Consider the following 67,118-nt stretch of genomic DNA (forward strand, 5'->3'; position numbering starts at 1 on the left):
ACTGCGTTTGTCACATAAACCAGCTGGGCACAAAAGGTAGCTGGTGCCTCAGAGGAACTGGGAAGTGCTAGTGTAAAAATGACAGAAAGACAAAAGCAGGGAAAAGATCGATGCAGGATACGTGATGTTGTTATCCGGTTGGTCCTGTGGAAGGTCCACGTCTTCCACCAAGCCAAGTACAAAGAGAAATGTGTGGGATTTGTCTCCCTGCCTCACCTCCAAAAAACATTCAGCGCATCCCCCAGGAAGCTATGCCCTGCCTGCTACCGCCCCCAGCCCCACTCGAATCGTGGAGTACAGGGTCACCGAATCAGCTCTTCTCACAGGCTCTGTCCTATAGCAGCATACTTGAAAACTTCCTCGCAAATATTGCTTAGAGCTTCCTCAAGTTTGTGAAGTCTGAAAGGCTGAGCCCACCTCCCGCGTCTATCCTGCCCGGAAGCATCTGGTCTGCGAAATGCCTTTGGAGGCAATCGGGCGCAGGGCGAGTGTCCCGCAGAGCACCAGCGCAGCGGCTTTTACCCCAGAGACCCTGAGTCGGGCCGGGGCCACGGATAGTCCCGCAGGGCAGCTTTCGAGCGGCCGCCGTGAAACCGGCGCACCTACAAACCGTCCGGGAGGGATCTGGGCTGAGGCCGTCGGACAAGAGAAAAGCGGCGAGGCTCCGAGAGCCGCCGAACAGCGGCCGAACAATGTCGGGGACCCGCTGTCCTCCGGCCCGGCACCTCCGGGCTCCCGCCCCTTCCCGTCCCGTTCGCTGAGTCCCCTTTACCGCGCCCCCGGCAGCGGCTGCCGCGGCTCCCGCCGTCCCGGCTCTATCCCCCCGTGCCCGGCGCGCCTCTCGCCGCCCGTCCCACCGCGGTTTCCGACAGCGCTGCCCCTGTCCCGGGGCTCCGACCGCGGCGCTCGCCCCGGGCCAGCCCCCGGTTGCCGGGGGGGCCGCCCCGCTCCGCCTCGGGGGCCCCGGATGGCATCGCCCGGCGCCGTCTGGGGCTGGGACTGGGGCCGGGCCCGGGGCCGGCCGGGAGGGGCGGGGCGGCCGGCGGGGGCCGGGGGATGCCCTGCCTCCCCCTCCATGCCGAAGATGTACGGGGGCCTCGCCTTCCCTCTCGCTTACCGCCCCCTGGCACTCCTCCCCCGCCCCAAGGAGGCCAGCCCGCCCGGCGACACCGTGCCAGACTTGCCCGCGCCGCCCTGAGGCCGGGTAAGACCGCAGCGGTGCGGCGGAGCCCCGGGCCGGCCGCCTCATGCACCCGCCCGGCGCCCCGCTCGCCATGGCCGAGGGCGCCTTCTCGCTGGCCGCCCCGGCGGCGCGGAGCCCCGGGGGAAACCCGTCGAGGCTTCACAGCATCGAGGCTATCCTGGGGTTCACCAAGGAAGACGGGCTGCTGGGCGCCTTCCCGCCCGACGGCAGCGCCAAGGAGGCGGACCGGCGGGGGCCCCGGCATTGCCTGCCCAAGATGCCCGGCGAGCAGCCGCCGGCCGAGCCCCAGGGCCGCGCTGAGCGCTTCCAAGGTGAGCGCTGTGGACGAACGCCGGGTGCCGGGGGGCGGACGGGTGGGCGCCTCTCTCCCACGCCCCCGGGCAAGCCCTGCGGGGAGATCCCGCCGGTGACGCCCCGTCTTCCCCTCGCAGAGCCGTACTGTCCCGGCAGCGCCAGCCCCGAGTTGCCCGCTGGCAGCAGCGGCGAGGGGAAGCCGTCGGAAGAGGAACAGCCCAAGAAGAAACACCGGCGAAACCGCACCACCTTCACCACGTACCAGCTTCACGAGTTGGAGCGTGCCTTTGAGAAGTCCCACTACCCCGACGTGTACAGCCGCGAGGAGCTGGCCATGAAGGTCAATCTGCCCGAAGTCCGCGTCCAGGTAACGCCCGGGCCGACCCCCGGCGACGGCCCGGCCCGACGCGCCTCGGCGCAGCCCCGTGGTCCCGCCGGCGACCGGAGCAGCCCGGGTGTGGCGCGCGGGCCCGTGACCGCAGCACGGCTCCGGCCACACTCGGGGCCCCGCTGGAGCGCTGGGCAGGGTTGTCGCACCGCCGCGAGCCGGCCCGGCCGGCGGGACAGCGCGGGGCTCGGGGCAGACCCGCGTCCGGCAGCCGCGTCGCCGGTGCTGCTGCCCTTTGAGTGGCGTGTCTCAGCTCGGGGACGCTGAATCTGCTGTGTGCCAGGGCAGTGGCGGGTGGATGGGCGGGCCAGCTCCACTGCGGGACTGCTTTCTACCGAGCGCGGGGCTGTGGGTCGTAGAAGAACTCCCGAGCCCCCCAAATTCCCTTTTGCCCCACCTCGGCAAGGCGTGTTTCCCTCACTCTGTTTTGCGTGCACCGCTGCAGCCAGAGGTGAGCCTCTTTCCACTGCCTGGGGCCTGGCTGATACAGCTCTGCTTGCAGGTTTGGTTTCAGAACAGAAGGGCTAAGTGGAGGCGGCAGGAGAAATTGGAGGTGACCTCCATGAAGCTGCAGGACTCGCCCATCCTCTCGTTCAACCGCTCGCCACAGGCAGCACCCATGGGTCCTCTGAGCAGCAGCCTGCCCCTGGAGACGTGGCTCAGCCCGCCCGTGCCCAGCAGCACAGCCCTGCAGACCCTGCCTGGCTTTGTGGCCTCGCCGCAGAGCCTGCCCGGCAGCTACACACCACCACCCTTCCTGAACTCTCCGGCAGTGACCCACGCACTGCAGCCCCTGGGGGCCATGGGGCCCCCGCCGCCTTATCAGTGTGGGGCCACCTTTGTGGACAAGTTCCCTTTGGATGAGGCAGACCCACGCAACACCAGCATTGCCGCCCTGCGGTTGAAGGCCAAGGAGCACATCCAGTCCATCGGGAAGCCCTGGCAGACAATCTGAACTCCCTCTCAGCACCTGGGAGAAAGCCATGGGGAAGGTACATGCCAGAACGTCTGAGGGATACCCTTACCCTGCCTTGGCTGCCACGGACGGACGGCCAGGCACAGGAGGGCTGTCCCTTACACTCGCCTTTCCCCTACGCCTTGACTTGCTTTTGTATTTTGTGGTCCTTTTAATTCCCTTTTCCACAACCCCTGAAGAGTTAGGGGCCTGATCATAGCTTAGGAAAAACAGTCTTTTTTGCTCTCCCTCCTTGGCTGGATGCTTTAGTTGCAATAAAAGCTACAGTAGGGCAAAGAGCTATGTGAGGTGACTGGGAGCTCAGGGCTGCTGTACCTGGGGAGGGGGTCCTACTTTTACACCATTAAATGGTACCATCTGCATGGAGGCTGCGTATCATGTTTCTGAACCCAAATGGGCATCTTGGGCTGGACCCTCTGCTCCATGTGATGTACGAAGGGGTGGGAGATGCTTGGCTGTGGGCTCTTCTCTGTCCTCCATCAGCAGAACCCTGCCCAAGCTGGCTGTGGCATTGGGGCCTGCATCCCCATGATGGAGAGTGTGCCCAGATGGGAGTGGGCACAGGGGGGCTTAGAGCCCTTGCAGTCCTTGGGCCAGGCACATTACACCCCCCATTGCACTTGTGGAGCAGTGCCAGGCTCAGGTGGGCTTGGCTGGAGTCACTGACAGTCCTTGCTTCTGCAAAGAAGGGGAATGACGGGACCCCCAGGGCTCCTGCCTCCAGCAGCCCAGCTGCCCACAGGGAGAGACAGACAGTCTCGGGTTGGGCACTGACACCTGGCTCGGGCCTGGCAGGCTCATCCTGCCCGCTCTGGCTGCCCAGGACAGCCCCTGGAGGCTGGCACAGAGCTGGGCCATGCCCGCTCCCCTGCCCACCCAGTGCCCATCACCAGGCTGCCCGAACTAAAACTGCGGCATCTTTATTTTTCATTATCTCCGTTACTGCCTGTAATGGGGCTGAGAAGCTGTAATGAAACACCCCTTCTCCTCTGCTGGGCATGGGGTGCTCTACACACTCGGGAGGTTGTGGCAATTAATGTTTCTCATTAGGGAAGAGAGAAGGATGCACAAGTGCCCTCATTGTGTCCTGGGGATGATTCAATGCAGACTGGGAGACCTCTCCTTTCACCATTTCCCACTCGTTGTGGCCAGACAAAGGCTGGCGTCTAATTATATTTTCACAATCTGTGCATATCTTTTAAGAATCCAGTCAGAAACAAGTATGTCAGCCTTGTTCAGCTTCACTTCAGAGAGCTTTTTAACCTCAGACAGCGGTTTCTAAACATCCCTTCATAGCTTTCTCCACAGCAGCCCCGATCTATTGTATGGAGAGCTTCTTTTACAGATAATAGGAATCCCTCTTGTTTTCAAATGCCTTTTCCTCTGTCCCCAGCCTTCCTGCAGATCTAACCTGCCCCTCTGGACCAGAGCACACACTGTTCAGGACCCCCAGCTTCCCCCCAGTGAGCTGTGCTGGTCCAGGGCATGCAGGGAAGCCAAGTAAGTGGTTCCCCTCAATCTGGGGGGAATGAAGAAGCCCTGCTGGGGGAGACTGTCCTGCTGGGCTCCAGACTTGACTGTTCTACTGTGCGTGCATTTGTGGTGGTGCCCACCCTTGCCAGCACACATCTCTTTGCTTCCTTGGCAGAGAGAGGAAGTTCTGCCAGAAAAGAACTGCCATTGCTGTCAGGACAAGGGAAGTATTTTGCTAACTTCTAGTAAAGATGCCTGAAGGAGAACAAAAATCGTATTGCTTCAGTTTTTAGGTCTTATTCCAATGGTCCTTTCACAGGTAAGCTTTGCTTGCATCACCAGTTGCAAGAAGGCATGGCATTTTTGGTGGCTGCAAGAGAAGGATTTCTCTTGGTGTGCTTGAGAAGTGCCTGCATAGCCTGGTTGGTGTCAGTAAGAGACATACACTAATGAGTGACTGCACAGGCTCTGCACACTCTTCCTTCTCAGGGTAGGAACAATCTCACTTGTCATTACTTGGCTGCAGTCCAGCTGTGGCTCTGAAGCTGAAAACCCTCCTGTGCAGGTAAGCACATAAAATTGCTGCCCTAAAGTTCTCGCCTGTGCTTATTGCTCATGGTTAATAAGCAACTCCCCAAAATTTCAATAGTGCTTTCCCATATTTTGGGATTATTACCCTCCCTTTCTCTTACCTACAGTTCTTCTGTATCCTGTAAAGCCGTTGGAAAGAAGCCCTCTAATTCCTGATCAGCTGTCACCAGCACTGATGCTTGGTTACTTGAGGTAGTCAAAGACTGGCAGTAGATAAAACCACAATGACAGGGCAGCAGAAGTAGCAGCTGAAGATACCTGCTCACTTTTAATAAGGTCCTGATCCAGCACCTGCAAACAAATAAAGATTATGGCAAGATATAGTAGTTGTTCTTTTATTGGCATATTAAACAAGTCTTTCTTACACCTGGTACAGGTGAACCGTGTAAGTGGATCGACTTTGTGCAGTCATGTCCTTCAAGAAAAGCTGTGAGTTTATTGCTAAAAACGAATATTTTCCCAGCTACACAGAAGTGGGCAAATAAAGAAAGGCATATGTAAACACATCTTTCTTCTAGCCTGTCTAGTTTTCTGTGTTCCTACACTTTCTTTCAAATTGTCCCATTCCATTTTAAAAGCCCATTTGTTCATTTTGTTGTAAATATCTTCTCCTCCTTAATTGGGTGCTGAGTCTAATAATCCTGCCTTGGCTTGTTAACTGTACAATACCAGTCAGAGTTAATGACCCATTAGCGATTAATTCCTTAAACAGCATCTAATTGCTCACTGTAAAACCTTTTCTTAAAACTGGATTAAATCATCTAGATCCTTAACCACTTCTTTACTCTAACTTTGCTAAGGCTATTAGCGTGGCCTTCTGAGTGGTCTGTTTCTTCTTTTGCTTAAACTGTATTAGCAACATAGTATTTTTAGTGTACATACTTGACTTCTTTTCAACACCTGAAGTTATAAGGAAGAATAATACAGAAAAAAGACTGCCAGAGAATGAGTAATTATGAGGAAAATGCCATGATGGAATTTGGTCTCAAGAGTGTATTCTGGTCTCCCCTCCTTCTCTGTAGCCCTGCTCAAAATCCTGTCAATATTCAAGAAAACTAGCAGATACCTGAGCTCTTTAATTTTGACTTGAGGTTCAGTTCATTGGCTTCTCAGTGGAGCAGGACTGTCTCTGTGTGCAGGAGGGACCCTCAGACCCTGCTGGATGGCTCCGAAGCTGTCATTCCCTCCGGAGCAGCAGGCTGGAGGTTGTGTGTGCTACTGCCATGGTAGTTCACAGCCCCTGTGACATGAAAACACACGTTGCTCAGCCGTAGTTTGAATTTCTGTTACTAGCTGCTGGGGTCGAGGGCAATACTGTTCCCCCTCTCTGCACAGAAAGTTGAACGATCTTGTTTCCATCTGCCCTGACTACATCTGACAGGCATTTCAATTATGGACGTTCAGTTTCTAACTATTGCAACATCTCAAGTAGCTGCTCAACGCTCCTGGTTACATCTTTCCTCATCTCCGGGGACACACTATGAACGGGCATTAATTCAAGTGGGCTCCCTTCAGCTACAGTGTTTCAGCTTCTCCCTTCTAGGCAGTCAGCCGTCCTCCTTGTCGCTGCTATGAACCTTGGGACTTCCTTCAGTAGTTTGTCAGCCACAGTGTACCCACCCACAAAATGCTAGCATTGGAGAAAATAGTGGAACAAAACAAAAACAAAAAACCCCAAACAAACAATGAAACAAAAACCTCAAACAAACAAAAAACCCCAAACCCCCAAACAAACAAACAAACCCCAAACAACAACAACAGAAACAAACAAAAAACTAAACCAAGCAAAAAAAAAAAAAAAAAAGCGTGAAACCAAAAGCTCGTTAGACCAGGACGCTGACATTTCCAAATACTGTGTCTCCTCTCTGAGCATCTCTGTGTTCTGCCAAGGCATTATGTCAAAACTGGCTGACATTCGGCAGTCATCCCTGTGCCATATGACACTTCTGCCCCATCAAGATTGGGATTGCGGAGCCGGGCACTGTGGTGTGACTGAGATACGGCAAACAGCCACAGCCACGGGGCTCAATTGGCACCGGAGCGCACCGGGACACCCTGCAAGGCCGGGGCTCAGCGGGTCCCGGGCTCACCGGAGCGCTCCCCTCACGGCTGGGGCTCGCCGGTCCCGGGACTCACCCGATGCCAGGCTCACCCGGTGCCAGGCTCACCGGAGCGCTCCCCTCACGGCCGGGGCTCGGCCGGTCCCAGGGCTCACCCGGTGCCGGGGTCCCCGGAGCTCTCCCCTCACGGCGGGGGCTCAGCGAGTCCCGGGGTCCCCGGAGCTCTCCCCTCACGGCCGGGGCTCACCCGGTCCCGGGGTCCCCGGAGCTCTCCCCTCACGGCCGGGGCTCAGCGAGTCCCGGGGTCCCCGGAGCTCTCCCCTCACGGCCGGGGCTCAGCAGGTCCCGGGGTTCCCGGAGCTCTCCCCTCACGGTCGGGGCTCACCCGGTCCCGGGGTCCCCGGAGCTCTCCCCTCACGGCTGAGGCTCACCCGGTCCCGGGGTCCCCAGAGCTCTCCCCTCACGGCCGGGGCTCAGTGGGTCCCGGGGTCCCCGGAGCTCTCCCCTCACGGCCAGGGCTCAGCGAGTCCCGGGGTCCCCGGAGCTCTCCCCTCACGGCCGGGGCCCACCTGGTCCCGGGGTCCCCGGAGCTCTCCCCTCACGGCCGGGGCTCACCCGGTCCCGGGGTCCCCGGAGCTCTCCCCTCACGGCCGGGGCTCAGCGGGTCCCGCGGTCCCCGGAGCTCTCCCCTCACGGCGGGGGCTCAGCGGGTCCCGGGGTCCCCGGAGCTCTCCCTTCACAGCGGGGGCTCAGCGGGTCCCGGGGTCCCCGGAGCTCTCCCCTCACGGCCGTGCCGAGGCCGCCCCCTGCCGGCCGCGGCGGGAGCAGGCGGTCGGGCCCGTCCCGGGCCGGGCTCCGTCCCCGGGCACGGCGGAGCTGCCCCAGCGGGCCGGGCCGCGGGGACAGCGCCATCTCCCGGGCACACACGGGGCACGAGGGCTCCTGGCTGAGCAGCTGGAAGTACAACACGCGCTGTCCCGGGGAAGGCGATGGCCTTTGCTGCTGGCTTTTACACAGCGAATTTCACTGCTTAACTCAAATAAAAGCATAAACTCCGCCTTTTTCTTGGTACTATTTATTGCGAATGTTGCAATGTCATGTAGTTTCAAACTAAGAGATGAAATGATTCGATAGGTAAGACATATAATTAATTGGAAGACCCTTCCATGACAATTTTGTATATATATATATATATATCAAAGCCATTAAAATGAGAAAATGCAACCTTGAAAATGAAGTAGAGAATTTAGTCCTTGCTGAACCATACAAGAATATGTGTATTTAAGTACTTTACACAAAGGAATTCTTGTGTACAGAAAAGTGACTGTGTTGATTATCTGATACAATCAAGTGCTTGTGAAATATAGTCTCTTACAGAAAGTATTCAATTTCTTCATGATTTAGTGATCTTCTTTCAGCTTGGAGTGCTCTCTTTCATATTCACAACTTGAAGCAGATAGTCCATCATCTAATAAAAAGAAAAATATATTATTTATAGACCAGTCCTGGAAAAAGTAATTCACTAAGATAATAAACCTTCTATAAGTTAATAAACCTAATAGATAACTGCTCTGTGCATTCACATAACAAACATATTCCTAATAATCTTTCTGAAACAGACCCCATTTGTCTTGGTTAGTGTAATAACCAACTGCCAAAGTAGGAGGAAAGTCATTCTCCCAAATAATTCTGTGTGCCATCTCATTTATATCCTGTCTCATTAGTGTGAAAAAGCCAACTAATAGAAACAATTTAAAGTTTATTTTCCAACTTACTTTTGCACTTAGTCCAACTTGCAGGAGAGACTTGTATCCCCTTTAACTACTAAATTAACTGTAACTTATTCACAGAATAAAGAGCAGGCAAGGCATTTACTGAAAATAAAATAACACAGGTGCACCACCATAAGCCAAACCCCAAGAAGTATTGGGCTCACGTCTTCCATTTTTTGACTATTTGTGGGTTACAGCTATTTCCCTCCTCTGAGTGAGTCCTTTAGAAAGAATTCTTTCATTCTTAAGAAATGTGCAGCCCAGTGTGAGCATCAGTGGTGATGCACTGGATGATCTGGGCTAATAAGAGAGACCCTGAGTTGAGTTACCTGAAGTACTTATCAGTGTTTACTTCTAGCTTTGGGGCTTCCTGATCTTAAATTTAAAATTCAAGTTTTAAATTAAATCAGCTAAATTTGAAAGCATCCAAACAAAGTTCTTGGAGTCTGTTTGTTCCCAGCACAGCCAGTCTTTGCCACGTGCAGCGGGTGGAGCACAGGGCTGCAGGCAGGCTCCTCGTGGTTGGCATCTCTGTCAGTGCACAGGAATTGCAGCCCTCGGTGGGCATGTCCTCCTGGGACAGCCATTCCAGAAGCTGGCAGCAGTGTTCATTATTTACCTTCTTTTGGTCACATTTAGTGTCTCAGTCCAACAGGCCACTGCACAGGGAACAGTAACCCACTGCAAATCTGGCGTCTGGTTCTGCCGAGAAAAAGTTTCTGTTCCAAACTCATATGAAATGTGCCTGGAAAAGTATTTAATACCAAGGACAAATTTTCTGGATGCGCAGTGCCATCATCAGATGTTTGTGTCCAACAGCAGGAAAGTACAGCTACAGCTCCTTTCATTAGATTTTACTTCTGGGTGGAGACAAATAAACTGTTGAATGATGGGCATCAAAGGTTCTATGGCCAAATGAGGTTCTGCAAGTTGTCCTCTATCTTAGTCACAGGAAAAACATGAGCTTTTTTTACTAGTCCTTGCAGAAATCTGGATGCTTAAGGCAATAACCTCATTACTCCAATAGGATGTTCAATGTCTGGCCACAGAAATGCGGATGTTAATTTATGGTGAAAGTACACACATATGGGTATGATTCAACTGACCGGAGGCAACTTCCAGCCCTCCTAAGTAGGATTTATTGACAGATACTTTTAAAAGTCAGAACATTTCCCTCTTTACATTAAATAATGGAATTTGTTCATTTAATTTGATTACAAAGCTGCACACTGCAGAACTGAAGATGGAATAAATAGCTTCTCTTTTAGATAGTATTAATAATCAGTTGCTATGATGCATCACTATCACAAAGCTACAGCCAAAAAGAAACCTATGGGCAGCATTCATATCACTGGTGTGAGAGACTTAAATCATAGCTTAATTTAAAGGGTGAATTTTTGCCCACACTGAAATAAAAGCCCAAGTATTCACTGCCTTGATTGCACCAGGATTTCAAGAGGGAAACCAGGCTGAAGTTAGCCCAGGAATATTAATGACATCATATTGCAGTAGAATACGGGAAGGAAAAATTCTTTGCATTGATGTCTTAAAGAGGGCGTAATTATCTCTTCATTCTATTTAATTGTCACCCAAAAGAATTCTGAAGCTTTATCACCATGACTGTGTCTGAGGTATTATAAGGAAAGGAATTTTCTTGCGGATCCTGTGATTTACATTAGACTCCAACTACTTTCTGTAAAACCTCACTGTTATCCTTCCCAGTGTATTTTATAGGATTTCCGAAAATAATAGGGATTAATCTGTTCCAAAACCTTGCTGTCTTGTGCAACAGCACTAGGAAGAACATCAGCTTGAGGGATGAGGAGGGGCAGTTTATCAATAGCCCCAGACTCCTTTAGCAAACCCAGGAATGACCACAGCAATAGCCAGCCCCATGGGCTGGAGAAAAGGCAAAGGAAACAGGGACAAAACTGGGACCAGAAAAAATTCTGCAGCCCTGTGGCTTTACTTAGCCCAAGGCAGAACATCTTGAATGGGGGGCTGTCAGTGTCATGTGGTTCCTCCTGTCCTCACACTTGTTTTTCACACCAGCTTGGCTTTGCTGGGCAATGTACTGCTGATGTGATCACCGAAGGGAAGGGAAGGGAAAGGGAAAGGGATAGGGAAAGGGAAAGGGAAGAAAAACCCAACCAAGCAGCTTGAAGGGAACCCAGGCACTGAGATCTGCTGAATGCATGTCGTGTTTATGCCCACTAGCAAATGAAGTCACCAAAAATACAATCGGTGAGTGACAATCTGCAATCAAGAGTCTTACAGTACTGAATGTCTAATACATGAGATGCCTTTCTGCTGCTTTTCTGAACAATCCACCAGTTAGAGGAAGCTGATAAGATACTGTAAACCAAAAACTGAACACATGGAGCATCTTTACAGGCTTTATCTTACTTACATGTTTCCAGCTGCTATTGTCATCTGTCTCCCAGGTGTTCCTAGTATACCAGGGGAGCCCTCCTTTTGAAAAGTGACCACTTTTATTTTCATTCCTTTCCAGCAGCCTTAGCAAATATTTTGAGATTTCTTCCCACTGCAGATACTCTTCCAGCTGCTTGATATTGTCAGGTAATGCTGAAAATGGTGTTTTGTTTTCTTCTTCAAAACCATAAGGAAAATCTCCAGTGCTTTTTTTCCCCATTAAATGTCCTGTAACAACAATTAAAGTAGTACAAAATTAACCAAAACGGGTAAAAATTTGATTGTTCAAACATCAGTGGGACTGCTATTGACTGAGGGAAGGGAAGGGAAGGGAAGGGAAGGGAAGGGAAGGGAAGGGAAGGGAAGGGAAGGGAAGGGAAGGGAAGGGAAGGGAAGGGAAGGGAAGGGAAGGGAAGGGAAGGGAAGGGAAGGGAAGGGAAGGGAAGGGAAGGGAAGGGAAGGGAAGGGAAGGGAAGGGAAGGGAAGGGAAGGGAAGGGAAGGGAAGGGAAGGGAAGGGAAGGGAAGGGAAGGGAAGGGAAGGGAAGGGAAGGGAAGGGAAGGGAAGGGAAGGGAAGGGAAGGGAAGGGAAGGGAAGGGAAGGGAAGGGAAGGAAAGGAAAGGAAAGGAAAGGAAAGGAAAGGAAAGGAAAGGAAAGGAAAGGAAAGGAAAGGAAAGGAAAGGAAAGGAAAGGAAAGGAAAGGAAAGGAAAGGAAAGGAAAGGAAAGGAAAGGAAAGGAAAGGAAAGGAAAGGAAAGGAAAGGAAAGGAAAGGAAAGGAGGTAGATAATGTCGAGTTGTAGCACTACTGGGAGTGAAAGTTTTGTCAGTGTCACCCAGTACTATTAATTTCTTCTGTCTCCTGTACAAGTTACATGGTCAGAGAAAACGTGGCTGAGAAAGGGGCAGCGATTACCAAGCGCTTTGTCTGGAGATAGAGAGAGGCTCTTGGTAAGATTTTTTACTTATTGCTGGAATAAAAGTGGACGGAGAAGCTGAGGTTTTAGACTTACCCTGCCTCGACACGGGACGCGGGAACTGTGCGTTCCAGTGCCTTTGTAGGAGTTAAACCGCACTTACCCACAGCCCAGTGGCTGCCGCGGGGGTAGATCTTGGTGAGCGCGGGGGTCCCGCCGGGCTGCAGGGGCGCCGCTCCGCCCTGCGCCATCAGCAGCGCCAGCGCCAGCAGCGGCAGCGCCGCGGGCCGCCCGCCGCGCATCCTGCCCTGCTCGGGTGCTGCCGGTGCTGCCCGAGCCGCGCTCCGCTCCGGCTCCGCCAAGGCTCCGAAGCGCCGCCGCCCCCCATTTATCCGGAGCCGGGCCCGCGCGAGCGGAGCCCCGCGCCTGACGCCTCCTCACGGGGCCGCTCCCGCCCCGCCGCCGCCCGCGGGGGGAGCCGAGGCGGTGCCGGCTCCGGGCGCTGTCCCGGGCGGGGCGGGGGGGCCGCTCTCTCTCTCGCTTCCCTTCGCAACACGGGCGAGTTCCACAAGCTCGTCCTCCCCTACTCCGTTCGCCGGGGGTCGGCGCTGAGGGCGGCCCGGGGCACCTCGGGGCGGAGCTGCCGGCAGCGCCCGGGAGCTGCAGGGGGCGGCGTCACCCCCACCCCGCGGGACCGCGCCGTGCGGGCTTCGGTTCGGCTGTACCAGGGGCAAACCCTCGCTGCAACAGAAAGTCTGGTGCAAAGAGCTTGTTTTAATTTCCAGTTTCACCCAAATTTCCCGTCACAAGTGACAGTAAAGTGGATGCGCATTTACAGGACTTTCTGTTTTCCCTGCACAGGGACGCTGTAAACTTTGAAGCCCTTAAGGCACCTGGAACTGGCCAACTTTGCAATAAATGGGTGAAAAGAATTCCAGCCTGAAGAGGCAGTGCGGGGAAAAGATAGAGACAGTACATCCCTGGAAAGGCCCTGAAGTGGAACGCTTAAACTGGTTTCACTGGAGTGAAGGTGGGTGAACAATGATGGGATATGAAGTCCCGATGTGCTGTTTGTCACTCAGGAGAACAGCAGGGACAGGACGAAGGCACGTGTAATGTGATGATTCTGCTGTTTACAGAAGTATGGCAGGAGCTGGGATACATAGAGAGCAGAGCTGACTGTAAGGAACTTGCCAGCTCCTCCAGCTAGCCCCACATGACTGGAACTGAACTATCCCTACTGGAAACTCACACGGATGTGAATTAACATAATTTCCAGGCAAACTCCTGTACAAATCCTTTTGAAGTAAATGCTGTATCCTGCTGTATTGAGCCAAATTGTTCCCTTGTTTAGTCACAGTTTGTTTAGTCTTCTTTTACTGATTAATGTGATTCATTCTTTTCTTTTGGTTATTAATTATGCATTCCTGCTTAATTCACAACAGTATTCTCACGCCTCAAGTCGCACTGTGCAGCCCGCAGTACAGCTACCGACATGTGCTCTGTGCTGAGTGACAGCTGATCAAATAAAATACTGCTATACAGAGAAACTTCTAATTGTTTGGAGCAATCAAGGCAGGAAATTGAAAAATTCAGGAAATTGTCCATTTTCAGAAAACAAAACCAAAACCAACCAAACACGAATTCTTATTCAGTCCCAAATCTCTTGTACTGAAAATACCAGGCAAACAAATAAACCTTTCTCATGTGCTGTATATGTACTATTATAATTATTGCCTTTATTATTTATTTACTTGCTAGTAAGGATTTATTCTAATTCTTACTTGATTACCCTTCTAAGGAAAATAGTAACTTGATTATATAGAGAAATATTATTGTGGACTCCCCACAACAGAAAAGGAACCAGGTACAACCAAAGGATGTTACGAACTGTGAGTGACTCAACTCACTCAAGACAATATTTCTCCTTAAGAAGAAGCCTGATAGCATCATTTTGTGTTTAAATATCAAGGAACAGCTCTCTCTGTTTTAAAATACCCTCCCCCTTTTCATATATCCCATGGCAAAGCAAAATGTTGCTGTGCTTCATGGCAGGAAAACATTCATGGTTTTTAAATGCTATTACCATGATAACACTTTAATCTGTTTCCTTTACATTTTAGACAAGCATCATTGTTCTATCAGCAACACATATTTGCTGGCTATAAAAAGGGATAATATCAGAGTGGTGTGCCATTCATCATTTTCTTTGTAGGGATCCTGGTGTTACACACAGCCAGGATATATGTACAGAACAAACACTGGTGGAAGCCTGCCTCCAGCGTAATAAGAGGCATGATCACTGAGGAATACTCTGTAAATGTTGAAGATGCTGAATAGACTAATCTCCAGCATTTCCAACCTGCACTCAGGGCAGGTGTTCTGCAAACAACCTCAACATCGACTCAGTGCAGCAGCAGTTCCCTGAAGAACCGAAGACATTTCTCAGAAAAGAGCTCCACAACTTTACAGGGCTGAATAATATGAAATAATAACATTTATTTAATAAGGCCCAGTGTCAGATAGTTGACACTGTTTGTGCTGCACTTTGGGAAGCCCCGGACAGCTGAAGCTTAAGCACAGTGATCGCTCACTGCACATTTAACTTGTGCCAGGCTGCTGTGGCAGCCACAAGTTTGGGTTTATGGTTTTTGTGGCAGAGGGGTTCAATAACTGGAGAATTCAAATGGGAAGCATTTACGGACATGCCTGTGGACCAGAGCAGCCTACAGGGACCATCCGGCCCAACAGCCTGAGCCCCTCCAGGCTGCCTAGAAGCTCAAGGGTGCTGTCCAAGTGCTCCTGGAATACTGAGTCTGGGGCATCCACCCTCTCCCGAGGGAGGCTGTTCCAGGTCTGAGCACCCTCTCAGAATGGAAATGCTTCCTGACATTCACTCTGATCCCCCTGGCATGGCTCGGAGCCACTCCTGTGACTAGATCCCAGTGTCACATTGGCCAGCTGCAAAATGTCGAACTGCACTCTCCAAGTTGGAGCTGACTGTGCTCGCATTGGGGTAGGTGGACAGCATAAATCTGGATTTCAGCAACACCAAGAGAAAGAAAAAAATCTTATTCCACATACACTGCCTCCAAAAAACACATTATTTTTTCTTAACTGGGATGATACACTTCCCAGAAGACTGCATTAATGATCCCAACATTATTCTGCCATGCCATTTATTATACTCAATTTTATTTCTATATAATTTGACAGAAAATAAGTAATTTTTATAATACAGTTGGACATGAAAACCACTTAGTAGGACACAAAAGAAGTAATATTGCTTGGAGAAATTCAGCAGTTGTCTGCTGAGCATGAGCTTTACAGCAGAAAAGGTGTCATTATTGTATAATAGAGTATTTTTGCCGAGGTAAGGGATTACAGAAGAAACAGGACTCCAGAGGAAAAAAGCATCATGCTGTTCCTTATCAAAGCTACAAAAACAAACCCAGCAAGGAAAACAAGTTCTGCTTTGTTGAAGGTGCAACACTGACATTTGAAGATAAGAGAAAAATACCAAATTTCATAAAAGACAGTTATCAGGTAAGTTTTTAAATGAAAAATCAATTTTATGTTTAACACTATTCAGGCGTTATATGATAGGAGAGAATAATACATTCTCCAAACTGGAATAAGAGTTCTGGTCTCCCCATCTTGGCAATATCCCTGAAGTGTACTACTGTGCTATTAATTCAGTAATTTACAAGTGTTATTACAGCCCCAGTAAACCTTTTTGTTAGGTTAGTTTAAGAGCTAGAACACAAAAGGCAGATTGTCAACAGCCTGAGCACTAGCAACACACACAGTCCCTAAAAACCAGGCCTCTAAAAATCAGGCCACCTGGGCTTTTTTCCTTACCTCGTGAAGAAGCAAGTTTCAAATCCAAGGAAAAAGCTCTGAGTCTCCACTGCTCAGCACCAAGTCAGAGTGGAACTCCCCTTCCTGGCTATTTTTGGCAGCCACAACCAGCCAACTTAGGCATAAGTCTGACTAAACTCCTAGAACTTACTATCTGTTCAGAGATTCTGTGTCTTCACAAGCACTGATCAAAACAGCATGTATCGAGGAGAAAAGAGGGCACTGACAGATTAAAAATAACCCCCAAAACAAACAGGAGGGCAAAAGTGGGTTCAGATGCAGCACCAGTCAGTCAAACCCACTGTGGCGTGGCAGGAGAGCCCTTGGCTGCTCCAGCACGACCGTCCTCTAAACCAGTGCCAGGCTAGCTGAGAGCAGTCTGCAGAAGGTGGTAAATACATCATTTTGTAATTAGCCAGCAGCCAACAGCTTCACTCATTAGGTGTCATTTATTTAGACAAGACAAAAGCTCACACAGTTTTGTAACCGTATACAGAAATGAAACCATCTGAAATATATTAATTTTTTCCCCCTGTGTACTTCCCTTTGTTCTTGTTTTTAGGATTCCCTCTTGAGCAGTACATATGCTCCCATCACTGCCAGGAGAGCATACTGCAAAGAAACACAGAACACAGACTCGTTACAATTCCTCCCCAGTGAGCTCTGAAAGCACAAACTGTTCAAAAGGTGCCCTCTCAGACATCACACTTTGCACAATTACAGAGCTTTGGTCCTACAAAATTGCAGGAAGATTTTAAAGTGATCAAATTCAGCATAACCAGGCATCACAACTGCATACACTTAACTAACAACATTCTAATAAATGACATGTTTTCAACTGCTTACAAACAACAAAATCTACTGCCCAGCAGTAAGTAAGGAAACCCAGCTCATCCTACGTTAGGTACCAAACCACAGACACAAATTAATTAACATGTAAGCTTAGAGGCAAGGTTGTTGTTGCGTGTACTTGTTATTTTAGCAATTCAAGTATTCAAAACGTCAGTGTACATACCTTAAATTTTGGGTAGTCATTCATTATTATAGTTACCATTCCTACATAGGGCAAAAACCTGTAATTGATAAAACAGGTGAATGTAAAATTAACCCTCAAACATTACATGGAAGTATTTTAATGTTACTCAGTCTGGAATATTTCAGTGCAATCCCATAATTTATGCCTAATGCGGATCTGAATAGAGAGTAAAATTCATTAGTTTTCCTTAATCAAAGTTATCTGAGAAAATCTGAAGAGATTTTCAGCTCAACCGAAGGAGAAGGAGACAAAGTCAAAGGCCCAAGCCTCCCATAAAATTCCTGTGGAATGCCAAAAAAATTTCCTAGAAATTCCCAGCAATTACAAGGAGAAGCTGGTTAATACTGTATTTTCAGGTGAACTATTTGTTAAATGCCCCTTTTTCCCCCCCACTCCACATCAGTCTGAGGACTATAGGAAGCAACTTTTCCAGGTTTTCTTTTAAACTACAATTCTATTTAAGAAATTTAAAAAATACATCAGATCTGGTTTGTATCAACAGCAGAACCGATTTAAGAGCTAATTTTTCTCTTTAATTACAAAGTACATTTTGCTTTACTTACCCTCTCGCTCTTCCAACAACATCTTTCTTCTCTAACCAGTTCTGACCTTCTTTGTACAAGCCTCTATCATCAACTTCATTATTATCCCCTTTAGTCAGAAATTTGATGTTCCCATTTCCTCTAGAAGGCAATGAGGTGATAAACTAAATAGCACTTAATCTAAAAATCTCAATTAACATCTACAAAGCAAATGAGGATGGAAAGTGCTACAAGATTAGATAACAATGTTTGCTTTCAGCCCTGCTTATTGAACAACCACCATTAAATCATTAACATTACAGACTTTACTGTCTTTATCTATCAACAGATATTAGCAAGAAACATTTTTTACAACACTCCTAGATTGTCAGTTGATGTAAGCAATTACACAATGGACTCGAAAGGGACATTGTCCATCCAGGCACTAAACTTCCTCAGCAAAACCCTGTGTGTTTATCAGCATCTTTGACAGAACACAAATTCAAATAAAGTTCTAAAGTTTACAGTGTTCAAATGAATTTTGTTCAAGTACTAATATCAAGAAATGAAGAGTTCTCATAAAGACAAATTAGGTAATAAAAAAAATTAAATAGGCGATTCTTGGAAATTTTAAAAAAGCATGGAAGAACAGATGTTAAGAAATAAACACCTTCAGTTCATGGAGCAAATACGTCAGGGCTTGCCACCTCCAGCTTGGCTTTTCACTGTGCAGAACTAGGAGCAGGGCTGTGCTTTGGGAGGAACTGTTTAGCAGGGTAGGCATCTGCAATCATGGCCAAACCAAGCCCTCTCCCTGCTGCTTTTCAGCAAGAATTGTCATGGGCAGTGTGGCCAAGAGACACAAGAATAAGGAGAGTCTCTTCTTTTATCCTGAATTAAATTTGGAAAGCTTCAGTTAGCAAAGCTCACACACTGTCAGGCTGCACCCTGATTCTGAATCTCCACCTTCCATGAAAAATTTGCTCTTCCAACCAAAAGCCCAACTGCACAACCAGCAGCATAGAAGCAGATTCTGCTCCCACACACATTCCTGCTGCCAAGATTCCTCCTGGGCACAGCTCCACCTGCCCCAACCCTGAAGGAAAGGTCTCAGACCCTCACAAAGTGTGACACAGAACTGGGGACAGAAGTGGATCACATCCTACAGCCGAGCTTTCCCTCACTGCTTATCCTCACTTGCCTTTCTCACACACTAAACCACAATTAAACTGACACTGAAAGCAATGGGGAAGGAAAGGAGCTTTACAAACAAAAAAACACCAAGTTGCATTACTTTTCATGTACTTTGATAACTCTGTGAACTATTGGAATGTCTCTGCCTTCAACTTTAAAAACAACTATTTCACCAGCTCTGATTGGGTCATCATGGAAATTTGTTAGGAACAGCAGGTCTCCCCTGTGAAAAGCTGGCTCCATGCTGCCACTACAAACAACAAGAAAGAGAGAGTTTGTTGGCATAAATGAAAAAAACACCATGAAATCAAAGAACATTTAATTCTTACAGATAAACCCACAATTTTAACAGAGATTTACAGCTTCACCCATTCAGTAACACTGGTCAGACCTTTAACAGAACCCAAACCCCAGACAGCAATCTGCAGGACTTTACACACTAAGTGAAGGAACTTGGATTTTAAAAGGTCTCACACATTTACTGCTCCTACAAACCTCAGTGGGAACTGGGCCTTGGCTACTGACAGTGTGACTTTTGCCGGAGCCCAAACACAGCTAGAAGAAAGTGTTTGAGTCCTTCTTTAAACAGGTGAGGTTTCAAATTCCAACTGTATTCAAGGGGAAGGTGGAGGAGACAAAAGGCACAATAGCGGGACTTGAAGAAGAAAGCCTTTCCATTGACTCACCTGAGCACGACAACAATGGGGCTCTCACTGCCAGTCACCACGATCAGCCCTTTCCAGATCATTAGGGCAGAAGACACAATCATAGCAAAATTTAAGACTTGGTAATATAGCTGTGTGAAACAAGAAAATTGGGTTTTAAAGGTCCTGTATTGTATTTAGAAGCACAACACAGAACTTTAACTCAAGTGCACCACAAATTCTAGGCTTTTATGCTAAAATCCTATTCCAACACAAGTCTGGTAGCATAGGTTGCCATGTCAGAATCCACCAAGCTGCAGCTCAAAGCTGGAATCCTCTGTGTGCCCTAGTCTTCGGTTAATCCCCTCCTGAGTGTCAGTGACAGACGCAAACGCTCTGGGAAAGGCTTATACCGGGGAAGCGACCTGACAAACGATCAAAGCTGGCTGGGTCGCACGGCCCTGCCTCCCTCCCTCCCGAGCTCGGAAATGCCCCAGAGGGACGCGCGGAACACCGGGCTCTCAGCAGAGGCTGCCTTTCTGAGAGTGACTATTGTTTAGAAAGAGGGGCTGGAGGAGACGAGGGACGACAAATGATCATTTCCTGCAACTGTCATACTGAAACTTCTTATCTATAAAACCACTGATTTGACTTTCTGGCCCCAAATGCTCCTGCTCCGCCAGCCCTTCCAGCAGCGGATGCGCTTTAACCACACTCCTTCATTTTTTGTTCCTTTTCTCAGCAGCACAGGGGGACAGCGGTGGGAAGGACCCTGCAAACTGGCGTTTGCATTCCGCCGCTCCCGGTGAGGGCTGAGAGCCTCGGTACCTGCCGCTTGTTCATGCGCCGCAGGTCCCCGAACAGATCCATGGCGGCCCCGCCGCGGGTCCCGCCGCTCCCGGGCCGGCACAGGGCAGCGCCGGCGATGACAGCGGGACCCGCGCTGCTCTCTGGGATCTGTAGTCTCCTTCCTCTCCGGCCCTGCTGACGCAGAGCGGGCCTCCGCGGCCAGGTGAACCATAACTCCCAGACGCATCGCGGCGAAAGGTCCTGACGGCGAGGCCCCTTGCTTCTCACCACTGGAGGTGCCAGAGCAGCTGGCTGTACCGAGGGACCGTCGGTGAAGGCTCAGACCCCTCGGCTCGGCGGGAAGAGCCGCACCCGCCCGAGAAACATCGGGACGGCTGCGCCACTCTCCCGGGCGCTGAGAGCCTTGGGTCAGGCGACTGCCGCGGGCATCCCGGGGCCGCCGCTGCGTGTGCGCAGCTCATTGGCGGGAAGGGGAGCCGGGGGGGGCGCGCGCGCTCTGTGGGGGGCGGGCGCTGTGAGGGGCGGGCGGCGCCGTCCGCCAGGGGGCGCTGTGCAGAGCGCGGGAACGGCGTGAGGGGCCGTGGCGGCGGAGGGGTGCGAGGGGGACGAGCGGCACGGCGGCGTCGTCCCCGGCAGCTGTGAGCGGAATCATTTCATGGCAGCAGCTGGCGGTGACCTCAGCGTTTGCTCAGGCACCGCGACACGGCCCCGAGCAAAGAGCACAGAGGCTCAGAAAAACCGGAGCCGTGTGCGGCAGCCCCTCTGTGCCCTCCGCAGGCCTGGCGGCCCGCAGCGATGGGCCGGGGCTGCTCGGTGTGCCTGGCAGTGGGTCAGACCCCCAGCAGCACAGGCAGACTTCACACCCCTTTCCAGTTCTTCACTGAATGGTTGCGTGAGCCTGAAGCAGTAAGCTGCCACACAGATACGAATCACAGCCCAGAGCCTGATTTCCTGGGAATTAAATGGGCCAAAACGGGTCAGGCATTCACCAAATTTAAAATTAGCCCCTGAAGACTGAGAATGGGTGAACAGAGAACACATGGAAATGCTACTAAGATAAATGGAAACAAACCATCGAACCAGAGCAGTGTTTTTGTAATTTGCTAGAAATACATCAAGACTTTAATGTTGGTAAACAGTCGGAGGAAACATACTAGGACTGACTAAGAGAGGCAGAACTGACATTAGACCACAGGGGAAGGTGTGATGCTCTCAGGAATGAAAAGAAATGGCAAATTGGAAAGAAAGCTCCAAGGACACCAGGTAGGCATGATCTAGACAAGATCCTTCTCCTCATTTAGTTATGTGACACCAGTATTCTTTTACTCACTATGCAGGACTCCCTCTAAGTTACATTATTTGAGGTTAGTTCTCTGCTATCCTTTAAATACTCAGAGGAAAGCATCTGCTACTATCTATCCCCTTTGAGCAGATGTAATATTCAGAAGTAATTACTTAGAGAGAAGGAAAATATACAAAAGCAGACTCAAAGGTGGTGAAAAGATTCTGAATTTTCTTTGTGCAATTAAGAGTTTAATTAAAAAGGTGTGTAACAAAGTTATGTCTTCTGTACAAGTGGGATCTGCCCACTGAAATGTTGTATTGACTCTTGCCCAGCAAAAGGTTTTCTGCAATTCCCCGAGTAGGTTTTTCACACCATACTATTTGGACAGTTTATTTTTGATAGAGTTTTTTGCCTTTGTGTACAAATCTTCATGCTTTTATTTTTGTAAAAAAACGCAAGAAAACAGAGATTAAAAATGGTGATTGGGACAAAATTGATACAGGCTGTACAATCAACATAAGGGAGACTAACAAACCTCAGTGTCTAAAAACCTCATTCAACATACCATTAATTTACACTAGGGTTCAGACCACTAACTCATAGCAATCTAAAACAATTTGACAAAAACATCTTTGTTAAATTTGCTTTGCTATTGGAAGGAAATCTCTGTCATTTCTTGTGGTTGTAGCTGTACATTCCACTTTAGCTATTAATTCATTATATTAATGCTGGGTACCATATCTGCATCAATTTGAAAAAAAAAAACCCACAAGAAACCAGCTTTTGTTCTAAAACACTGTGGAGCACACCAAATTCCTCCTAAAGTACAATAATTTTAATCCTTACTTTGTATTTATTTATATATTTGCACTTAACACTTGAGACTTTTCTATTACCTGGTCACACAAGGAATGGCTGAGTATAAATGGATGAATTTTCATCCTAGACTAGAGTTGCAGTACTGCCACTCACAGAACAAAGACAAATGGCTGTCATAGAAGAATAATCTCTGAGTGTTATTTTTGGGTATTGCTTTATTCATCAAACAGGCAGAAAATTGTTCTTGCCTATTGGGAAGCAGGGATATCATTTTTGGAGGCAAAAGACAAGGCACTCAGGAAAGGGAGATGGCAGCAGCTGAGAGAACGTAAATGACAAAGTTCAGTATTAGAACAATTCCTGGCAGTCATTCCTGATTGGGAGAATTAAAAGTGGAAGTCGAGGTGGTAAAATCTAGTTCTGTAACAAGCAGAGGGAAGAAGCAGAGTCAGTGTATGAAGAATTTAGAAAACTGAGAAGGCAGCTTTGTGTTGAGACCTGGGAGAATCGAAGCTGCTTGTGTTTTTCCTCACATAGAGAGGACTTTCTTTTGTCCGAGGCATGAACCCACACTTAATTCTGACACTGCAGTTTCTTTGTTGGTTTGATTGTGCTTGGTTGTGATAGCTCAGAAAACACTTGGACTCCTCCATTGTTTGTGGTGAGGCAAGAGAAACATACTAGGAAGTTGCTTTTCTTCGTTTTCCAGAGATGCTGGGAATCACCCACACCTCTCTTGGTGGCTTTGTTATTTTACCATCTGCATGATTTCGATTATTAAAGGTTACATGTATTTTGAAATCTTTCCCTGCACTGGATGTTTGACTTAAATATTTGTATAGTAAATCTTCTGGAGCTCTGCAGCTAGAAAATCATGCTAGTTTTTTAGTACACAGAAAATGTAGCTCTTGACATTCTGGCAGATTTGCCAGACCTTTGCACACAGCCAGGCATTAGTACTACCTGTATATATAATATTGAATGACAGCTCTTTGTTTTCCAGGGGACTGGTTACAGGCAAAGAACTCTCCCCTCTTCTGGATACTTTTAATGCTTGTGTTTCATTGCAGTTTTGTAACAGTAGTAAGACATTTGCTTCCTGCATGCCCATGGACTCACACCCCCACTTTGGAAGCCACTGCTTGGGAGCAGTGTGGCTTTTGTCTTGTGTCACTCCTCTCCTGAGCCTTGTCATGTGCCTTGGGAGCTGGCAAGGACCCACTCACAGGCATAGTTTGCAACCCCAGTGTCACTTTCTGAGGGTATGAGTCAACATTTTGAGTCTGCTCTGTGACCCGGTGTCTGCAGAGCTAATTGGATTTCAGCTGAGTGGATTTGTTTCAGGGAATAGTTTATTTGTGAAAATAATTTCTTTTGCACGGGAAGAAGGATAAGGGGAGGGAAGGATCCAGCTATCTGAACACTCAATTGAATTTAGCGACTAATGTTCTCTTTTTCTTCCCCTTCTCCCATGGAACAGGGAAAAAAAAAATCAGAAACAATCACTAAATCAGGAAATATTGTTGTGCTTGACCTGCAATATTGGTCTGGCCGCAGAGGTATGGCACTGTTAGCCAAGTGCTAGACTGACCCGGGGAGAGCAATGCTGGTAATGCACTGCATCCATATCCCCACCATCACATTAGAGCCATTGAATACAAAGTAGCACAATTTGAGAACAGAAAATAAATGAACTGCATAAAGTCTTTCACCAAATCATATAAGGGGACATGTCTGAGAAGGGTACTATGCTCAGCTTATTTGGCTAATAGTCACATTACAGTTTCAAATACATTTCTTCCTTCAAAATAGAATCCTGGGGCTCAGAGAAGAGAGCTGTAGTGCCTCCAGTTAATTTTACAGGTGAATCTGGGTCATTCCCAGTTCAGTGCGTCACTACAATGCCCTCAAATGGGCCATTTGGTCCTCAGTGAGGAAAGCTCTTTTTTGCCAACTAGGAAAGAAATAACATCAAAACCAGGTTTTGTATGGCCACTGTTGAAGAGCAAATCAAATCTTTTTTTTTTTCAAAGTGGGGAAGTGCCCAGGGATGAGCGAGGAAGTAGCTCCTTCTTTCATGCTCCTGCATCCACATCCACTCCTGGCTGCAGAATCTACTTTGTACACAGAGCTCAGGGATGTAGGTCAGGAACGCTTGTGCCTTCCATGGGTGACCAGTTCTGTCCTTACTTCTCTTGTCAGTCCATTCCTGCTCCTAGTCACCCTTCACAGAGCCTGGGCAGATAACCTTTGAGTAATAATCTGAAATTCAAATACAAATAATTGACTACTGAACTGCCCTAATATTTGAGAAAGGTTTTAAACTAAGATAGGTTCTTCTGTGTGCCGTTATTGGCCTGGCAGCTATGTGTGTACGCTAAGTGTACTGAGAAAGGTAATATTAACAGAATGAAAAGGTCGGAGTTGTATAAAAATCCTTTTAAAAGTAAATAGGCTTGCCAAACTGAATTCCCCACAGGTAGACAGAGGTTAAGAACTGAGAACATTTAGACCTTTGGCAGGTCAAGTTGTGCATCTGTAAATGCCTTTCAGAAATACAAACACCAGACGAGTGTAGAGAATTACAGGGATTGTGGCTGGCCTGAGTACAGCTGGCTCTGGCTGTACCTCCAGGCAAGTAGGCCAGGGTTCAACAGCTCTTGAGAGAGGTATCTGGGGGCACTGTGCAGGGAGGGCACAGCACCCCTGTGTCATGTCCAGGCACCCCAGGGACAAGGGAGGCAGATGCACATGGTAGTCACTGCCCACATGCCCTGAGGTGAGGTGCTAACCAATATTAGCAGGTGAAAAAAGAGTTTTACTGTGGCTGTGTTGGCAGGTGGACCTGAGCATTGGTGCACTCCTGGTTGGGCAGTTTGCAGCTGGATATTTGGGCAGAGGTCTCATTGCGCTCCCTGCTTCTTTGAAGAGCAGAAGGGATGGAATGGGAAGGCACACAGCAGGGGGAGATATATAGCCTTAGTTTCTGTTGCAATTTGAGGTTGTACTGTTAAGCACCTTTGTTTCCAAACACAGGAGTGGCTGCAAAATGGTGGAGTCTACATGATCCCTTTCCTAACTCTCAGAGAGATTTTATGAGGTTTAATCCATTACTCAATCCTCACGGGAAAGGGGTAAAAAAGAGGAGTATTTCTGTCATCACTGACTATTAGTGTCACATTGTTAATTAAAAGCAAACAACTCAAATGTCAGATCTTGGACTAAAATAAGTTTAAACATTTTTTCTATAGTTTACAACAGGAAATAATTCTTTTAGGCATGCCTACTGATATTTTTGCCTTTTCACCATATCTCATGTTGCTTTAAAACCTTTTGTTCACCTCCTGCTTTTCAGGACATCGTTCTCCTGTTAAGGAGGTCTGTCAGCTCTGACACAGAAATGTGGCTGGAGCTTATGGGGCAGTTCAAGACCCTTTGTCCCTTAAACCTTTCAAGAGATTACTGGCAGGAGAGTTAAATTGTTCTGCCAGTTAGACCTGAAGAGAGCCCACTGCCAAGCAGCTGGGCTGCGCTCCCTGGCTGTGCAGGAGCTCCTCTGGGGACATGAGTGGCAGCGTGACATGCTGGCACCATGATGCCATTTGCATCATCAGGTTACCTGCAGGTGTAAGACAGTGAAAAGGGAAAATAAAGAAAAGTAATAGTAATGGCTGTGAAAATTGAATTTTTATTATCTGTTCACTGTATACAAAACACCATTCTGCATAGTGAAAACTCATTTGTTGTACAGTTGACAGTGCACATCAACAAACAAGTGTTCAGAGGTATCCACTAAATGGGAAGGGCAGTGGTGGCAGTGGTGCTGTGCCCACTGTAGGATGAAGTACCTCACAAGCACTTGATATTCTAGTAATAGATATGGGCTAACAAGCATCTACCCAGGAGCCAAATTAGGAATGAGGATGGAGAGAGCAGAACTAATGTATCTGATAAACAATTTCCAGAATGATAAGTTTTACAAAGGTGGCTGAGATGACCCATATTTTTTTAAACACTTCAAATTTTAAAACCATTAGAATTTAATGATAAATAACAGAATCTCACAAGTCTTCTGGGGCAAAATGCTCCACATTTATTTACATATGAAATGTGTTTAATACAGTTGTAATGGACATAGTGTATAGTAACATCTGACAGCAGCAAGACTTTTAAGGAACCCAACAATTACTACTGTTTATCATGCAGCTATCTATATATACACAATTTGTTTTAAAAAAAAGTACAAAATTTTTTTTGTAGGGTTACATACAAGGTATAAAATGCAAAAACAAACTAAAAATATACTCTCACAGAGAACTCTATCTGAAAGGGACAGTATGGTACCTTTTTGTACTTGTGCAAGCAAAACTAGTGGTGCTGGACAGGAGTTTGCAATGTCTGGCCAAGCTCTGCAGGGCCTGTGCTAAAGCTGCAAGCCCCAGTCCCACTCCTGGCTGGGGCTGGCTCCTTCCCAGTTGTGGCTGTGTGTGACACTGAGCACCAAGAACGTTTGGCATGATCATATGGAACTGGAAAATCCCAACCCCTGTAGCAAGGGTCAACTATTTCCTTTCAATAACCAGCAAGGAAAGTACATAATGCTGTGTACTCATTTTTATGTTTAATAAATTACATGACAAAAAACATAATCATTATAAACCTGTTCCTCTAATTACATCTTATTTCTTAAATCCAGAGCAGCCCAGCCCATTTGTAACAATTTGAGCTTTGATCACAAGCACCTGGTAACCTAAAAAAGTCACTTCATGATACTCAGAGTTGTGCATTTATACTCTTCAAAAGTAGTTCACCACTCTGGGAGGTGTGCACCTGTTCTGGTGTTGCCACCTAAAAACCAGCACTTTATTTTCCACATGCAGTGGTAGTTTTGTCTTTTTTTATAATATATTTTGTAAGAAAAAGTTTAAAGGCTTCCTTAGACATTTGGAGGTCCAAGTTCTTAAGAATTTAAAATCTCCCCTTAGCTTGCTTCCTCTCTCCTCTCCCCTCCTAGCACCTCCTCCTGATGCTAAACTTCCATTATCTAAACTTTCTTTCAGAACATTTAAAAACCAAACAGTTTAGGAGAACCTAAGGAACTGCCCTGGCATTCAGAACTCTGTTTTAAAGAAACTTACTACAAAAGAACAGAAAATAACCAGAAAAAAACCCATTTTTTCCCACTAGATACGGATACAAACACATAACCAAAGAGTATAAAAATTATTAGTTTAAATATATACAAACATTTTTCAACTCAAATACTGCTTCAATGGTTCTGAGGGTATAGACAATGAGGTGAAGGGGACACTTTTATGCAGAATATATTGCAACAGCCTGAACAGTACTGATAATACTATTATATGTTGAACTTTCTGTAGCAAAAATGTCATTAGTATTCCAATGTGGAGTGAGATTCCTGCATCCCAAACAATCCGATCACTTGTCAGCTGAACTCATTCTTTTGGACTTGATGAAGGCCATGCCATGTGTTCTCATGTGAGTGTTTAAGGCCGCTTCAGTTTCAAAAGTCTTTGCGCACACTTTGCATCTTCTGTCTGATGCCGCACTGTTGGAAGAGTCGTCCTCATGGCTGGGTTTGTTTTCTTGCTGATTATCCTCCCCAGACCCATTCTGTTTTGATACTGGCTGAGGCTCCTTCAGCTTATGTACAATGAAGAGGTGTCTGGAAAGGGACACATGAGATGTGTAGCAGAGTCCACATTCCCTGCATTGGTACGAAGAGCCATCAGATTTATGCTGAGGAATATGTTCATGAAACTGGAGAAGATTTTCTGTTGTGAAGCCACAAACTGCACACTTGTGAACTTTAAAAACATTTATCTTCAGCTTCTTTAATGGCTGAGTGATTGCACCTCGTGGAGGTCTGAACTCCATTACAGGTTCTTCCAATTTACGCTTTGGACTAGGAACCTAACAAAGAGACAGAAACGGTGTGTCATGTAAGCATAAATATGCAGTTCTTTTAATAACTATTTGTGACTTGCAAATGTCAGAATCTTTCCCTTGGCAAATTCTAAAACAACTCTGATAAACGATCCTTTTGGGGCTCTGCTTCCCAGAAGATGAGCATTTATGGCATTGAAGTACCTGTATTTATTTAAAGATCCTGAATATATAGCCAAAAAAAAATCATTCTCAGTGACTGAATGAGTCTTCTAAGTGATTACCTTAGTGTCTTCTTTTACTTCCCTTTCTTCCATGTTGGTAGATTCAGTCATTTCTTTCACATCAGGGTCTTTAATGCCATGCATCAACTGAATATGTTTTTCCAACATCAACCTCTTGGTAAAAGTACGTCTCGAATCTGGGCAGTGCCTGCAGATAGACACACACACAGATACACACAGACATTCAAGTGTCATGCTTAACAAGTGCCTTTTGTAGACTGGAAGAATGGTTTTGTATTTGAGATACTCCTGAAAACCAGGTTCCCCAAAGTGGAACCGTGAACTCTCAGCTCAACCAAATTTCAGACTTTACACACTGCACTCTCAGGAGCCTGACACGTTTCTGCAGGCAGGATAGAGATTTGGCCTGTCCTGGGCATCTGAAAGAATGGGACACTGGCTTTTCCACAGTTAAGGAACGATGTTCAACTAACAATGGTTTTTGTATTCCATTTCTGAATAAATAAAACCAGAACTTACGAGCACGTATAAACCTTCCTAATGCCTTTGTGCTTGATACGATTGTGCCGACATAAACTGTGGGATGAACTGAAAGATTTGTCACATTGCCGACAAGGATGTTTCTTCATTTGCTTTAAAAAAAAATAAGAGAAAGACTTTAATTTAAAAAGTTCAGTATACGTGGTGCCTGTGTTGAACCTTCTGATAAGTAGGAAAGAAACATCACTTACCCATTTTTGGTACTATACTTCATGTACACCCCCCTCTTCAACAACACTGTACAAGTCAGAGCTGGACCTCTTTCAAAGCAGTGTGGCCCCCATGAGCCACACACACACACACACACACACACACACACACACACACACGTCTCCAGCTGTAAACTGGTGTCAAGGACAGTGGATGAAGACAATTTCTTCAACCAAAGAAATGGAAGATCAGAGGACTGCTTCAGGATCAATAAAGGCAGCAGGATGAGGGGGTTGCTTTCCCTTCCCATCACCAAACCATGTCCTCAGCTGCTGACTAGGAGCTGCTCAGCCACATACAGGGAGTGGTGAAGAGCACAGAAGAAGGACCAAACTTGAACCTCACAGACACTGACACGTTAACAGGGTTCAGGAAAGTCATGACAAAATGAGCGGTATGATCTGATGTCAATTTGATGGCCATCTGTTTGGGGAATTCTGTGGGGCCGATGTTGCAGCTGGTCAAGTGGAAGGAAAAAGTAAAGGAAGAAATTGAGAAGGGCTGGAGCAGTCACACACTGTAGCTGTGCGGCAGCGAGCAGAAGCATCAAGCCCGTGGTCAGAAAAGCAGGAGGAAGATGGTGCTCAGCAGGACCTGGGGGCACTATGTGGAGTAGCTAGCTGTGACCCCACACTTGTTCTAAATTCCTTGGGGAGACTCGAGATAGAGACCCAAACAGAATTTTGGATGCATTAGTTTCTGCAATGGCAGCCAAACCAAAAAGCACTGAAAAATTATTTCTGTAATTAAGTGCAGCATGATCTGTTGTACAGCATCTTGTCTTGACAGAAGAGGATGATCAATGACTAAGTTGGAGTTGGTAATTCCTACTTAGAAAACATCTGCCTTTTCACAGAAACACACCTGCACACAAGTCCAAGGAAGGCAGACACACATGATGATCCAATTTCAGACAGGAGTTATACAGGCTTGTTGGAACCCTCCCTTGTCTGGGCTGGTAATGTTTCTTTCTTTTTTTGGCAGCACTTTTAAGATCAGGTAGAGAGTCACACCAAGGTGGCTACAAAATTTCCTGCCCTACAGCTGGCTCCCTTCATCCAGGATCCTCAGGAGAGGATCAGAAAATGTGAATCTGTCTGTCTGAGTAGACAGTTCCCAGTAAGGGCTGGAACCTTAAGGATCTGTACAAAGGGGATATACATACAAATACCTCTCCTATGAATACCTCTGCATAATCCAGCCTGGGATCGGCTAGGGGTTACAGATCTTTCACTCTGGTCCTACAAAAGCAGAAATTAGAAGTTTGAAACTAGTATTTTCATATACCTTGCATGACAATGGATTTTGTGAATAGCACATGAATTGCTTAATTACAGTTTTAAACAATCATTCTGAAAGGATCATTTTAGAGCATTTAACCCACACCTATCATTCTTAAGAAAATAAGACTGTAAATTAGTTCCTCTATTTATTAGATCCATATGACATACTTGGTTATCTTATGCTCATTTCTATTTTCTCTATGGTAAAAGTTTAGTTTTTCAACATAGTCTTTTTGACAGCTAACAATTACTAAAAATTTTGACAGGTTGGGAAGGAATGTAGTTATTCAGGGAACTGCTTGAATGGGGATAAAAACCAGCACCTGAATGGAAGCAATGAAAGAGGCCTTCAGGCCAGGATTTGAGTGCAACAATTATCTAATATTTCATAATAAGGGCTATTTTTGAGGTAACATTGCACATAAACATCAGAGAGAGAAAGACACAGATTTAAAGCTAATATTTAAAAAGCATTATTGATATATTACTAACCTTCTTTTACATGCCTTTGGCTACTCTGCTGTGGATGGAATCAGACTGAATATCGCTCTCTAGTTAACTCTGAAGTGACAGTTTCATTAGGAGGTTGTGCTGCTTTATTTTTACGAAGTGCATAAATGTACAATGCATTCAGTCTTAAACACATTTCTGATTGCCAGTAAAAGCTCTGCTGAGTTAATATTTGGGCAGCAGGAAGCTGAAGGAATGGGGTGGGAGTTACTGGGGGCAATGATGCTGGGGTGCTATTTGCTTGAAGCTGTCCTAACAAAATTGAAGATGACACTCAGTAGTCTAGCATTTTCAGTGTTTCCATAAAATGTTTATAAACAGAATAAATAATTTGCAGAACAGCTTTAGAGATAATAACTGTAATAGAAACCTCTGGAAATGTGCAATCATTTATTACAGCACATTAGAATCTTGAAAACTATAGATTTTCATTCAGAGTGGTTCTCCTCCACTTAGACAAAATCAGCCTATTATTCTTCCCAGTCCTGCTCTTTTACTGCAGTGCAGCACAGTACATCAGTTTAGCTCCCTGGTTCCCAGCTGAGGAAAGAGTTAGAGCATTGCAAAGGTGAAGACTGGCTTGGCTGATGGCTGCCACATGTCAGCAAGGGCCTGGAGCCTGCCACAGCTAAGCAGGGTCACTATTGCCTTCCTGCCTGCCAGTCTTTTTAATTTCATTTAACTGGAAATGCTATTGAACACAGGAAGAACATCAAACAGTCTCTCTGCTGACATGAGGATGCAACATTCCCACATTTCACTTTCAATCCATTTTAAGTAAGATAGCTCAAATTCAGGTGCTTTAAATACAAAATTCAACTTGTTAACGCAGCTGAACTCTTAAGTATCAGATTAGAGCAACAGCTCAGCTACGGAATGTGTCTGCCTTTAATGAAACATCAGTTGGCACTCACTGGATGAGTAAAACATGACTGAGTCTCCACTCCCTGAGGCTAACAGGCACTGAGCTTCAGAACAGAACAGAATCAAATTGTTTAAGCTGGAAAAGATCTTTAAAACTGGGTCCAACCATTACCCCAGCACTGCCACGTTGACTACACCACCGTAAAGAGAGGGAACTGAGAAGGCACAAAGAAGAAAAAAGAACCTGGAACAGATTAAATGGTTTGGATGAAATACAGCAATATCTGTCACTCTTTCCATCTTGAAAAAATTTCAATACTGAATGAACAAGCCTACAATTGATTTTCTCAGAAGAATGATGTAGAAACTGAAAAAAACTAAGCAGCCAAATCAAAAAAGATGAAATAGATATAAGAACAGTAAATAATAATACTGGGACTTAAAGGAATTATTTTCAGAAACACAAATGGAATTTAGAAACAAATACTTCACCTTTCAGGTTTAATTCACCTTTTTGTACTGAATATATTCCTTTACCTTTCCATGTTCTTTCCGCATGTGGGAGATGTAAACGTCTCTCTGAGTGAAGAGCCTGTCGCACTCCCAACATGTCCAGCCAGGACTAGTGACTTTTTTAGGTTCTGCTTTCTTTATGGGAGAAGGAGATTTCTTCTCCAACTTTTCTGTTCCATTGATAGATTTTGTGTCCTCCTTGTTGTGACTGGCTGAGTTTTGAGTTGTGGGTTTAGTACTGAGAGGCAGATTTATCCCCAGGTTTGGTGGCCCCTCAACACTTTTCAAAGTTCCATGCATAGACTATAATAAAAGAGAGAGGAAAAAAAGGTACAAAACTGACATAGACATAGACAGTTGTACTCAACCAAAAGCCTTCAGTTGCTTCTGTGGCATACTATTATAATCAGATCACATTTGCAAAGAAACAGGATTAAATAAAGGCAAGACCTAACATGACCTAACAATAACTGACATCGTATATAGATATTTTCACAAAAAAAATAAGACACTTACTTAGGAGGTTAAGTTTAAGCTGCAGCTTAGCAGGGAGGAAAAAAGGGCTCAAGAAGTACTTTATGTTAAGTTTAATTTCTCGCTTTACTTACCTGACATGTTAGTTCAGCATCCTCATTCCTCATTCATTTCAGACTATGTGACTGGAGTTTTCCAAGAAAGAAAGGTATTTTTACTGACCAAATGTTGACTTGGCATATTGGTAAATAAGATAAGGCAACTCTGGAAACAGCTATGTAATTTATTAACATTTTATGTTGAGGCTGAGGTTGAGCCCTGCCTTACTCTCTAGTCACGTTATGAGCACACTCATTTAGGGCTACCTTGCTAGGTAGTGCGGGGTAGGTAGATCAGAGGGGTCTGAGCAGCTGTTCTTCAGCCCCTGAAGTTACTGGCTGGAAGCTTCCCTCAGGGATTTATATTTGCACTTTAAGTCAATGGTCAGTCAGAAGGGAAGAACTCCTCCTTCCCCCACTCCCCATTTCCAAACCAGTGTAGTGCGCTGGTGTGACACCTGAGCCTTCCAACAAAGTGACATGTTCAGAAAGGCTTGAGGGGCTTCAGCTGTGTGTCTGAGTTCCACATGTGGACATGGACACAGCAAGAATGAGGAGGGTTGTGGGCCAGCAGGGATGAATGCAGCACAGAGCTAATCCACTGCTCAACATGGACCCACAATTGAGGTCTCGTGTCTGAAAGGCTTGTCCTTTACCAGGACAGTGTTCTGATCCTCTCATCTACTGACCCGTTCTATAACCCTCTTGGAAGATACATTTAACCAGCCCAAACAGAATTATTTTTCCTTTAGGTAAAACCCATTCAATCCATTCTTGATTCTGGGAATATAGGCGTATCGATGTGATACTCCAGCAACAAGTTCTTTTGTAAATACTTTGGCTCTTGAGACTACCCACTGGCTCTAGAGAAAATATCAACCTCATCAGTAGAACATGTTCTTTGATTTAACAGATTTAAATAGCAGAAAAGCCAGTAATTAACCCCCCATAACTGTTAATAAAAAGCAAAGTGCACAGGACCAACAATTGAGAGCAAAGTGCAGGTGTGTAGTAAAGGAGAAGGCTGCCTTTAGTATCCCACTGCACAGGGGAGCAAGAAACAAGGTTCCTGTACTCTCAGGCAACTGAAGCTGACCTGGAGATTCCATTCCAGCCTAATCTGTCAGCATGTAACATGTTAGTGCTCAACTTTCCAAATGTCTTGTAAATACAATACTTAAGATTTCATTTCTTATTTGAAACTACACCAAGAGAATTAAAGCATAGTATGGAGTCCCAGTGCTGGCCAAACAGGGAGTATTACACCTCCAGGCCAGGCCAGGCCAGGCCAGGCCAGGCCAGGCCAGGCCAGGCCAGGCCAGGCCAGGCCAGGCCAGGCAAGTCCTTCACCATCTGCTCTCACTGGCTGTTGGAAATTTTCTTGTAGCAAATCATTACAGGAAAATACATTTTGCCATCAAGAAATATTGGCATCTGCAGGAATTATTCTAGGTTATTTTCTGTAGCTTTAAATAATCTCCTCCTGAGCTTCCTTCTGTCCCTTTCTGTCCTACTTTCACCAGGTCTTTCTCTGCCTTGATGGTTTATGTCTAGCCATACCAAACCATTACTTTCTGTGCAGTTGAGCTCTGCCTCTGTCTGGCACTTGTACTCTCCCTGAGTCCTTTTGTGCTTTTATCCTCTCCCTGAATCCTCTTCTGCTTTTATCTATAACCTGGTACTGTTTTTTCAGTCCCCCTTAACTTAATTCAAATTTACAGTGCTTTGCTCCAGTCCCTACTGCTATACACACATCCTAAATGCAAAACCAGCAATACTGCTACTGCACACATATTGATTAATCCTCTAATTTTAGTCTCAAAAATGTCTCCATCATTTATCATGAATCATGCTAAAACCCCACTGGTTGAAAGTTCAAATACTACCATGGAACACTAAAGCCAAAGAAGTTAAGTAGTGCCCAAGTAAGTGAGCATATCTTTGAAATGTGAGATGCTAAGCACCCCGATTTCTGTAAAGATAGCTTCTGGCCCTAACTGCAGTCAGATTGAGCTCCTGAAAGTGTTGTCTTCAGGTCTTACAGAAGTACTCCTGTACAGATATAACACTACTTTTCCAGTAATATCTGAGTCAGGAAAAACTAATTACAGAAACAAGACTACACTGCAATACACAGAATTTGCTTTACTAAAAAAACCCCAACCATCTGAGTAGATCAAAGGAAACAGAAATCAGAGTTTTGTATTGCTGCATGAGAGGAACATCTAAGATATCCTGCAGTAAACATGCAAGAACTAGTGCTACTAGTTCAGAAACAATGAAAATACCCAGTCCTTGTATTTCTGAACGTCCACTCAGCGTTTCCCTCATCTCCTCCTCAAGTTGAAGACTGGCCTTAAGATCACCTGGTTTTTTTAAGACTTGTGATCTTATTTTCAACACTACTTCAGAGAATTCTGTGGTTACAAGTGCCATAGCTGGGACGAAAATGCAAAATTATGGTTTCAGCAGCCAAAAAAGATGTCTGGTCTACCATTCTGCGGTAGAGAAATAGCATTCAGAAATTGTGTCACTGCCATAGAAGCGCAGCAAGCTCCACAGCATTCTGTGTTCAGACACCACGGGTTAATAAGGCAGAAAACCTCAGCTTTGGTCTGTATGACATGAGGTAAGAGTCTGTGTTGAACATACCACTAACAAATAATAGCCAGGGGGCTGCTGATCCTTCAAACCAGGACTTACAAGGATCACCATGAATCGTCAGCTCTTAAGGGTGTTTATGAGGAAATCCACTGGAGTGTTTTTCAAAGCACACATGTTCAAGTTCATATAACACAGGTAACCTCTACATCTAGCAACATACTGCTTCCTGGTGAATTTTGAACATCAAAGGTTTGATTTTGTGATGCACTCATCATTCTCAGCTCCTAACAATTGGAATAATACTTAAAATACTGTAAATAAAACTCATTATTTGTTAGGATTGGACTTGCTGAGATATTCCCAGTATACCAAAATCAACATTCTTACAGACAAACCGACTGAGTCATTACAGATATGCCGAAGACCAGACAAAATATAAAAGTTTAACATTTGAGAACATTCAAAGATTACCCCCTCAGAATTATTAACATCTCTCTCAGCAGTCTTGCTACTCCATGCCTTTTCACAGCATGTTCTCAGAGCATGTATTGCATGACAAATGGTATCATGAAGGAAACAAGAGAAGATGCCTACACACCTTGATATGATCCATCATAAGCTGTTTCTGTGCATATAGAAGAGAACAGTCTGGACACTTGAAAACAGACACCTTCTGGTTTTCAATGTGCTGATCAAAGTGGCGATAGAGCAAAGGTTGTAGAGTAAACACAGTGTCACACATAGAGCATTTATATATTATTCTAAAAACAGAAGCACAATAAACAATGTCAGTCATGTTGATGATCTATTCGCAAGAATCATGATGTTAACTTTTTTTCTCATCACAGATAAGATCTGACATGTTTAAGCAATCATTTCACACTGCCTGAAAAAAGTTAAACTAATTCAAAACATCCTTCAGTTTCAAAATATTGGGGCAGGAGAAGAAACAGAAAAATAGAAAAAAAAATTTAAAAGTGCAAACATGAAGCCAGAAAACAGTAGCAAGTGCCAGTTACAACAACGTCTGCTCAGGATACTCTGACAGTTCAACACCTTCAGTTTCTGATCTCACATTGTAGCTAAAGGATAATATCCCTGCTCCAGGTTACAAGCCAGTATATTGTATATGCAGTATATTGTAAGGGAGTGATTCATTCAATCGTAGTTAGTAACATACTTCAAGATAAATACATTTTTGGCAATGTTCATGGCTGTGATGCTCCTGAATGCCAAACCTAGACTCTGTGAATGCCCTGAGGCTCCAACAGGACAGGACGGGATTTCCCTATCTGCCATTCCAAGCCTTGATGAATCTGTCACAGAAATGTAGAGACCCCACCAAACACTTCCATTCTTGGAGCACATGTGACTTTTGAACATAGGTTCCCCAGACTCCTGTTCTTACAGCAGTTTTCTAACCACAGATCATGAGATAAGAGAAATCTAAGCCATGTAATCTGTAAAGTCTAGCTAAAATAAAAGAAACCCAACCACAGGTGCTCAGTACAGCAACAGGCGCTTCCCATCTTTATGAGTAACTTCCACTTAAAAAAAAAACATCAAACCCTCCTACCTGCTAAAGTGCTAAATCTTCTCATTAGCCACATAATATCCTTTCTATATCCCTCCAAGTAATTATTATTGATAGTGCATTGTTTCAGAGCTCTAGGGATCACTCTGCACTGTGTTTTGAGACGGCAAGAACATGGGCATTGCTTCCATGTCCAAGCTGTCCTGTAACTCCAAATGAAAAACAATGCACTTCTTCATATTAACTGGGAAAGACTTTGTTTTTGTGCTATCAAGGGGTCCCAGTTTCTCACACATGCTAGGATAAATGTATTATTTACACAGCATCCTCTCATGATCTATTGTCCTGCTTTCTGTGGTGAACCCTTCACTGCAGATCTGGAGATTTGTAGAAATTCTTTCTGAATTTATGACATCTAAAAACTATAACTCTCTAAAAACACCACGAGCTAAATCTCTGTATTTTCTATGGCAGCTAAAGTACTTTACCCTGCCTTCACAGAGCAGAACTATCTGGTAAAGATCCAAATTTCAGACAAGTCTGGGCAAAGACTGTACTCACTTAAATTCATCCCAATACAACTCACAGTATGAGTTATGACTATACACACACCTGGAGTATTTCCTTTAGATGCAGCAAAAACATGATTTTCAATCCTTAACACATATGCAACCATGTACAGTGGTTTTGTTTTTTTTTAAATTTAGAAGTAGTCAGTGTTTAACATGCAACTGCCTAAAATGCTGTTCAAAGCTCAAGGGCAGTTGTGCTTCCACAGGATGTCATTTACAGGGATGTTGGAATAAGTCAGGCAGTTCATCCCATCCCATCCCATCCCATCCCATCCCATCCCATCCCATCCCATCCCATCCCATCCCATCCCATCCCATCCCATCCCATCCCACTCCCACTCCCACTCCCACTCCCACGCTGGTTACTCAGCACTGCTCCTGCCCCAGCACACACCAAAGCAGGCGCATGGCCTTTTCACTTCCCAAAAATCTGTTTAGTAAATTCATGTACTATCTTGGAATAAATACAAGTGTTATCTCAGGAAAATACTTTCAGTCATATAAAAGACATTTAGCATTTGGAAAGCTTCTGCACCAGAGGATAGAACTCCTCCTTCCCAATTTTTTTTCTAGAAAAAAAGGAACTTGTGAGATAATACACTTTTTACCAGTAGTACCATAAATATCCATAATTTGGCTTGATAAACAAGAATTTCTCCAGTATTCAAAAATAGATCAGCCATGAAAAATATCTTAGTGCCATTCCTAGACACTGCTTACTGAAAAAAGATCACCTCTGTGGTTTTCTGGGAAACCAGAGCTTAGAGTATGACAGGAGAGAGCTTCCCAGAGTTGAAAGACAAGACAGCCATCCATTTCCCTATATTAAAATAATCTCATTTCATCCCACTGAGAATCCCTGTATATAAAAGTCATTTTTCATACACTAAATAGTTTAGTGCATCTGTTCTGCAGCAACTGTTTGTAATGTAATTGTAAATCACATAGTTCCAAGTAAATGCCAGGGGCAGGCAGCCAGATTCCCCAGGAGCCCAATTCCTGCAAACAGAGGAGTGTGACCTACTCCAGAGTCCCTCAGAAGCCGTGGGGCACTGCTGAAGCCATGGCCAGTGTCCTTGGACTGTGCCAGACCCTTGGCGTCAGGAATGAGGCTGGCAGGCTTGCAGTGGGTGCCAGTCACACAGCCTGGGTGCTCCATGATGCAGCACAGTTAACCCAAATGTGAATGTATTGCCTCAAATACAACCTGTCAGCTCTGCTCAAAACTAAGCAAGCCAAGAACTTTGAACACTGCAAGGGCTGGAAAAATCCTAGTAGTCACTCTGCATGCATTTAAGGCAGCATTGTGATTAAAACTGGCAAATTTAAAGGAAACACCACTTCTTAAGAGGACTGCTCCACTATGGATTCTGTGACTTATTACAGTAGTACATCATAAAATTTAATTTCATTTTTTTATAATCGAAGTAAATTCATAGAGGAATGCAATTATAAGTGCATCTATATGGAAAAAAACCTAATGCAAAATACTTAATTCATTAACCTGATCAGAAACAATTTGGCAGATCCAAGCACAGTTCATTTTTCATATGTGTAGCATCTTACACAAACAGTGATCTTAATCTTTTAGATTTCTCTAATGAGAACTATGGGAACTTGAAAAAAGTTTTAAATGCTGGTATCTAACCGCCCCTGAGGGATGATACCATCCTGAATTAAAACAACGTATCATTTCCCACTAGACAGAAATTACTTCCATTTGGTATCAGACATGGCAAGTTTGTTGTCATTTTGCTTTGATGGAAGTGTAAACAAAGAAAAAAATCTGCTGTTAATATGTTAGAAGAAACAGTGAGAAGCTGAACTCTTAGGAATGCTGGTTATTACATCACATGACACCTTCTATGTTCTTGAGCCTGTAAGTTGTTACCATGCTGTGCTCTGTGCACACCCCGGAGAAAACAGGGAGCTCAATCCCTGTTGGCTCTCAACAGTGCACTCTGGCAGTGAGGGAGAGGCAGATGGAGAGAAGGGGTGCTCAGAGAGGCTCATACCTGAGGGCTGGAGGAGTCTGCACACACAGCAGCACCTTCAGCAGAACTGTCCAACAGCTTAAAAAAAAAGACCCTGAAGCCGAGTCTTACTTGTACCCTGTGTTACCACCTTCAGCAAACTACCACCTTTATGGGCAACTTTCCTAGCCACAGAACAAAACCACTTCTGCTTTAAGCCAGAAAGAGATTACCTATTGGAAAAAAAGCTTATATAAACAGATAAAATTGCTTTTTCTCAACTTCTCAACCACGTTATGAAAATCACCACATAAGCACCAATTAGTATTAGCATCTCTTTTAGGAATCACATTATTTTAATTCACAGTCAAAATGCAGATGAGCTAAGCAGATTAAAACATCAGAACGAGCAACGGTCTGGCCACCTGTCCAAATAATTTGTGTAATTACATTTTGCAATCGCTCTCTTGTAGCATGCAGTGCTTAAAGGCCTGCTAGTGCATTCAGAGCAATGTCCTTTGCCCAATGAACTACCAGCTGAAAAGTCATGAAAGCACTACACAAATCCCACATTACCAGCAGGCTGACAAACTGGTGGCTGTCAGAGGTGTACTGCAAGCACAGGACAGAATGCAATTTCACGGCTCATTCAAATGCAGGCAAGTGCAGTAGAAGATGAAGTTTGCTTACTTTGGTTCGCCTATCTTGATACCCGGGTGTTGTGTGTAGGCATGGGAGTGTGTGCTGGGAGCAGATTTAAATGCCATGGGACAGATAGGACACTTGTAAAAGACTTCACAGTGACAACCTTGAATATGAGACTTGAGTGCCGCCACGTCAGAGTACACAACATTGCAGTGCACGCAGCTGCGGAGAGAGCGGAGGAGAGTCAGTGCAGCCTGCCCTGAGCAGTGCTGGACATAATCAATATGGATTTTCAAGCAAAGGGAAGAGAGAAACACACATGGATAACAACTGGATAAAACTACATTACTCTGTCAACTTAAACAACCCCATAAGAATCAACATAACCAGTGATTTGTGGATCACAAAATAAGGGGAAAGAAATCTCACACACTGTCATTTGAAAATCTAAGAGATATGAGGTCAGAACATGTTTTTATGTTATTACAATAAAACAGATAGAAGGGTGGACAGACAAGTACTCTATTGATTGCAGAAAAAAATGCTTAAATCCTCTGCAAATTTGGAAAGAGATGTTCCAGAATGCATTTTTATCCCATGCAAGGCATTGTTTAAAGTACACCACAGCAATTTAGAAACTACCACCAAATGGAAAACCAGTAAGGAAAATATTTTCACCCTTTCCCTTATTTAGATTTAATGAAGATATACTGGTAATGATTTTCTGTACATGTAATCAAATCAGCACTTGGATTGAAACTCAGGAAAACTAAACCAAATCCCTACTATCAGATCAATATATAATATTGGAATTCAGAAAATTTTTTCAAAAACATACTTCTGCTGTGTCGAAAATTTGTGACCTTTCTGCATCTATTCTAAAATGAAATGATTAAAAAATTGAATTAATATTAGAACATAAGAATGTTTATACACAATGATCCCCTTTAATGCCCTACAACTCCAGGAGCAAATGCTCCCAAATCAGTCCAAGAACATAGTGCAATCAACAATTACCTGTCAAATGAGACAATTTCTTATTGATCAGTATTTTGCAGTAAGACTTTTACAAACTCTTCAAATATAGAAGGCCTCCACCCTTCCAGCATTTTAATTTTAGTATCTATCAGGGCAGTATGATTGTTTCCATATAAATGTCAATTTAATTTTTCAATAGTTTTACTGCCCTGATGATAGCAATAAAGCAGTTCTGCATTGAATTCAAGGATCCCATTTTACTTTTTAAATTTATCACCCTTGAATTTTATGAAATGTCATCCATTCTTTTTCTGGGCATTTAGTTTACACTCTTAATAATATTCATTGAGTTTATACCCATCTAGTCTCTGCTTACCAATGCATTCTCTAAAGCAGATTATTCTGGGGTTTTTTTGGCTCTGTTAAGAGCTTCTGTGCTCACAGAGAGCTGAGCACTTTTCACAGCCGTACACAGCGTGGTGCACTCAGTAACACATGTACTTCTGAGGTGTCCCTCCAGAGAGCGGGGTGGCATTTTCACCTCCCCGTGCCACGGTTTGGCTTTATTCTCTAGTGATGCCACATAACAACTGATCCTCAGCATCCACCATTGTATATAACACAGTTCCCAAGGTCCAAGCCTTCCTCTTGGGGACTGTTCTAACAGCTGCTTGCTTTGACCTTAGCAGGATGCAGTGAAACTTCAGGCTGAAGTTTTCAGCTGATTCAGTGCAGACAATTAGCCTAAATCCCTGGAGTCAAAGGGAACTTCCTGGCAGAGGCCCTGTGGAGAGGCAGGACAGGCTACGCTGCTCATAGGGAAAAGCACCGCAGTTCTAAGGAGAGACTGAGGAGGGTAAGGAGGGAGACAGTAACATTCCTAGAGACTGCTTTTGCTTGCCTGGGTGACTTTGGTTTAGTCTCACCAGATCAAGAAATTCTTGACTCAGTGTGACACGAGATGTTTATGAGAGACATCTTGAAAAGTTTACTGACTTAGATTCCCAGTAAAGGGGATTCTTTCTGCTGGTATTACTGGGGCATGCCAGGAGTCCCTAGAGGTGATTCCATGTATAAACCCAAGAGACGTACATTAGAGGGAACAGCAGTGGAGTGCAGGAAGCAGATGCAGGAAATGCAGGACAAGAAAGACTACTGCTTGAGAGAAAAGGGTAAAAGAAAAGAACCCAAAGAAATGAAAGGAGCTTGGAGTTATGTCAGGCCATGAATTCAAGCTGAAAACAGAGGCTTGATGCAGTAAAAATGCTTTCATTCCTTAGGGGACAATTGCACAGACATCCTGGAAAATGAACTGTGGCACCTTAAGGGTGGACGGAGCTACCTGCTGTAAGATTTAGAATGGCCTTTTTCCAGGCAGAGAGGGTGAAGTGGACGTGTTTTTGGAGTGCTAAGCAAAGCTCATGGTACATGGTGCTCTTCTGATCTCTTGCTGTGCTGCCTGCCATTCAAGTGCAAGGAAAATGCTAACAGAAAGCATTCTTTCAAGTCTTTCAAAACTAAACATTTCTATGAAATGCCTCTGCTCCCCATTTTCTCAGTGAGTTGCCATTACAGGGAAATGTAAAAGTCAAAGGGAAACTGAAGAGTAACAAAGGAGAACCAAAAGACAAGGTTGTTTGAGGAAGGCAATTTCCAAGTGATGTTAAGTGATAAAGTCAAGGAATCTTGACTTGCCACAGAAAAGAGAACAACCAGCAGTATGCCCATCAACATCTCAACCATACATTCTAGAAGTACTGACAGTGACTCTTCTACAAGAAAGAACAATCTAAAATTCAATGTTTTGGAAAAACTCAGCAAGATTTTTGAAAACCTGAAATTAAGACAATGCATCTGAATTCTCTAGACTTTATAAACCGTGAAGTCCTGAATCTGCGTTACATTGGCTAATATTCTGATTTAATCATATACAAAAGTGGATGCCCAAAACAAAGCAGAATACTAATGTATTTATCCCAAAATTTCAGTACTAATACTTCTGTTGCCATGACAATCTTAAACCCATGAAGCTGGTATTGTCCAAACAGTGCTTATGAAAATGGAAAACCACTTAAAAAACCATAAATTATACATAAATTGACAGCAAAAGGAATCATTATACTGACCGAAACCCAACTCTTCGGGTATAATGCAGGCAGTTCTTAGTGACATGGGTCTGGAAGTGGACAGATCTGCAGATTGCTCCACATTCAGGACACGTATATGGAGATTTATGCTGATGAATTCTCTGGTGTGATGCAAAACTGCACTGGTTAGGAAGCAGCATCTGGCAGATATTGCATGTCTTCTAAATGATAAACCAGAATAGATGAGACAAAAGGTTTGGTTCAGCTCTACATTACATCTTGTGTCAAACACTGCAATAAGCAAATAAAGGTTAAATGTCATAACTGGGATGGGACCCAATGCAGTAGGCAAGTACAAACCCAAGCCCTGCTGACAGAGCTGGCAGGTGCTGGTAGCCAGACTGACTGGCATCCTGGGCTACAAAGCTCCTTCCTACACCACTGACCACAGGAGATACACGTGCTTTCCAGAAATATTACTCAGGTGTCTTCCCAGATTACCTTAATAGTGCAAGGGGCTTACATACAACTCCAGAATCAAATTATTGCTATTGTCCCCTATGGCTTGGGACTCGGGAACCTCACCAGCAACTTGCAAAGATTTAAAATCAAACCCAAGACTTCTTCATGACATCAGTATGTTTTTGAACATGTATTTGCCTGTTTTTAGGAATGTTCTAAGAATGTTCTGGCATATGTAGTGATGTGTACACTCTGCAAGAATATTGACCAAAAAAAGATCTCCAGATCTGCATTATAAATTATTTACTAACATATGCATGAAGAAATCCTGAAATAAACACTCTGGGAGCACTGTGGCCTGGTGTATTTGAACACAGTCTCTGTACAGAGTTCTCCAATGTCCTGATGCAGCAAGATGGCAAAATGCAAACCATTAAATATACAGCATATTAAGCAAAGAAAACATGCCATCACTGCAATGCAGGTTCCACTGGCATTCCTGCCAGCCCACTACAGTAGTGTTCAGCATGGGTAGATGTACTGCTCTCCTGCAAGGCTCTGCCTGAGTTCAGCTATCTACAGAGATTTCAAACTGGCACCTGCTTAGAGCCTTTGGTACACAGCAAGGCTATACTGAGACACAAAGAAATACCCACTTTGAAATGCCAAATACTTGGCCTTAATTGACCAAAGAGTGCCCAAAAGTGGGGGACTCACAGCCTCAGGCTGACCAGAATTGTTTTGGGGTGTTAACTTTGCCTTAAGTTCAGATAAAGGCAAAACCCTCTGACCAGCAATAAGCGCCACATTTACTGGGCTCAGTACCATTCCCCAAATCACTCTTTGGCTATTCCCGTATTAACAAGCTGTAATACAATACTGGAGAATCTGGAGCATAATTTGATTATGTAAGAAAACAGCAAACCAGAACTTCTTATTCCAGTAACAGAAACATCTGGAGGTTTCACAGTCCTTCCAAAGCCTTTGGCTTGCAAGACTTCTGAAGGAAACGGGGATGTGATGCCATGTAAGAGCCACACAACATTCCAGCCCCAGCTCAGTGATCTTCCTGATTTTGCAGCAAGCTGCCAGACTCATTTGCTGACCCAATATGCCCATAATACTCTTAGTTAAGGCCCCTGCTCTGCTATTTCAATGAGTACAGAAAATGTTTAATTGTAACTGATTACAGTAGAACAAGAAGCATCTACTGTGAAATTCTGACATTCGGCACGTTTGCTTACCATTTTATTTTGGGCTTAAGGTGGCATTAACTTCCAGTTCTCTCATTCCAACCCACACCAAAATAAAACACAGTTTGTGAAAATCATCACCTGCCTGCATTTAAAGTCAAAGTTTCAGAAAAAAAAAAAGGGTTAGAAGGAAAAATGGTGGAGGTGGAAAATAAAGATACACACATACGCTGAGTATGAAGGGAAATGAGCTATGCAGTTTCCATGGGAGGTATATACTCCTATCTATAACTAAGAGAAATACTAACATTCATTAGCCCAGATTTGCTACCTTTTTCCCCCAGCAAGTAGATGAGGGTTTTATTAAGCCAGAAAACCTATCTGTGAGCCAGGGTTAATACTCCTTTAGCAGGAATATTCCTTTAGGTTAATATTCCTTTAACAGGAATATTGATGGCAATAAAACATTACAGAAAGGTAACAACTTTATAGTGAATGTATTTTCATTGATAAGATTGTTCTACCATTGCTTATTTTAAACAAAACATTCTACCTTTGTAACAGGAGTATAAGAGCAGCTACTTACTCACTGGAAACACAAAACTATACATTTTCCGTTTCAGGAGCAATTAGATGGGACACTAGAAAGAACTGCGAATAACCTTTTTTCCTATTAGTTCTTTCCAAAATCTAAGTGTTTCTTTTTATTCTTTCTTCCTTCCAAAGAAAAAATACCAATCTCATCTAACTTCCCTGTCTTCTTCCCCCCACAATAATGGCAGTTTTACAGCAAAAAGACAGTGCCAAGCACTAAGAAGGAAAACAAGTCAGAGTATTTCTCATCCAAGCTTCTCAAGAGGTAACATCTAATGAAAAAGTAGCAACATACTTAGTAATAAATGCCTATACAGAGCCTTTCTCCAGGAAGTACTACCCCTGCAGGATGCAACCAAACTCAACATAAAAAACAGTGGCTGCTTGACATATGAAAAGGACTACAAAAATGTGTAAGGATACTTCAACAAAGAGCATTTAAAGCTACATTTATTAAGTGCTCTTTTCAAACGGAAGAACATGAAAATAGCTTATTTTCCTCCAGTGCTTTGCACTGTTTTTTTTAAACCAGCTCAGCAGAGCAGGTTTCCATGAGGAGACACAAACACCCTGACAGGCAGCAGGCAATGCCAGCTGCTCCTGCAGCTCCAGGGGCTTCCCTCCTTGAACAGCAATACCTGGGAACCCATACTTCTCTCTCCACCTCCCTGCAGCTGCATTTTTGCATTCTATGAACATCACAATTGCTTTCCTTTAGTAAATTACCAGGACAAACAGTATCTAAAGGACGTGTATGGAGAGCAAACTCAGCAGCAACAGGGCAAAAGTATCAGACAGAGGGAGAAAGGGAAGGGCAAAAGGTTTCGTTTACTTGGCCATAAAGACAAAAATCCTCACACCCTGAAAGTGAGAACATCACATTATATTTGTTCTGTTTCTTTTTCAATTTCTATTTTAGCCTCATCCGCCCAACCTATTCTCTGTCCCTCATCCAACTGCTTTGTCTTGTCACCTTCTTACTTGCTTGCTTTTCCAGTACCAAAACCTCCAGGTTTTTGCAAGGTCTACAGGACCTTAGATGAAATGTTACCTAATAGGCTTATTATGGGGGAAAAAAAACATCTATCTATAACAATAAGCATCAGCAAATCACTTAGCTAAATACCCTAGGTATTAAGTAGCCTGAGTTGGTGCAGAATATACTCTAACAGTCAGCCATTAGATCCTGTTCAGAACTGCAGCAACATCTATGGATGGACATGTTCTGCTGAAGGAAACTCCCTGAGGTATGCACACTTGTAGTATCTTACAAACAGAAGTTCACTTGCATGGCATTCCACCTGGAATCCAGGTAATTTCAGTCTAACTCTGCTAGGCAATTAAAGGGAGGGGCTAAGGCAGAGCCACATAATCAAGGTTATTTCCACGCGCAAATCTCTTTACATTACTACCTGTAGTGGTAGGTGCAGTGGAGCTGCTTCATGGTACAGAATAGTCCTATATGTAGTGAATAGATCCTGACAGGAACCTGCCTGTACTCCTAGGACTAGTGCATTTTTTTCCTAACTGCAGGACTTAAAAATCTTTAGCCTGTCCACTGTTGTGTGATTCCCAGAAAGACTCCTGGGGCGTTCCTGTCTTGAGCATGCTTGCAGGTTTTCAGCTTCCCCCGCAGCAAGAAGCTGGAGCACCAAGCTCACCTGAATGCTTTGAAATACACCAGAATCCCTTTTAATTGGCACACCCCAACAGAGATCCAACCATGTCATTTAATTAACCACCTTCACTCTGCCAGGATTATAAAATACATCGCACACTGATTAATATTAAGTTTTATTGAATGACGTATTTCTTTCAGATCAGGCCACATACATTAGTAAATAATTTAAAAATGGTTTTTATGTTGAACTCATTAGCATTTGTAAGAGGAAAAGAAACCGAACCAACTAAACCAGTGGTCACACAGAAAGGAAGATGTGCAAGTGAGAACAGCACTTTGCACTTTCTAAGGAAGAGCTGAGGCAAACAGCAGCATTCCTGTCAGTAGTCAGTGTGCCATTTGTCACTGCCTGAGTCCCTCCCTGCATGTGAGGGGAATGCCTCGTTCACTTAGGGCACTTGGTGAAAACTGTAAAACCTGAAGACCAATCTAGAATTAATCACTTGGAGCTATCATTCAGGTTGAATAGACGGGCTGTTAATGAGGGTGCCAATTAAGTGGATTCCACAAGCTAGTCAAATTCCAAAGCACAGAAAGAAGCATTAACATATGATTAGTAATACCCACAATTATTTTCTGTATTATCATGTTCAGCTGTAAGAAAGCTAATGCTAAATTTTAGCAAAAGATACAGTGCCAATTTCAGACTTCAGGGCCTATAAAGATTCTAAGTCTTATTTAAAAAGTGTTGACATTCACTATGCAAGTGCTTGCAAGACTTTCTGTGGTTTTCATTTATCATTTTAATCACAGAGGTTCAGATAATTAACAGCTAAATGAAAGTAAAAACATATCCAAAGTCTCCTAGGCTTATAGATGAAACATTGGAATGTAAACATAGGATACTCTACTTGTCCACTTGTGTCTGCGGCCTGCTGGAAATGAGTTGCAAGAGATGTCTCATCTTGGAAAACTTCATTGCACTCCAAACACTTTAGACTATGTCTACAGAGTTTTGATGGATCTTCGTCTAGCGGCATAGCTGGAATGACAGGAGAGCTCGCAGGGGCCGAGATCACTGTCCCAGTTAAGCCAGTCTGGATCTTTGTTACGGAGTGCGTGCCAGCTCCCCCTGCGCTCTGGAGCACGGCTGCAGCAGTATTGCTGGAAGGAGATGCTATCATTTGATCTGCTGGGACTGGTTTTAGGATCAGGTGGGAACACTGCATCACGACGCCTTTCTCCTTGTGCCCACGAGCATGGGACAGGAGACTACATTTATTGTAGAAAACTAAATTCTTTGTACAATGATTACAAGTCACTTCAATTCGCACACTCCTCCTGTCATAATGCTGGGTCAGGCTCTTCTCAAGAGCAAACGAGTCGCCGCACTCCAAACACTTGTAACCTCGTGTCGGTAGCGTGATTCCGGCATTGGCAGGGGGGCTAAGGTTTGGGATGTAAACTGGTACGGGATTGACACTGCTCAGCACCTTATTGAATGCTTCCACTACAGAGCTCTGTAGAGATGACACCACCTGCACTCGAGACACTTTTTTCGAAGGCTGGGAGGCGGCTGCAGAAATTATTGCCTGCTTGATTTGCTGCTGGGGTTTTGTTAGCACTTGGCGCAGTTCAGAGGTGGTTTGAGCACCCTGAGGCAAAAGGTTAAGGTTGGCAAGATGGACTGTCTTTGGCACAAGTTTGGCACTGGCAAGGCTTGATGCTGGCACCACGACCGTCTGCTGCTGGATGGCATTGGCAGCTTTGATAATGGCACTGCTGGCGCTCTGCACGGATGCAGCAGAGATGACAGTGGCTTTCACTGTGGTGTTGTTAGCCAGCTTCAGATTGATCACTTGGGAACCTGCAGTTTTCACTGCTGAAACAGGCAGGAAGGCAGTAGCCACGGGTTTGATAGTGACCTGTTTGGGGGCAAGTTCTGCAGATCCAACTGCATTGGTAACAACTGAGGACTGCAGAGGAGCTCTGGGAGGAGAGGAGAGAACAGCAGCGGAAGTTGGTGAGGACAGGAGAGATGTCATGGAAGTTACCATGGAAGCACTCTGCTCTGGCTTTTTACCAGAGTCCAAATCAACTTCTGGCAACACTCTAGTAACAGTTCTCTTGATCTCCCCAGAAGAAGTCTTGATGGTTTTTATGCGAACCTTAGGAATTGCTGGTGTTGACCCTGCGGGAGAAGACGGAGACCCTTTGCTACTGTTCTCACTTGAGACGCTTCTGGGACTATCGGGCGGTTTGACAGACGGCTTCTTAGCACCATCAATAAGACTCTGAGACTCGGGAGATTTTTCAATAGCTCGGGGACTTTCACTCATGTCTTTTGGTAATGGAGAAGATTCTCCTGAATTAGACTGTAAATCTTTACTGCTATCTGTAGCTGCCTTTTTAGCACTCAGTGCTGCGATTGCAGCAATGCAGGACGAAAGCTTTGCTGATGACTTTGCTTTGGACTGGGAAATGCTGGTAAGATTTGTGTCACATTTTTCAGTACTCAGTTTTCCATCAAGTACCCTGTTTTCAAGAAGCTTCTCAGAATTGTCTTTTAGTAACTTGTCCTCTGTTTTTCTAGTTTTAAAAGACTCATAGACACCTAAATTCATGGAGCTTGTCTCTGTCTCTCGTTTACCAGTTTTATTTTTATCTATACTACTTGAAACAGTGATTCCAGATTTAATTAAGTTCTCCCCTCCAAGTGCCTTTAGTTTGTCATATTCCTGCTGCGATAGAGATCCTGCCAAGACATTTGCTCTGAAATTTGCACGTATCTCCTCTTTATCTGGGGGGTCATCCACCTCAATTCTCTCATCATCATCAAATTCTTCCGCACTTGATATTGGGCTGAACTGGTTGAAAGCTGAATCCTTCAGTGTAGTCTCAGAAGCTGACCCATCCTCTTTAAGTGATTTCCCTTCATCTTTACTGTAACTCTCAAGAGCTGCTGATGTTAGAAAGCCATTGTGCAAGCTATTGCCTGTGGAATGGTGGACATCCTTATCCAGACCTTCGGAAGAATCAATAGTACGCACATTTTTCACAATGACGCTCACCCCAACATCAGATGATGATGGGACATGCGAGTCTTCATCTGCGTGAGCATTTTGTTTTATGTGGCTTTCGTGGTCATCATGTCCAGATTCAATAGCTGCTTTGGGATCTACCATGTCTGGTATGTCAAAGGCTGCAAGAAGGTCATCAAAATCTGGGGTCTTCATATCCCCCATGGCCATGTATTTGATTGTAAGCAAATCTGTAAAATAAGCAGAAAGTCATCCCTTTAAGCTCTAGTAGCCCAGTCTTATACAAAACAAGCACTTGTTCACATCTGCCATGCAAAGAAGTGCTATTTCACTTCTGAAGTAATTTTTTCAGGGATTATACATTACAGAACAGTGTCCAAGTGTACCGTTGAATTATTAAACCAAGAACTATAGTAATTTATAAACTCCACAGATAGTAACCTGGCAATTTTATTCTGGGCCCAAATTGCAGTGACTTTCTTTCTCTCCTACACCAACTCCTATCCTCACCCACCCAGACTGCAAAATACCTGGACATGCATAAAAATAACACAAAACACTTGTAATTCCTCTTAAGTCTTGACTTTCCTTAACAGTTGCACTATTAATCTGAGGAATCTTCCTGAAAATAATGAAGCATAAAGTAATAAACAACTGTAAGACTTAGATATTCATCAACTCTAGCTACCTGGAAGTCATTGTGGACTATGAGAAGGCGACTGAGGAAAATTTTTAAAGGATACTGGAATAGACACAGACATTTCATGAAACAGCTTCAAATAAATATAGAAGTGTTTGGAAATTTGTTTACACAGTTCATTTGGTTTTGGGCCCTTTGTCTAACCTATGAAGTCCTTAATAAAAAAAAGATGCATGCATAGAACCAAAATCACAAAGCAAGTTTCTATGAGGATTAAATGGAAAAGACTGCAGATACCAAAGCATATAAAATCCATGTAAACTGACATAATTGACACAATTTCTCATAATCTGGGATACTAATTAGTTGCATTCTGGTTGTACATCTGTTCATAGGTGTCTTTTTACAGTTGTTGCATACACTCAAAAAAAGCTAGATAGCCTCCCTAGTCTGAAGCTTCCTCCAATTACATATCCTGGAGTTTAATTAACATTTACCCATAACAATGAATGAGGGTCTGCTTACATACTTAATTCCTCTTCCTCCAAGTATGTTTAAGATCACAACTGCCCAGCAGAGGAGACACAGCTGTCCTTTACTGAGAACTACAGCTGTCCTTATCAAGAACTTCTCTCATTCTTCTAACTTTTCAAGCAAAGTTAAACAAAAAGGGAGACAAACACGGTCAGTTGTGATACACAAGGAAGAGAAGGTCTAACCTGGCCATTTTGTTAATCTCTTCCTCACTATTCTAGGGCACTCATCTTAAGATTCAGTATATAAACTGTTTCCACCACAACTGCCAGGACTCTGTAGCCATATTCCTCCCCTTTTTTTTCTCCTCCACAAACCTTTTAGTAACTCTTTCCTTTAAGGATAAAACTCCTCCTTTTATCCAAGATCAAAATCAACGGACACCTTTGCTGCCAGACGAGCTGTGAGTCTATTCCTTCTCTAGGCTAACATGATGCCTGTAAATACTTCAGAAGAAGAAATATAGCTAGCTCCTGGTTCCCTAGGAAATCATGATTTTCCAGGAACTGTAATTTCTTTGAAAAGTGCTCTGAGAATGCTTGAGAAAAGTTATACAGAAAACCAGTTTCTTTAAAAATTCAAGCATTACTTTGCTTACTTATCATTCAATGATAAAAGTAACAAGGAAAAAAACTGGATATGACCAACAGAATTACACAGCTAGGGAGACGCACAAAGCAGTGAGGTGAAATGTTTCTGAGTTCTGCTTTTCTGATGGTGGCTGAGAGAACTTCTGGGAAGATAACGAGTGTTAAAAACTTAAAATAACAGATTCTGAATATGCCCTTAGTACATGGTTTCCCTGAATCTTTTCCATCACAACACCCACCCCTGTATCTGTGCATCAGCATCTTGCTGAAAGTAAGTTCTGGGGGTGAACCAGCAGTGGTTTATTTGTGTTCATGCTTTCCCAAAGCATGCGTGACTTCCTACGTTATTGTTTCTTTGGAAACACATCTTCTCAAATGTTTCCTATGAACAGCAGGAAGAACATGGCACAGATTTCAGCCAAAGCAAGGCACTCCTTGTCTGTTCCACTGCCTTGCTTCTCCCAGTCAGCCTTTTTACTCCAGCTCACCTGATACTACATTCCAGTGAAGCACTCACTTGGGGAATTATGTCAAAACAAGAACCAGACCATGAGAACTGTCTTCTGATAGCAGAAGCAGCAAGCAACACAAGGACGACTTAGAAGTAAACAGCTGCTTCTGAAGAACTGACTTTTTGTTTTACTGCATGGAATGGTTATCACTCCTCCTCAACCCCTCTATCTGTACCTGTTATAGGTGGAACAACTCTAGCCATATGAGGAAAAACAAACCTACCCTTTCATGTTCTCTGTTGAGATGGGGGGACACACCAGAGAAACACACACATTTTTTCTTACTTTCAAAGTCAGTTTTGTCTTGTAGCTCTGGCTTCAGGACACCTGCAGATTAGGCCCAGCATTCTCCACAGAAAGACCAAACTGCCTAGAAGCTGTTGCTGAGATTAAAAGGTGCTTTTCTGGGTAAAGCCAAGCAATTGTAAAAATTCCAATCAGAATCGTTCTGGGGAAGTTCAACAGCCCAAAGAAGACCCCTGATTTTTGTCTATCAGGTACAAGAACAGCTTCAAGCTTTCCAGAAATGGCAAATAATCCTCATCCCTTCCCAATACTTTTCCAATTAATATTTTCTACTCATGAAGTCTTCTATAATTTCTGGATCACAAGCATGGTCATACATGATCAATTTTTACTCTTTTATTTAATCCTTAACCTTTGAAGAACCAACCAACTCTTCCTCCTTGACACTCACCTTCCTATTCATCCAGATCTTCTAAATAGCTAAACCACAAGTCTAACAACTTTATACAATTGCTTCAACTGGACCAGACCATCTTTTCTGCCTTACGGAATTCTACCCTTTGCCTTCAAATACCATCTAAATATCTAATTTTGTTTTTGCCTTTGTTCAGACAAACAGTTCCCTCAGCAGCAAATCCATTTGTTATCAAAGGAAAAAGGAAAACCACCAAATTTAATCTTCCGCTACCTATGGCATTCACATTCTTGTGATTACATTCCTTTACCTGCCCTAAACTCTTGTTTTTACTGCTCTTTGTATTACATACATTTGAGAACTGTGCACACTGTAGGATGGGGACGTTTTCTTTTGCACGTTCTTCCAAAAACACCAGCATTCTTTCCAGTTTTGTGAAATGAGAACACTGCGAGAACACTGAGAAATCTCTTTTCAGGGTCTGGCACATGGCAGTGTCTTGGTTCTGTTACAGCCACATATAGGAATTAGTCTGTTACTTCTACTGATTCCCAGGCAGACACACTATTCCAGAGCAAAATTCCAGTAATCTGGAATAATTACTCCACCTCCAAACAAGAGTAATGATGCCTAAGTAACATCAAGCTCGTTCTGGAAGAAAATGCCTACACAGGGAGCAATACCAGCCTAACCAGCATAAAACCATACTTTTTGGGTTTTGGTTTCTGTATTGTTGTGATAAGAAATTTCATCAGGTAGAGAAGACATAAGGGATTCAATCAGAATCTCAGTAACATATATCCTAACATTAGACAAACTTCATCTTAATACATTATTATGAGCAGTTCATTGGTTATTAGTAATTATGACTGACATACACTTCCAGTCATTTGCTCTGAAAAAGCCAAGTGTTGTAAAGACAGACAAAGCAATATGCTAATCTAACCACAAAACCTTCTTCAGGAAGTGGGAACCACATCTCCAATCACAGCCTTGCCTGGTTTGACATACTCAGCAGGCAAGTGGGATGTGCAAGAGGCCACTTCAACCACAGTCAGCAATGGCTCTCATGCTCATATACATAATGAACAGGTTCCTTTTCACTACCAAAGGGCCCATGACCTTCTACTTTTGCAAAACCCAGACAAACACCCAGTTCCACAAATCACAGAAATTCCTTTTGTAATATACAAAGTAATTCTTACCCTAGGAATTTTCCATTTCTTAGGATAACAGTCTTATTTAGCATCCATTTAGCATCCCCAACATTAGGACTGGTCATGCCAGTCCTAATGTAAACATCTTTGTGAAGCATGGGGTGTTTTACAGTTAAAATTTATCCCAAGAACCTACTTTTTCTATATTATACACCATCTCCACCTGCCTTCAAAAAAGGGGAAAATTTGCTTCCATGCTCAAGACTCAATGAGTAAAAGACTTAATCCACCATTCTGACAGCCAAAATGGTGTTACTTGTAGTTTATGACTCCTTAGGAGCCTCATCCTGTAGTCCAACACATCAATTTCTGAACTGGGTATTTCAGGTTCTCTTTGGGCATGAGAAAACAAGATGGGCAGGAGGAGGGGAATCTTCTGGAGTCTGAACCACTGCTAGCACAGTTTGAAGAGAACCACACACAGCTGGTTCAAAGTTCAGGACAATCAGCCTTTGGCTGGCAAAAAGAACAGGGATGTTTCAACACATGAGCAAGGAATCTCCTTATGCACAGCATGGGGCTGCACAGGCCGTCCCCAGCTATAGCTGGCCACATGAAAACCACCTGTATTTATTAGGAGATTCAGGCCAGGGTTTAGGTCTACCTACTTCCCATATCCCTCCTAAAACAGAGATGAATTCCTGAAAAGCAGGGAAATCTACATACCACTATTTTTCTAGTTGACTTAGAAATTAATTACAATTGTGGCTTAATTTTGTACTTCTATATGAAAAATAGGCTGGGGCAGTACCAAGTGAATAATTCAGATGTACAACAACAATGAAGAGAATGTTGAGATTCCCAAATAATGCAGACTGGAATTACATTCTAAATGGCACAAGCTTCCCACCTCTTTCCTTTAAGGTACTTTTTCTGAAGTGGATGACAATTGTGACCAAAGCACAGCAGGAGCAGCTGTAACCTCTCAGGGAGCACTCCCAGCCAGGCAGGGCCCATCAGGGCAACAAGCAGGCCCGAGAACATTAGGGTCAAGTTTGGGTTTTTCTGAACATATATTCCTGGTACTCTGCTGCATATTTGTATTTTAACACATAGGCATATGGCTAGGAAAACAACAGTTAGTCAATTCATTCCAAAGGGACTTGGAATGTGATAAATCCTTACCCTTATTCTGAAGATCAAATAACTGAGACCAATGCAAAATGAGATCCTGGGTGCTGATACAGACGACCAGCCCTCCAGCATTAGCATTTGCTGCTGGAAAGCTGAAAGCTGACCTGTGTGCACAATCCAAATCTCCTGATGAAGAGCATTTACAGATATTACTAGACTGAAAAAAGATAACTCACCAAGAGCACTGCAGACTCCATCTATTCAGTTTTCTCATCTTACAGCCACCAAAAATCCCTGCAAATTCAAAATCTCCCTTGCTAAAAACAAAAATTCATAATACCGATAGCATTCAAAAACCCAAGCAAAATAGATTCAAGGAATTCTGTCACAATCCAAGAACTTAAAATTTTAAAGCTGCCTACTCTTCTGGCAGAAGGGAAAAAAAAATCCCAAAAGATGCTCTTGTGTAATATATGAATTTTAGCTGACACTTGGAAATGAACATGCATTCTCATCAGGAAGAGATCCTATTCCTAGCATGCAACAAGAATTCCTGTTTGCAGCATCATTCTGCCACAGACGTCTATAGTCAAATATAGACCCTCTGCATCCTGATGCTGAAGAACAGGAGCAGAAATCAGCACAGTGATCTGACAGGCACTTTGCTCCACCACAAGCTATTCACTGCTCTATCAAACCTGAAAAACAACTTATCACAGCTGCAGTAAAGCTCACAAACCCAGAATTTCAGGCCAAATGTTAGTATGCTATTTTCACTTTTCTACGATTAATAGCTCAGTGCCTTACGTAATCTACTGCAGTCAGAAACAAAAAGGTTCCCTTGTATTGTCACCCTGCCTCAGCAGCCAGCACACAACTTACCCAGTACCCACAGCCTCTCAAGGCTTTTAGGACTGTCTATTCTGCTGACCACAGAGGAAAGGACCCTCATTTCACACCACAACAGAGTATTTCCAATGTCCTGCCTCCATATTATCTTGACTGTAGGTTACCAAACCAGCTAACACAGCCAGGACTGGGAAGATTTTTAAAAAATCACACTGGTTAGGATTCTAGAGTTGCTGATTTCCTGTTATAGGAAGTAACAGTTCCGGCAAAAGAATCCCCCAGGCAAAATGTTTAGTGATCCACTGTGCAAGCTCTAACAGCCTTTGTTCTTCCCTTTGCTAGATTCATTACTGCTTCCTTCTCTCTGCTCCTCTCCCTCTCTCTGACTCCTTCAGATTTCACTATAAGATAAAAACATCAGCTCAAATCTTAAGTACACATTTTGTATTTTCTAGTTCGGAAAGAAGAACCAAAAATTCTATCAATTATCCATTGCTTTAAGTTAAAAGCAGTCACCCCTCTGCAGTTGCTGCACTGCCCATCCAGTTTCCTATGCACAATATTATAATTCACACCACTGCAGCCCCATCCAGCCCCCAAAATACATGTTTCCACTTGGCTGCTGCAAAATCCTCCCCAGGTTACAAAAGTTTAAGAAAAGACATTCATACTATTTTCTTTTGCACAGGTTTTTTTCTCTGTAGGCGATATTAAGTACGTGTTTAACACTGAAGACCTTAATTAAAAACCAAGTATTGGGTCACTGAGATGTGGTCAAACAACAACGTGTAAATAATCAGACAGCAAATCCTGCATGTGTGAGTCTCTCAATACAGCACAGAACAGCTCCCTGCCACAACTGGTCAGCAATTCATGATTGTCATTCAGAGGCCTATTCATAACACTACACTGTGAAAAAAAAGTTTATCTGGATATATTTCAATGAAAATACTGTATTTAACCAAGATATCAGTAAGTCTTTACAAATAATAGCTTTAATCCTTTTAAAACTGGAGGACCTTAATAGCATTTCTTCATTAACACTTAAACAATTGTCTCCTTCCTAATGTGCCAAGTGTGCAATCAGGATGTAACTCCGAGCTATTGTTCCATTCAGCCCAAACCACCATGTCTCACCTTGTGAACCTTGACCTTTGAGGGATTTTTTTAGCCAGTGCTCAGTTACTGCCACAGCCGCATTACCTCTGCAAACACCAAAGGGTTAAAGGCAGCCCCAATCAATAGGCCTACAAGAAAAAAAAAAGGGAAAATGAGTATGCCTTACAGCATCTTTTCAATGCTTTTATGCACAATTCTGCAACAATATTGTTTCCTTCTGGCCTTAGAGAAAGGCACAGCAACCCCCCCCCCCCATTAATGTTTCCTAAGGAAGCAAACCACAAGACAGCACCCTGTAAATAAAACAGCATGCAAAGCATCCTCAGTCACAAGCATATCTACAATTACAAATAATTCAATCCATTTTATTTAGTTTAGTTTTAAAATAGACTGTATAACCAGTGTCCCACCCTTGCAAAGCAAAAATATTTTAGTAAGGGTCATAAATCTCAGCTCTTGCCCATTCCTTAAGCATAAAAAGGCACGAAAAGCCAAAGTAATCTCAGTTACTGCAAATATGTACATTTACATACAGAACCCTTTATGACTACGTTAGCCACATACCAGTGCTGTGTGTCTAAAGTGTGCATTCACATACTGTTTTGGGATGGTATCTTTCTGCAAGCTCCTCTGCTTTTGGCTGCCATGAAGGGAGGAAGCTATCCCAGTGTAGTAGCTCAGTGACTGCATTGTGTTCAGGAGCTGATCTGCCTCAAACCAGTTCCAGCCGGTTCTGGTCACCCTACATAAAAAGCTATGGCAACCCTCGCTGAGTTGCCAACAAGACCCTGAAAATCGCAGGGGCTGGTTTTCGTGTGGCGTGGGGCCGGCACAGCCCTGTGCCCCAGCTCCCCTCTTGCCCGGCCCACGCGGCCCCTGCTCCCCAGAGCCCCCCACACGTTCCCTTGCTCGCCTCCCCCACTTACCTCCCACAACCTGGCTGAGAGCTGTGTGTGCGTGCCTGTCTGTAGCTAACAAAGAGACCGCAATAAAAATCCTCATAGGATCTCTCTTGCAGCACCAGGCAGGCTCGGCCACAGCCCTGGGAGACAGGCTGCTAACCCGGGCTGCTGCCCCTCTGCTCCCCCAGATGAGGGGTGGCTACTCGCACACGTCACATCTGCCCCCTCATGCCCACGGCCGTGGGGTGCCCGATCAAGGGCTTCTCCCATCTGCCCTCTCTACTCCTCGTTCCATCTGGGGCCACCCGAGTGGCATTTTCTGTGCTCTGAGCGGCATTACTATAGAGTACCCACAATTGCGCCTCCCTCCCCTCAAGAAATCCATTTCCGCAGCAGCAAGATGCCTACAAAATAGTTCCTTTGCCCCCTCCTCGCAGCACCGACTTGGCTGCTTCACTGATTTTTTTTTTTTTTTTCCTTTTGCTATTCGACTATGCTGGAGGCCTTGAGAAGCAGTGAGCTGCAGCCCCACTGCTGGGCAGCCCCCCCGGCTTGCACCCGCCGGCTGGGGAGGCCCGGTCAGGCTCTGCGCAGCTCCCACCCCGCAGAGATTGTGCGGACCGACCGCCTGCCCGGCCCTGCGCCTCTCAGGCGATGCCTGCCCAGGGTCTCAGCCCCTTGCGGTGCCCACGCCGCTCCGGGGGTCCGCACCCACCTGTGCCTGTGGCCGCTCTGCTCCTGCCCGCTCCCCTTCACCTCGGCCACGCAAGGGCCTTCCTCCTGCATGGCTGACAGGCACCCAGACAGAGACAGCCACCCCGCTCCTCTTGGCTACTCACCCTTGCTCTGGGAACACCAGTAACCACCTCCGCCTACGCGCTGAAACCCCCTCCTCTCGGAGGCTGCGGGAGATGCTGCTCTGCAGGGCTCCCTCCGGCTGGGTGGGCGACCCCGACAAAGCCCCTTCTGCCCCTGGCTGCACCTGCAACTGAACAGAGGTCTCGGGCACAACCCTGCACCCCTCCCTGCGGAGACACCTTCTTCGCATCCCTCATCCCCACCCCGTTCTGGGGAGAACCACCATGTTCTTCCGCTGCCTCGGCCCGTCTTCCCTACACAGGCTGCTGCGGCCGCAACCGCGGCCGGCCCTCCCTCGGCCCCTCGGTCCGGGGGGCCGCTCCCTCCTCCGGGCTGCCGCGGCCCCGGGCACCTCCCCGCGGGTCTGCGCGCTCCCGGCCCGAATTGGCGCTGTCCGAGCGGGCCTTGCGAACCCTGGGGACGGCCGGGGAGGAGAGGCCGTGGCCCCTTCGGCGGCGGGGAGAACGATCCGCCCCCGCCCGGCCGGCCCGGAGCCGCCAGCCCGGGCAGTCCCTACACGGGTGCCCGCGGGGCTCCGGCCGCCGCCGGGCTGGGAGGAAGCGACCCCATAGCATGCAACCTCCGGTCCCCATGCGACACACCTGCTGCGGCCGGAGCCGGCGGGCTCGGGCAGGGCTACGGCCCGCGGTGCGGCCCGGCCCCGCGTCGGAGGAACATAATGGCAGGAGGCTGCGGGGCTGGGCGGTGGGGGTGGGGGTGCTCGGCGGCACAGATGGGGAGACGCTCCCGTGTGATTCCGTGTGGAACGGCTCCCTGGAGAGTGCCGGGGGCGGGGAGGCTGCGGGGCCGCCGAGCGCCGCGGGGCCGGGGCCGGGTCGCGGCCTCCCGCAGCCGGCACAGCTCGGGGGGGTTTCCGAGCGGTGCCGGCGGGCAGAACCGCGCCGGCCGCCGGGGCCGATCTCCTCCGCGCCGAAGCCGGCGCCGCCCGGGTGCCGTGGGAGATGCTCCCTGGGGCCCGCCGGGCTCTCCCCGTGCCCGAGCGCCTCAGGCCTCGAAGGGCAGCCGGGGAAAGAGCCCGCGGCCGCTGCTCCGGTTGCAGGCCAACAAAGGACGGGAGGAGCCACACGCTGCCAGCTCTGGCGGTTCAGCCCCTCCGCCGGCGCTGCGGCCGCTGTGCCCGGGCCCGGCCGGGGTCACCTCCCAGGTCCCGGGGCGCGGCCGGGAACCGTGTCCCGGAGCGATGCTGCCTTTCCTTTCACACCCTGTTAGCCGGGCACTCTCGGGCCCGCCTGCGCAGCGCCTGCGGCCCGCGCGCTGCCTCTGACCGGGCGCCTTTGTTGGCTGCGCAGCATCCTGGCGGCATCGCCATTGCTAGGAACGGCAGGACGAGATCCCGCCCTCTCCGGTACCACCGTGCAGCACCATTTTCAGAATGTCAAGTTTTGAACGCGAATCGCTTTATTGACGCATATTAATGGCTTTAAATATAACACCCGTCTCAAATTTACGCTATGGGCATACAATATACTAAATATTCTAGATAAAAAAATGTGTATTAGTGCATTAGCGTCTGTGTATTAGTGTCTCTTAGGAGCCTGTTAGGAAGGCAGCAGTGTCTCTTAGGAGCCTGTTAGGAAGGCAGGTGCACAAGCACAGCTCCTTCTGGGAAGCTGCCCCAGTAGCTGTGCCCGCAGGTATCGGTAGGGCAGGAAATTGCCCATCGCGCCATACCCTGGCTGCTCCAATCCTGCCTCCACATAAAAATTCTGACTTATTCCAATTAACCAAAACAGCAGCAGAACATAGGTTCTACTGATTTGAATTTTAATATAATAAATCGATTTTAGATTATATAAAAGTGGATTTGTGCACTAGTTTTAATGTTAAAGAAGGGTCATGCAATTCAGCTTGCCCAAGCCTTGGGCTCATCCTGCAAGTGACTTGTAGAATTAGGCCGTGATAATTACAACACCCTATTTATTCCCAATTCACCAGTAAACTGATCTGATTAAAGAAGTGAAAACTACACTGTCTTTACTTACATTGAATTTCTGTGGTCGGCTTGCATAATAGCATAAAAGAAGATAGCAGCTGCTACTACTACTACTCTGGTATTAATATCTGAAATGTTAATCAATTTCACAGTTCATACATGGCACAAAGGTCCTTGCGTGTGCTGCCTTTCACACAAGTCTACCTGTTTTCCTTCCAGCCAGGTGTCCTAGACAACTCCAGAAGAGAAAAAATCTGTCACCCTAAGTATTTGACTTAAAACACATAAAATGAAGAGAATTTAAAGTATATTTTACAAGTCATGCCAGGCTGATAGCACTTGTCCAGTGGTTTTTTAATTCAAGCACACAAAAAAAGAGGTTCAGTACCATGAGTGTCTCTGCAGTCACTTCTGCATTGGGAGTTTCTGGCACGTTGACTTTATGTCTTGGCTGTGAAGTCTAAGACCAGAGGTCCTGTTCACTCTCCCAGACACTCTGGTACATAATCCTTAGAACCCGTGGTGGAAGAAATTCTCCTTGTTTAAGTTATCCTGTGTTGTCCGTTGGCTTTGCAGCAGCCAGGTTCAAAGTCCCCAGCCCTGCTGTCCTCTCATGGACAATCTCCATCCCAACCAATGAAACCATCACCAGTGGATCCTTCCAGCTGGACTCCAGCTCTGAGGTGCAATCTCCCAGAGTCCCATAACTCGTAGTTCTTTCTCTGGGAACCTTGAGCCCCTCCTTTTCTTTTCCTGGAGAAATGCCTCCAGTGCTGCCCGCTGTTCCTTCTGAGCAGTGAGCAAAGGAGTGCTGCCAAGTCAGAACACTTTGATGCTACAGTGAATGCTGAACTTGAGTGCAATGATAACTTCTTAATTATTTAACTTCTAAGGATTTTAAGGCTCTTGAAATTCAGAACTCTGAACAGTGGTGTATTTATTTCATGCCTTCTGTACAGGGATCAATTTTAACTGCATCAAACAGAGCTTCTGCACTTTAAAGATGTGCTGGGACCAAAGAGGATTTTGCAGGTGGATGGACACAATAAAAACTGAAGTCAATTTACATTTGATTTTTTTAATGTCAGAATAAATACTGCCTGTTTTGTCCTTCCTACTTTTGGGGAACAATAAAATAACATTTCCTTTCAGCTAGCAAAACATGCTTAACTTAAAGCAAGAAGGGTAAAATACAGATTCCATACTTCCAATCCTAAATTTGTTTTCAGAGTAATAGTTTTACAGCTTCTGGCAAATGCTTAATAGTGTTGGTTAATTCCATTGCTTTTTTCACCATAAAATTTCTTGTAACATGTGATCAACAAGAGCAGAGCAGAAGCTTATACTTCTTGGTTTAGAATACTTATATTTTTCTTTTTATCACTGTTTAGAATGCAATGGTACTCTCCTTTAACGACATATATTTAAACATTCAATATATAAAGACCAGCTTACAATTAAATTTCCCCTTTTCAGATGCTCCTATCACTAATCTCTAGGTATTTTCTTGGGGAAAAAAATAATTTTCCTTTCCTGGTTATTAAAATGTATCTTCTATTACATTTTGGACTAAAACCCCCAGGACTGCTTTTTAAAATTATGAGTTTTATTAAAAGAAGGTGATCTCATAGGAGATAAGATGAAGGACTTTGGTGGGGAGAAATCTACAAACACTGCCCAGAGCTGAGGAACATCTATGCAACAGGCATTTTCCCCCAGATTTAAAGAATGTGTTCATGGAAGATGGCAACTCATGTTTTCCAACTGTAAGGAGATAACACGAGTTATAACATCTTTAACTACAGAGTGAACATTTGCAATGCCTAAGTAGCATGAAGAGTGAGAAACCCTAATGACTCTCAAGATGTTAAATACTGTAAAGGCCCAAATACTGCAATGTCTTGAGCAACAAGAGACTCCCATTTTTAATCATCTGTAAAAGAGATGCTGATTTAGATATCATACAAAGCCAATTATACCTTTTTTTCTGGCTGTTAACCAGAGCAAACTAAGCATTATCCAAAGAAATCAGAGTTGGTTAGTGAGGATCATGGGCTTAAAACAGTTCTGTTTGTGAGGAGTTGCAGTCAAAATACCTCAGTTTTTCCACATGTATGAGGTATGACTGTGCTGTGCCATGCTGAGGGGTCCCAGCTCCCCTGAACAGACAAGAGCAGAACACACACACCTCAGGCACTCACCTACATATGAACTATAGTATGAAGTGTATACCCAGTGGGAAAAAAAGGGCCTTGCTCAAAATCTGCATATATGAGACTCAGTGTTGCACATGCAGCAGGCCTGGTACACAGGCCATATGCCCACAGCACTTGCTGGCTCATCCTCAAGCTGCCAAGCAGTGACACTGGTGTTCAAGGCAGACAGCTGAAGGCACTGTCACAGGGTTACATCTGTTGGCAAAAGCGTGCCTTCAAGCATTTCTAAGTATGAAATAGAAAAACCTGTATGACTTGATGATTGTCAAAAGCTGTGAGGGCATTTCTTCTGCACAAGAGTACCATTTTTGGAGAAAATGACTACTCCCAGAGGAGCAGCAGCAGAAAATTGACTGCTCCCCAGAGGCAGGGCAGCCACAGCTCCTCTGGGCAATCTGCCAGTGTCTCACTCCCCTGACAGGGAAGAATTTCTTCCTTATTTCCAATCTAATCCCGCCCTCTGTCAATTTAAAACTTAAAAAAGTTAAATCCCTTGCCCTGTCACTACAGGATCTGGTGAAAAAATATGTACCCTCATACTTTATGTCTGTATACTCCATTTATACAGCATCTACCACCTTGAGGCTCCCTGAGCACTGGGCACTCGGTGCTCAGTGCACCACACCAGTACTTTAGCCTGACCAGCAGCTCAGGATGTGCAGGCAGGATGCTGCTGAGGGACAGCACACACCTGATCACAGTCATCTTTCCAGCAGCACAAAGAGCACAGCCTCAGGCCAGACCTCCCAAACTCAGTCCCCCATCTGCTTACACGACACAACAAAACCACAGGCATATTGCAGAATGCAAGGCTGATGGATTTTTGGATTTTCTGTGACACTGTTTTCTTTTCCACTTACGAAAATGTTCCGAGTGCTGGGCCAGAACCCCTCAGTCAGTTCCTCATCAGGAATTAGCCACCTGCGTGATTAACATCAGTACTACAGAGCTCAGCATCCTGGCACATTGAAGAGTGCCTGTTTTGTTCCCTTAACGTGCCATATGTATTGGGGCTTTTTCCTTCCTCCTCCTTATATTTATTCAAGTATACGAGCATTATTTCTGAATTATTCATCATACAATATCTGATTAGACTGTGGCAGTGCAGTTCTCACTGCTTAATGAATGAGCCATTAGGCTTTTGCAGATGGTGCCATCAACAGCTCCTGTGCTGTGTGTTCCATGCATTTACCCAGGAAAAGGAGAGCGCTGAACCTGAACATGGCATGAGAGATGAGTAATACCCATGCAGTGATCCCACAAACCACACAAAGAGAGCAAGAGTTCCTGTAAAACTTACATTTTGTCCTAGATGTTATCTATACAATTTTCTCAGAAAATCTTAGTATAGCTGAGAGTCCCACCAAACTACCCAATACATCACTTGAAGCAGGGAAGTAGAAGACAGAAACTGCCAGCAGTTTACGTATGTGGTCCTGCAAGGTGTGACAACTGCTGCATGACTTATGGGCATGAGCAGGGCCAGACATCATCTGTGTGCTCCATGCACTTCTTTCTTGGAAGAGGAGACCGAGAAGAGAGAGAAGACACTGTATTCCAGAACCCAAGTAGGTTCTGTGTCTGTGAGAACAGACACAACAGGCACAGCTGCACCCTTGCTTTGGGAGGGCCTTAGGAAGTGGGAGACAGTGCATAGCTCTGGGTGTCAATGAGCTTGAGAAATCCATCCCAAATCACACAACTTGGCAGGCTTCCTACTGGTCCCTCGGGGCTTCCATCTGGATGGCTGGGGAGAGGGGCGCTGGGGATGGTGGTGTGTGACACAAGAGGTGCTGCCCCTCTGCAGGAACAGGCACACAGGCGCTCGGGACCAGCAGCAGCTGTGCTTGCACTTTTGCCTTTCCAGAGCCTTCTCTGGAAAATGGAATAAGCACATAATAAAAGAAGGAGGAACCCAAGAGTGATTTTTCTGCCACTTTTCCTCTGTTTACTTCAGGAAATGCTGTCCTCACAGATGAGGGTGGCAGCAGCTCAGCTTGGCTGTGGTTCCTGATTCCAAGCTGCCCGTGATGATCTTCCTACAATGAAAACAAAATTAAAATCAAGGCGCCTTGCTGGTTTGTGGCCGGCATGGCCAGGGAATCTTTCAAGCACTCATACTTTCCATGCTGGTCCTTGGCATCTCCTGCTGGAAAAAGGACATCTGATTCATCCCACCTACCAAAGATGAGTCAGGATTATACAAATTCCATTTAGTTTGTGTAACAACGCTACTTCCCATGTTGCAAGCTTTCCTGTCTGCTGCCATAAAAGTCTACTGAACAAATCTCTGGACACACAGTGATCAGCAAGAGATGCCCCCAGTGGGGGCTGGAGGCTGACAGGTCCTGGTTTTTGGTCGCTCCCTAGGACAGACGACAGACAGGGGTAGTTATCACCATTTCAACTTCTTTCAAATTGCAAATACTGCTGCCTCTGTGGTGATTCTCCCACCAGACAGGATTTTATAACAGCTGGCTATTGGCTGCAGCTCAAACAACAGCTTGTTGGCAGCTTCCCTCTCCTGACAACCTGACCCCCAAGGTCTACTGCAGGCAGTCCCCTAGCCCAAGGTACACATCCTGTCCTTGCCAGTTCACTATATCCTTACTGGGCTTACCCATGCTCCAGAAATGACATAGCCTGTGTTAGCATGGCAAGAGGGAGGGAAGCTGCTGCACTCCCCACCTGCTGAGCGCTCTGCTACTCCACAGAAGTGTTAAAAGTACCCAACAACCTACACCACCAAAAATACTTTAGAGTGCACCTGAGTTAGAAAAACACTTGTGCTGGCATACTGCACCACCCTATGGCATGCCACACTGCTCCTTGGATGTGCCAGCACTAGGGACAGCCCTCTCCCATTCAGAAAGGGAGAGAGGAGACCAGGATGATCTCTTGGGTGCAGAGGAGGGGAGAGCCACCAGAGCAGCATCCAGCCCCAGCCCCAAGGGTTTCACTGCTCAGCAGCAGCCCATGCTTAGTTCCATCAGCCAGACTAGCAGTCTCAGATGGCTTTCCCCTCTGCAGTACAGGTGGGTAGGCTCTTGACTTGTTTCATGTGAAAGAACAGCTGCAGCAGCTACAGCTACAGCCTGCAGCCCCTGCCTGGAAGGGTCCCCCAGTGACAGAGCAGGGCTCCCTGTGGGACACGAGGTGTGGGGGCACACATTCCCCCAGCTGCCCTGCTTGAGTGTGGGCTTCCCACGCAGTGTGGGAGCCACCACCAGCCAACGGCAAGGCACCTGCTGCTGTCACTAGTGACAGTGCTGGGGCTGCCTGCACCTGCTTGGCCACATTACAGGCTCATGTTGTCTGCAGAGGGTCATCCTCGCTTCCAGCCCCAGGGATCTTTTCTCTTTGTCCTTTCACCGCTTTCACCTCTGCTTCAGAAGTTAGGCCTCCACACAGCTGCTATGCAAGAACTGGCTTGGCTTCAGATCAGTCAAAAATCTCCATCTTGCACTGCATGGGTGCAAATAATAATGCAGGCTGAAAAAGCAACTGCTGAGCATCATCTCTCTACTCATGATATTTTTTATTACTTCTTAGAGCTGTGCAAAAATGTCCGTCTTACATAACTAAACCCACTCTAGTTTGTGATACATCAGAATTCTAATAATACCTTTTGTACCTTATATATACACCACAGTTTGAACATCCTAGAGCTGGCAGGCAGATGGAGTTTAACAGGAACTATTCCATCAACAGATGCTACTACCACCGAGTTCTCTTTGCTCAGTCTGGGAATGAACTGATGGGCAAGGCA

The 67,118-nt window shown here is 45.2% G+C and overlaps 4 protein-coding genes and 1 long non-coding RNA gene across 10 annotated transcripts; 1 reads left to right on the forward strand and 4 right to left on the reverse strand.

Annotated features, from left to right (window-relative positions):
* The first annotated feature begins 894 nt into the window (after positions 1-894).
* Positions 895-3,152, forward strand: RAX (retina and anterior neural fold homeobox). Its single transcript, XM_084225624.1, has 3 exons — positions 895-1,515; positions 1,636-1,865; positions 2,389-3,152. The coding sequence occupies exons 1-3, from the start codon at positions 1,248-1,250 to the stop codon at positions 2,839-2,841; spliced, it is 951 nt and encodes a 316-aa protein (XP_084081750.1). The 5' UTR covers positions 895-1,247; the 3' UTR covers positions 2,842-3,152.
* Positions 3,153-5,053: 1,901 nt separating this feature from the next.
* LOC311165113 lies at positions 5,054-7,743 on the reverse strand. Its single transcript, XR_014616901.1, has 3 exons — positions 7,556-7,743; positions 5,993-6,166; positions 5,054-5,217 (listed from the first exon to the last, which is right to left on the reverse strand). It is a non-coding gene; the product is annotated as an uncharacterized lncRNA (long non-coding RNA).
* Positions 7,744-8,056: 313 nt separating this feature from the next.
* Positions 8,057-12,731, reverse strand: GRP (gastrin releasing peptide). The gene is made up of 3 exons (XM_084225143.1): positions 12,269-12,731; positions 11,169-11,419; positions 8,057-8,454 (listed from the first exon to the last, which is right to left on the reverse strand). Exons 1-3 carry the CDS (start codon positions 12,405-12,407, stop codon positions 8,401-8,403), a joined length of 444 nt encoding a protein of 147 aa, XP_084081269.1. The 5' UTR covers positions 12,408-12,731; the 3' UTR covers positions 8,057-8,400.
* Positions 12,732-15,357: 2,626 nt separating this feature from the next.
* On the reverse strand, positions 15,358-20,279 carry SEC11C (SEC11 homolog C, signal peptidase complex subunit). The gene is made up of 6 exons (XM_084224969.1): positions 20,190-20,279; positions 19,404-19,513; positions 18,818-18,967; positions 17,566-17,685; positions 16,982-17,039; positions 15,358-16,578 (listed from the first exon to the last, which is right to left on the reverse strand). Exons 1-6 carry the CDS (start codon positions 20,229-20,231, stop codon positions 16,525-16,527), a joined length of 534 nt encoding a protein of 177 aa, XP_084081095.1. The 5' UTR covers positions 20,232-20,279; the 3' UTR covers positions 15,358-16,524.
* Positions 20,280-26,065: 5,786 nt separating this feature from the next.
* Positions 26,066-60,545, reverse strand: ZNF532 (zinc finger protein 532). Of its 6 annotated transcripts, none has more exons than XM_084225231.1 (11): positions 59,782-60,545; positions 59,161-59,303; positions 57,438-57,547; positions 48,094-50,453; positions 43,352-43,533; positions 40,293-40,469; positions 36,122-36,284; positions 32,372-32,650; positions 28,947-29,059; positions 28,467-28,614; positions 26,066-28,209 (listed from the first exon to the last, which is right to left on the reverse strand). In XM_084225231.1, exons 4-11 carry the CDS (start codon positions 50,431-50,433, stop codon positions 27,715-27,717), a joined length of 3,897 nt encoding a protein of 1,298 aa, XP_084081357.1. In that variant the 5' UTR covers positions 50,434-50,453; positions 57,438-57,547; positions 59,161-59,303; positions 59,782-60,545; the 3' UTR covers positions 26,066-27,714. The 6 variants fall into 6 exon arrangements, with proteins under 6 accessions (XP_084081357.1, XP_084081358.1, XP_084081356.1 ...); XM_084225232.1 differs by having other exon boundaries at positions 59,161-59,309; XM_084225230.1 differs by lacking the exon at positions 59,782-60,545 and adding an exon at positions 58,018-58,161 and having other exon boundaries at positions 59,161-59,760.
* Positions 60,546-67,118: the final 6,573 nt, after the last annotated feature.

Source organism: Fringilla coelebs (assembly GCF_963513975.1).
Source record: "Fringilla coelebs genome assembly, chromosome: Z".
Taxonomy (NCBI): domain Eukaryota; kingdom Metazoa; phylum Chordata; class Aves; order Passeriformes; family Fringillidae; genus Fringilla; species Fringilla coelebs.

Bases quoted from the DNA above. Each gene is read 5' to 3' on its own strand.
- RAX (XM_084225624.1), top strand. From the start codon at position 1,248: ATGCACCCGCCCGGCGCCCCGCTCGCCATGGCCGAGGGCGCCTTCTCG. The intron at 1,516-1,635 runs GTGAGCGCTGTG...TTCCCCTCGCAG, and splicing joins CCGCGCTGAGCGCTTCCAAG to AGCCGTACTGTCCCGGCAGC. The intron at 1,866-2,388 runs GTAACGCCCGGG...CTCTGCTTGCAG, and splicing joins TGCCCGAAGTCCGCGTCCAG to GTTTGGTTTCAGAACAGAAG.
- SEC11C (XM_084224969.1), bottom strand. From the start codon at position 20,231: ATGGATCTGTTCGGGGACCTGCGGCGCATGAACAAGCGGCAG. The intron at 18,968-19,403 runs GTGAGTCAATGG...TGTTGTTTGTAG, and splicing joins CCCATTGTTGTCGTGCTCAG to TGGCAGCATGGAGCCAGCTT. The intron at 17,686-18,817 runs GTAATGCAACTT...ATTGCCTTCTAG, and splicing joins GTTATCAAAGTACATGAAAA to AGGAAATGGGAACATCAAAT.
- ZNF532 (XM_084225233.1), bottom strand. From the start codon at position 50,433: ATGGCCATGGGGGATATGAAGACCCCAGATTTTGATGACCTTCTTGCA. The intron at 32,651-36,121 runs GTGTGTAGGCAT...CTTTTATTATAG, and splicing joins TTATGATGGATCATATCAAG to TCTATGCATGGAACTTTGAA. The intron at 28,615-28,946 runs GTAAGTTCTGGT...GTCTATCTGCAG, and splicing joins AGGAAGGTTTATACGTGCTC to GCACTGCCCAGATTCGAGAC.
- GRP (XM_084225143.1), bottom strand. From the start codon at position 12,407: ATGCGCGGCGGGCGGCCCGCGGCGCTGCCGCTGCTGGCGCTGGCGCTG. The intron at 11,420-12,268 runs GTAAGTGCGGTT...TTGTTGTTACAG, and splicing joins CGGCAGCCACTGGGCTGTGG to GACATTTAATGGGGAAAAAA. The intron at 8,455-11,168 runs GTAAGTAAGATA...TCTTTTTATTAG, and splicing joins ACAATAGCAGCTGGAAACAT to ATGATGGACTATCTGCTTCA.